This window comes from Lathyrus oleraceus, chromosome 5 (assembly GCF_024323335.1).
Source record: "Lathyrus oleraceus cultivar Zhongwan6 chromosome 5, CAAS_Psat_ZW6_1.0, whole genome shotgun sequence".
Taxonomy (NCBI): Eukaryota; Viridiplantae; Streptophyta; class Magnoliopsida; order Fabales; family Fabaceae; genus Lathyrus; species Lathyrus oleraceus.
Window position 1 is genome coordinate 169095536 of NC_066583.1, and position 50865 is coordinate 169146400.

General features: G+C 39.4%; 2 protein-coding genes across 2 annotated transcripts; both read right to left on the bottom strand.

The window, feature by feature from the left end:
• Window positions 1-3234: 3234 nt before the first annotated feature.
• Window positions 3235-5727, bottom strand: LOC127087341 (uncharacterized). The gene is made up of 2 exons (XM_051028226.1): window positions 5686-5727; window positions 3235-5229 (listed from the first exon to the last, which is right to left on the bottom strand). Exon 2 carries the CDS (start codon window positions 5219-5221, stop codon window positions 3287-3289), a length of 1935 nt encoding a protein of 644 aa, XP_050884183.1. The 5' UTR covers window positions 5222-5229; window positions 5686-5727; the 3' UTR covers window positions 3235-3286.
• A 22471-nt stretch (window positions 5728-28198) lies between these two features.
• LOC127079481 (uncharacterized) lies at window positions 28199-28819 on the bottom strand. Its single transcript, XM_051019858.1, has one exon. It carries the CDS (start codon window positions 28817-28819, stop codon window positions 28199-28201), a length of 621 nt encoding a protein of 206 aa, XP_050875815.1.
• Between the last annotated feature and the right edge of the window lie 22046 nt (window positions 28820-50865).

Here is a 50865-nt window from a genome sequence, read left to right on the forward strand (position 1 = left end):
GTAAACAAAGCATGATTATGATAAAACAGGTCAGATGGGCAAAGATCAAAATAGGACGAAGAACAGCAGCATCCATTACAACAATTCAAAGTATCTAGGCATACTTAAGTTACATGCAAAGCCTCAAATATATTTATGAATCTCAATTATGATATCACATGTGAATTAGGAACATAAAGCGATAATAGTAACGCAAACCTGTTTGCAATTGAGTCGCAACCTTGAATTGGCCGATCGGATAGAATTGAGCGGAGGTGACCTTGCTGCCGCCGTAAGATTAGATTCGGTAAAAAGGCACACAATAGTTTCCGTTGTAGAAACTATTGTGCGAAAAGAATTAACTAAATACCAAAAGGGAATCCGGAATTGCAAAAGAAATAGTGTAGCACTTGTAAAACACAATGCCTAAGCTGCTGGAAAAGAAGAAAAAATGCAAAGGCGAAAACGGCAAAGGAAAAAGAATCTCGGAAAGAGCTCCCCCTTTTAGGTTTTCAAGGCGGCTATTTATATTGTTGTCATTAGGTCATGCCTGCTGCCAAAAAAAAAGTCTTCAACACGTACGTGGATATAGGGCCCAACGGATCTTCAAGTCTCCGAAGCGTTGCCTGCGCCCACAAAGTAGGGGAATGGTGTGACGTTCGTCACACCATGTGTGACGCCCGTCACAGGGGTGTGTGAGGCGTGACGCTCGTCACAGCCTCTGTGACGCTCGTCACAGATGCCACGCCCGTGTTCTTGTACTTTGGGTTGGGCTTTGCTGTTTGGTTCGTTTTCTTTCCTTTTTGCACCCCTTTTCCTCCGCTTCCAAATAAACCACTTTCATATTATCACTAGGTGAGCGTGTAACGAGTAGGCCATTTTGGGTCATTCGCGAGCTGGGCCTTTGATCCTTTAAGTGTCATAAAAATGAGTCGGAGTGCCCTGAAATGTCTTGAAATATTAATGGGCAAATTTTGGGGTATGACACATGGATACCCATGTCATCCTTGTGAACTCATCCACAAATGACATAAAGTATTTATTCCCTCCTAGTGAAGGTTCTGGAAATGGTCCACACACATTAGAATGCACTACTCTCAAAGCATGTTTTGCTCTTTGAGCTACTTCTGATGCAAATGGTAGTCTTAGCTGCTTCCCTCTCATGCATACATTGCATGACTTTTCTGGTTTCTTAATTGCAGTAATTCAACGTATCAGTTTCTTTGAATTCATATCTCCTAAGCTTCTGAAGTTCAAATGACCAAATATTTTGTGCCACAACTCACTTTCCTTTACAACACTTGTTGCACCAAGGCGTTCAGAGTCTGCAGCTTTAACATTCACCTTGAATGTTCTATTACTTCCCTGTTCTAACTCCATAATCAGCTTCTGATTACAATCATACAGCTTCAAAAGATTGTCCTTCATGGTAACTGATAATCCTTTTTCAATTAATTGACTTACACTCATCAGATTGCTCTTCATGCCAGGAACATACCAAACGTTCTGAGTTAATGCAGATTTTCCATTATTAATAATCACTCTAACATTCCTCATTCCTTCAACATTCAGATACTTATCATCAGCACATTTAATCTTGGTCCTCTTCCCAGAGTCAAAATCAATCAGTCATTTCTTATTTCCAGTAAGATGGTTTGAACAACCAGTGTCCATATACCACCAGTCTTCTAAAGACGCACTATCAGCATCAAAAGCCATTAATAGCACATGTTCATCATCCGAACTTCTGGCTATATTCGTTTCTTCTTATTTTCTCTCCTTGTTTGACCAACAATCTGCAACGAAGTGGACAAACTTCTTACAATAGTAACATTGAACTTTTCTCTTGTCATACTTCTCATTTTCCTTCTAACTCCCAGAAGTTGAGGTTTCTGACTTCTGAAACCTACCATGTCTTTTCTTGACTTCTGAGTAAGACTGCTTCTGGTCTTTCTTGATAAAAGAAGCTTTCAGGGCATGCTCTACCTCTCTCTCAGAGGTTCTTTCAGTCAGACGCAACTCTTGCGCCTCTAGACTGCTTTGCAACTCTTCTATTCTCATGGTGCTCAGATCCTTAGAATGTTCAATTGCTACAACGATGTAATCAAACTGAGGAGTAAGAGATCTAAGTACCTTCTCAATGATACTTTCTTTAGAGATAGTTTCTCCACACAACTTCATCTCATTTGTGATCAGAATCACTTTGGAGATATAGTCAGGTACCTTCTCATTGTTCTTCATGCTGAGATTCTCATACTACTTACGTAGAGACTGGACTTTTACCTTCTTCACTGATGCATCACTGTTGCAACACCGCACCGGTGTGTCCCGCGCAGCCTTCGCCGTCGTCGAATCAACGATTTTCTCAAACACATTCGCATCCACACACTAATTGATGTATAACAACGCCTTCTGGTCCTTCTTCCTCAGATCACGCTAAACATTTCTCTACTTCTTCCTCATATCACTCTAAACATTTAAACATTTCTCTACTTCTTCCTCAGATCACGCTAAACATTTCTCTGCGTATTCGTTACATTTTTTTTTATATCTATGTTATCATGTCAGACATTCAGAGGAGCCAATTATTAAAGGAGAGCCTACATACAAAGTTGATAGACGAATCAACCGAGCTAAAGGATTAGATGATCCCAAACAAAAATCTATGGTGCGATTGTCTCTATAAATATTTGAAACTGATGTTAAAATAATACTGTATAACAGAAGTATTATATAACTGCATAGAAACTAAAACGGAGTAGTAACTCTAAAGTTTTCACAAAATGAATTCATATAGTTGATGCCAACCACAGAGATTACTGAATTAAAAGTTATTTTAGAAATGATATCATTCAATATAATTAAAATTTACTTATATTTTGAACTACAAACATATACTTTCTGTACTTATATATATAATTATAATCGAAAACAAAGATAACTTGTTGCAGTTGTAACTTGAGTTTGTCATTCATTCACAGAACAACAATCAGCCAAAAGCTTCTATTTTACAACTTCACATCAGCACAAAAAACACAGGTATTATCAACTTCAGATAAAGAATCAACATAAAAATATAAAACCATGAACAAACATGTCAAACCAATATAAACTTTATATAATTCAAAACTAACATAAAAACTTCATCAAACTCAATCAATAGTAGGAAACACATTATTATCCAATGTTTAGATGCAAAACAGGAACGAATAAGAGATAGATATGAAAAACCAATAACAACCAAAAATCTGCCAAACAAAATAAAACGACACAAAACCGTAAAACCGCCACCATGCCTATAAGTCATTCAACGCTTGAACAAGTCACTACATCCAGTCCAATTGTAGTCAAGTGAACTCCATAGTGGTTTAACTGCCTCCTTCTTCTCCTCAGACTTTTCTAAGATCACACCATTCTGTTTACTCACCTCTTTTTCAAGCTCTTCAACTCGCATTATCAGCTTATTTTCATCACTCACTTTTGTTCTATAGTGAACCACCAGCTCCTTCAGCGATGTGTTCAGCTCGTCTATATGCTTCTTCATATGTGATATTTGATCGCCGCGCGAGCATATCTCAGCCTTAAGCTTATCAACCTTGACATTGGATTCATTTATTTCAGCCATTACCTTGCTTGATTCCTTATTCACAGCTTCTACATCGTTCATTCTTTGACCAAGTTCTTTCTTCAAGCAACTGATCTCATCCTGCAAAAGTTTTACTTGAGCAGAATGCAGCTTTTTCTGATTCGATTTTTCAGATTCATGCAGCATTACTTTTTCTTCTAAATCCTTGTTTCTAGACTCAAATTCCTCCAGTTTAGAGACCAGTTGTTTTTTCTGTTTTGACAACCTTGCAATATCAGCATGTGTCTTTTCTTTCTCCCAAGAGAACACGACCTGCATTTCAAGCAGTTTCGAATTCAATTTTTTCAACTCCTCCTTGTGGTTAACGTCATTCTCCTCCTTTGCTGTAACCAAGGCATCTATGTTGCATTCTAATGCAGCAATGTCTGTATTTTGCTCTTTAATCTGACTTTGCAACAGACAAATCATAGATGTCTTAACACTAAGTTCCTTTGCGACTTCATTATTGGAAAACTTGAGCTTATTTTGAGCCTCCTTAAGTTGTTCCATCAAATTTGTAATCTTGTTGACGCATTCTGGAATATGAGTATCCAATTCAGCAGTTTGTTTTTGCAGCTCCTCCTTTTTCAGACTCAATTCTTCCCGCACTTTTTCGAGTTGATTCTCACTTTCTTTAATTTGAGTCTTCAACTTGAAAATCTCTTCTTTCGAACGCTGCTTTTGTTCATTCAACTCCTCCGCTTTCAGCTTCAATTCTTTGCAGATATTATCAAACTGACCCGCTTTCAGCTCCAGTTCTCCGTAGATATTATCAAACTGACCCGCTTTCAGCTCCAATTCTTTGCGCACATCATCAAGCTGACAGTATCTCAGATTTAATTCTCTGTGCACATCATCAAGCCGACAGTTTTTCAGATTTAATTCTCCGCGCACATTATCAAGCTCAACATTTTTCAGATTCAACTTTTTATGCATCATAAGAAGCTGAACTTTATTCATATTTAATTCTTTGTGCACTTTATCAAGCTGACCATTTTTCAGATTTAATTCTCCGCGCACATTATCAAGTTGACTCTCACTATTTTCAATTTGAGTCATCAACTTGAGAATCTCTTTATCTGAAAGCTCTTTTTGTTCATACAACTCATCCTCTTTCAGCTCCAATACTTCCTGCATATCATTAATCTGACTCTCACTATTCTCAACTTGAACTTTCAGCACTATAATCTCTTGTTCTGAAAGCTGAAGCTTAAAATTGGAAACTCTTAACTCTTCCTCCTTTTCATTGAACTTTTTGACCAACTCCTCGTAACTTCTATTGTCCATCTCCCACGAAAAACCATCATCATTGTTTTCCACCCCAACGAACTGGTTTTCCTCTTCCGAATCCGGATAGTTTCCTTCACGGTCAACATCCTGAAGGGATTCATCAGGCATTACATGACAAGTGATTGCAGAAGAGATATCAGTTTCGGGTTCGGAATCCCACGACGACATAGGTGATCCACAACCCTCCGTCATAGAAACCACAGAGCTAGCATCACAGTCAGTATTTAGCGGTTGAAGGTCGCATTTCAGCACGGTAGTCATCTGATTTAGGATCACCCCTACACTCTCTCCATCACAAGGTGTATCACAATTGCTAGAGTCCTCCATCTAAGACTCTAAAAATAAATTCAATGATTAGAACTCTTCAATTACAAGAACTACACAGAAAATAAAAACCATAAAAAGGTACAAGCTTTCTATTCCAATCATCAACAATCACAAATCAACATGCTCTTCATGCTATAATAAAATGTCATAATTAAATAGAAACAATAACGTGAACAAGAATAAATCCGTATTGCAATACGAAAGCTACGTAGTAACCACAGTATCATTAAACTAAACTATAAAATGATAAGGCATCATCATCAAGTAACAAAAACAATGAAAATTTTGAAACCCTAACCTATTATTAATAGACATGCATGCAAAATTGATATTATTGTATAACTTATAATTATATTAATGCAAAACAAAGTACTCTTGTTCTTAAAATAACCATCGCATATGAAAATTTTCACAGCAATTGAGAAAAAAAAGTGAAAATAGGAAGGGATAAAGCAATGTTTCACCTTGGAAAATTGGCGTAGGGTTTGGAAAAGAGCTGAGTTTAGTTGATAGGTTAGGGTTTATATTCGTTCCGTGTTTGTTAAGTATATATTATGGAGGCTTCTATTTTTCAGGCATAGTTATCGCACGTTTTAACTGATTAAGTGGGATTTTTTATCTCAGCTTTTATTATATTTATTATATTAATGTTTTCTTTTTTTGAAGCGATAATTACTAACTTGACGTTTTGATTTTTTTAAAGCATTTGATATTCATAAAAATATAAAATTTTGTTGTATCACAAAATCAAAATTATTGGAGGTTAGATACCTATGTATTTCTAATTCTATCTATATAACTCTAAAGTCTGCTACAGGGCATTTCATCAAAACTTCTTATTCTTAATTTTTTTTCTTATTAAATTGATTATATTATATTAATAATTATTATTAAAAAAATCTTCTAAATTTCCAAAAATTTAATTTATAATATATAAAATGAATTTAGGCCTAATCATTTAAATTACTCTACAAAGAAATTTTACTTTTTGGTTTCAAAATAGTTTTTTAAAAAATGTATTATGTGATTAAGATTTTTAAATAAGAAATTATTTTATTAAATTTAGGCCTGATCAATTTAATTTTCCCTCAAATAAATTTCATTTTTTTGTTTCAAAATATTTTTTTTTAAATAAATATTGTGATTAATTATTTTAATAAACAATTATCTTATTAAATGGTCAATATTTATAATTAATTTGAATTTTATTTAAAAAATAATTTATATATAATTCTAAAACAAGTTAAATTTTGTTGACATAGCATCCTATTAAAATTTTTAACATATTTTATATTAAATTAACTATATTATATTGATAATTATTGTTGAAAAACTCTCTCAGATCTCTTAAATTTTTTTTTATAATTTATTGTTGATGTGACATCCTATCAAAACTTTTTATTTTAAATTTTTTCTATTAAATTGATTATATTATATTAATAATTAATATATATATATATATATAAAGCAAAACTTTTCTATTAAATTGATTATATTATATTAATTTGAATTATATTTATAATTAATGTTAAATTGAGTACATTATATTAACAATTATTATTAAAAAAATATCTCAAATCTTCTAAGATTTAATTTTAATTTATAATTTAAATTATAAATTGAATTTAGATTTAATCAATTAAATTCCTTTACAAATATCTTTAAAAATAAGTATTATGTGATTAATTTTTTTTCAATAAAACAAACTATCTTATTAAATTTGGACCTAATCAATTAAATTCCCCTACCAAAAAAAACTCATCTTTTGATTTCAAAATATTTTTAAAAAGTAAGTATTGTGTGATTAAGTTTTTTAAATAAAAAATTATTTTATTAAATGGTCAATTTTTATGATTAATTTGAATTTTATTTTAAAAAAATAATCTATTTATAACCATAAAGCAAATCACACTTTATTGACGTGACATCCTATCAAAGCTTTCCATTTTTGAGTTATTTTATATTAAATTTACTATATTGTATTGATAATATTTGTTGAAACTTTTTCTCAAATCTCCTAAAATTTAACTTTATTATTAGAATTTTAATTATAAATTAAATTTAGACCTAATCAATTAAATTGCTCTATAAAGAAATCTCATCTTATGGTTTCAAAATAATTTTTTTTGTAAAGTATTATGTGATTAACTTTTTTAATAAATTTTTTTATTAAATTTCCTCACCAAGAAATCTCACCTTTTAGTTTTAAAATTTTAGTGTTATATTTGTGAAAGTTCTAAACAATGGCGATTCCCGAGCCTCAACCTAGAGTGATGTCGCCCAGACGACTCCCATACAAGATAGGGGGTGCTCGCTCATGGATATATGGCGTGTATTGTGTCATTGTCTCCAGGTATTTTTGTGAGAAGAAGTCGTACCATGAATCCCTAAGAAATAGGTAATCAACAGTCTCCCCTAGCTATGGGGGAGCAGTTGTCGCTTCAAAGGGTTTCCTAAACCCTATGTCCAAAAAGCCTATATAAATACTTCTCCCTTAAAGGGATAAGAGAATGATCTTAACTCAAACAGATCATATTATATGTATCGTTACCACAAAGGCATCAAGCTACATACATGACCTCTCACCTCACATGAACAGGTCCTTTAAACCACCACAAAATACCAACATATATGGCTTATCACCGGTGTGGATAAAGTTTAACCACCATACAACGTAATATACCTACTAAGACCTCTGAGTACCCCTACCCTTATAGGAGTAATATGCACACCTGTTCTTTTTGACCAGTACAGTGGCATCCATCATGGGCCCCGATAAAACAAATATGGGCCACTTCTTCTTCATCACAATCACCATAAATGTTGTCGTCTTCCACTCTTGTACCTGACTTTTCGCAGCAATGGTTAACAGGAGGGTTTCATCCCCTACGCTGGAGGATAGTAGTTGTAACGATGAAGTCAAGACCATGGGAGAGATGTGTGTCTCAATGGACGAATTACGCCGTCCAATATCAAACATTGGAAGACAGTGTCCACACATCAGACAACGCCAACAAGAATCGAATCCTCTAGAAGAGACGGAGGTGTTGGATCCATAGCCACTCTCAGATAAAATATGGGAAGCGCATGTCCTTGAAGTATTAAAACCTCTCTCTCTAGCCAAGTTTGATGGACGCAGTGATCCTTATGAGCATGTCGCCTATATTAACATGCAAATGGCCATCATTGGGGCACCTGAATTTTTGAAGTGCAAACTATTTTCAAGCATCATCAGGGACGCTTCCTTACGATGGTATATGAGTTTACCCCCGTGCCTCTATATCCAGCTATCAAGAGCTGGTAAAAAAACCACTACACTAGTTCTCCACCATCCTTCATAGAAAGATGTTCACCACCATCCTATTTAACATACGAAAGGGTCCATTAGTGTCACTGAGGTATTATCTCTCCCAGTTTAATGAAGCCACTATTAAGGTCGTTCCCTCAAAACAAGAAATCTTTGTGGGGGGAATTCCAAAATGGACTTAATATGAGACACTCCAATGAGTCTCTCGCCCAGAAGCTAGCACGCTTACTAGTAGAAGTGGTCAAATTCTACATAAAGGGTGAGGAGAGCAACACTGAAAAGAAGATGTGAGACGTTAATAAGCGTGTTCCCAATGTTGAAGGTTCACACCACTAGAGGAAGAGTAATTATACCTCCCTCATCAAAGACAAGATTATGTTCAAGGGGACATGCAAGACTACATAGAGCTTCATACCTCTGAACACTCGTCGTGGGCAGATTTGGCGTGAGGCTCTTCACCTACACAACATTCCCACATCTCCAGCTCCGAAGGCATGTGTGATGGGTCCCAAACCAGAAAGATGGTGCAAGTTCCATAGATTCAAGGGACACCACACCAAATATTTCTACCAACTCAAGAAAGATATCAAGAGGTTGATCCAGGAAGGACATCTCAAGAAATATTTAAAGGGTCACTCCTCTCATGGGTCTGACAAGTCTAACTCGCGAGGGAGAGATGAAGCAGGAAGCCCTAGAACCAACAAAGCAAAAGAGACATCTCAAGGAAAGGGAAACAAAGTTGTGCGCCACATGCTCAATACCATAGCAGGAGGATTAAGCGGGGGCGGGGAGACCATCTCCGTATGTAGAAGGCATGATCACCAGATTATTAATATTGAGGACCTCCAAAGTATCGAGGGATGAGGAGGGTTGAAGGTGCCAAAAGCCACGATCTCCTTCTCTAAGAAAGATGTGGTTGGCTTCCACCCTTACAGTGATGACCCCATGGTCATTACTATCAAATATGGTGAATAGGAGATCATGAGGGTTCTTGTAGACCAGGGGAGTTCCACATACATCCTGTATTGAGAAGCATTTGAAAGACTTCGCCTCAACTTAGAGGACTTAAAATCCTTCAAGGGCTTGTTGGTTGGATACTCTAGAAAACAGGTACAAGTAAAACGATACATCACCTTGAAGACCACTTTTAGATAGAAGGACCAAGCCAAAGAAATAAAGGTCGGGTATTTGGTTATTGATGCCCCTTCTTCCTATAATATGACTATATGGTGAAGCTAGCGGAAATATACCCGAACGCATCGCACGCTCGAACATACAACAGTATCACCATCGAACTTTATTTATTCCCGAAGGAAAGGGAAAACATTGATAAAACCCGGGGGAAAGGTATTAGGTGTGGAAGAGGTAAAGGATTATCGACGGAGCGGAGATTTTCTCCGGTTAGTGTTGAAAATTGAAGCGCCAAAAAGAAACCCGGAAAAATTCAAGAATAAGCTCCATTAATCCAATTAACTTCCAAGCTTTGATAATTATTCTTGATGATGAATGAATGTAGAAGATAATGTAGTAATTGTTGTTGAATGATTTTTTGATGATAATGCTTGCATTAATGATTGATAATTGTTGATGATGATGTAGAAATTATTGATGGCTGAGTTCCACCATTTTAGAACTTCAATGTGAAGTTCTAAATGGTGATGAATATGAACTTTGGTGAGGGTGAGGGAGAAGATTAATATTGAGAGATAAATTGAGAAGAAAAAGTGATGGAAAAATAATGATTAATTGTGCATTTTCTAAGTTAGGTTAGTTAACCCCCAAAAATGTGAAAAGTAACATGTTTATATAGACTTGGTAGGTGAATGATCAACCTTGGATTGTGATCCAAGTAATTGATTTTATCAATGGTTAGAAATTAATTTAAGCTCAAGTTGCGGATCACCAATTTCAACCGTAGGATCAATTGTTAAGAGTGGCTAGGATTGAGTGAAAAAGATGGAAGTTGAGATTTGTAATTGTTTGAAAGTTTTGTGTTAGTTTGGAAGTTATGGTAGTTAATGGTAATTAGGTAAACTGATGGCTTGTGTAGAAATAGGTAGTTAAGGATAGTTAAAGACCAATGATGTTGGAGTTTAGCAAAAGTACCAAGTTAGGATGTAAAACAAAGAGTCACTAGTAATTAAACTTGAATTTTCATCCATGCCTTGATTTTTCTACCACTTTTGACTTGAATTTTGAGTGGCTTAACCCATGACTTTTAGTACTTTTGAGAAGTGATATTTTCCACTAAATGAATGAAATTTCCCTTTTATTCCAACTTTGTCCTTTCCTTTGAATCCAAGCAAATCTCTGAATTAATGGATGATCGTTTCAATCTCTCCTGATAACCATGAATCTCAAATAAAGAGATGATCACCACCACAAGTAATACGGGAAATAAACCCGAATAATTACCAAATAATATCCACCTCGAAAATCCACTTAAACTGATTAAATCTATTATCATCGAACCTTTGGCCTAAATTTGTTACCATATGCAAATGTCGATGAATGCATGATCAAATAGAAAAAGTGTGCAAATCAACAAAACCATAAGACAGACAAATTTTAAAAAGTATGGCAAATTTTGGGGTACGACAGCTGCCCCTATTTAATCTACTTAGACCTAGATGGTCGAATTGTGAGACCTTTTCGGGTAATCAAGGTATGAGTGGATTAAATACTTCAGTATCCGGAAAAAAAAATCGTTGAGGACGGTTATATGGGATATAGGGATGGAAACTTGACTTTTAGAGGTTCATCTGCTGGGAATTTTTGATGTACTATGGGGATATGGTAAAATGAGGGTCATGATACGCATGATATATGTATGTTTTATCATTTTTGTGAAACATGAGGCCACGTATGCTAATCAGATAGCCCATGAAAGTTTCAAAATATCCTTGCAAACAAGGGGTTTCGAGAATGAATCATCAGTTCCATAACTGGAAACACAGTCAAACACCACTACGCCAAATAAGGGAAAAGAGAGCGCTTTTTTGGCCTATAACAGCGCTTTAAAGCGCCCTCTAATCTGGCGTTGGCATAAGTAAAGACAACGCTTTTTTTCCTGGTGAAAGCGCTCTCTAAAGTGGCTCTTTAAGCCCTTTAAGGGCCACTTTAGAGGGCGCTTTTTAAAGAAAGCGTCCTCTAAAGTGGAAACTTTTAAGGGTTTAGAGGGCGCTTTTACTGGAAAGCGCCCTCTAAAGTGGAAACTTTTAAGGGTTTAGAGGGCGCTTTTACTGGAAAGCGCCCTCTAAAGTGGAAATTTAAAGGGTTTAGAGGGCGCTTATTTTGGAAAGCGCCCTCTAAAGTGGGTGGTTATTTAAATTTTTTTTTTTAAAAAGCGCTATATTTTTTTATTTATTTTAGACAACCTGTATATTGAAGCAGTACACCCAAAACTGTATAATTTGAAGCCCTTTTTCACACATTGCATTCAACAAGCCTTATATACAACATTCCATACATATACAATAATCCACTGATATATAATCGTTTAACTTCTAAAGATTCTAAATATACAACCAATTCATAACTTAAAAAGAAATAAAACTAAGTAGCAAAAGCATCTCTAAGATGTATGTTTTTTTTGCTAGCCGCAGTCTTCTTAGCAACAACCTCTTTTTGTTCAATATCAATAGCATGAACCTAAAATATCATAAAATTAGATAGGTGAAGTATAAGATCAAGAATTAACATTTTCTATGCATAAATATCATATAATTGTGTTTATACCTTTTTTTTGATGCAACTGACTCGATTTGCTGCGTAATCCCCTTATATTTTTGGTCCCTTATCTTTTGAAGATAGAATTGATATTTGTTTAGATGGACATGTTCCATTGTCGTAGAGGGATACTTTCAAATATCCAGCATCATCATCTACGCGAATGAGGCTTGATGACAATGGAACATCTCCATCTAAACAAATATCAATTGATACTTTCAAGTATCCCTTGCCCCTTGCACGAATGATTGAATTCATAATAGCCATTTTACCTCTAATAAAGAAAATAATTAAAATCAGATGACAAATATAAAAACAATTAAAATCATAAAAGCCATTTTACCTGTAATAAAGAAAACAATTAAAATCATTTGACCTGTACCTTTTTCACTAAGTTCTCTTTCTTTTCTTGGTTGGAATATGTTCTACATGTCTCTTAACAACACGGACGGTTGGATTGATCCAAATACCCTCATTATGATCATTTCTAATATATGAATCATTTGATATAATATTCTCATCTTGATCATTTCTGGTAAACGATTCAATCTCAACATCAATATCACCTTGATCTCCAGTGTTTTCATCAATTACTTTGTTGGAAAAAAGAACTATAGACCATTTCGTACTTTTCGGATCATTGACATAGAACACTTGTCTAGCTTGAGAGGCTAGAATAAAAGACTCATCTTTGTATCCCACCCTATTAAGATCCACTTGCAAAAATCCTGACTTATCCATTCGAATGTCGTTATTATTTTCAACCCACTTGCAACCAAATATAGGAATCTGAAACTTCTCATAATCAAACACCCAAATGCGCTCGATAACACCAAAATACGACAGATTTGCAAATTTGGGGTTTAAGTCCTTCACACTTGATATGTGCATTGCTTCAGCTACCACGGTGACACCACTATTCTGCATAGTACTTTTATCATCTTGTTCTTTGGTATAAAATGTGTATCCATTAATCGCGTATGCGCTATAAGAAAAAACATGGAAACTTGGACCATATGCTAAGCATCTCAACCTTTCTGTTATTGAAGCGGGATCTGAATAATACTTTGAATAAATATGATCTTTAAACCAAGGTATAAAACATCGATTGTGCTCTCGTACTATCCAATTTTCATTTCTATTGGGATTTAAACCTCGGAGAACATCCTTGTGAATTTCAACATACGGCTCAACCTCATTCTCATGGTGCAGAACATACAAATGCACTTGATCTCGTTCGACCCTTGATACTGCCACGATTTTATTTCCAATTAGATTCTTTCCTTCTTTCTTTTCGACAAGCTGAGACTTGGGGAGTCCGATTGACTGAACATTAGACAAATATTCAGTACAAAACTCAATCGCTTCTTCAACAATGTATCTTTCAACCATACAACCTTCTGGTCGACTTCGGTTCTTCGCGTACCCTTTTAATATTTTCATATAACGTTCAACAGGGTACATCCATCTCATATAAGCTGGTCCACACAATTGTGTCTCTTTCACAAGATGAACAACTAGATGTACCATTATGTCAAAAAATGATGGAGGAAAAAACATTTCAAGCTCACACAAAGTAATAACGATTTCTTTTTGCAACATTGGTAAGATCACAGGATCGATCACCTTACTGCAAATTGACTTGAAGAAAGAACACAACTTAGTTATAGAGCTTCTTACTTTTTCTGGAAGAATAGAACGTATACCTATTGGGAGAAAATGTTCCATTATAACATGGCAATCATGGGTCTTTAAACTCTTTAACTTGAGGTCTTTCATAGACACAAGTCTTCTAATATCTGAAGAGTACCCTTCTGGAACTTTAACTTCACTTAGAAACTTACACAATGTGTTTTTCTCCTTTCTAGATAGAGTATAAGCAGCAAGCGGTAGATATGTTCGTTTTCCTTTCTTCAAGGGTCCTAATTCAGTTCTTATTCCCATCGCTATCAAGTCCTTTCTTGCCTTAAGGCCATCCTTAGACTTTCCTTGTATATTGAGTAACGTGCCAATAACACTTTCAAATACATTTTTTTCAATATGCATAACATCAAGAAAATGTCTCACATACAAGGACTTCCAATACGGCAATTCAAAAAAAACTGACCTCTTCTTCCATCCACTTTTGACAAGTGTGTGGGCAAAAGCTTGCCAAACTGAGTATCCAAATCTTTCACCTTTTCAAAAATTTGATCACCCGTCAATATAGGTGGAGCTCTGCCTTGTTCTGTCTCTCCATTGAACGCCTTTCTCCATCCACGGTAGTGATGATTTGAATTTAAGAATCTCCGATGACCGAGAAAGACATTCTTCTGACCAAACTCCAAGCGCTTCCAATCTGTTTTATCTTCACAAATAGGACACGCACATTGACCTTTTATGTTATACCCTGATAGATTTCCGTATGCTGGAAAATCATTAATTGTGCCAAACAACATCGCCCTCAAGTTGAAACTTTCTTTCCTATATCCATCATAAACCTCCACACCGGTCTCCCACAAAATCTTTAAATCTTCGATTAAGGGCTTCAAGTACACGTCTATGTCATTCCCTGGTTGTTTAGGTCCAGAAATCAACATAGACAACATCATGTACTTACGCTTCATACATAGCCATGGAGGTAGGTTATAAATCATAATAATCACAGGCCATGTACTGTGTGAGATACTCTGGATACCGTGTGGGTTCATTCCATCAGTAGATAATGCCAAGCGAAGGTTTCTTGATTCTTCTCCAAATTCAGGATAATCATTATCAATTTTCAACCACTGTGGTGAATCTGCCGGATGTCGATACTTTTCATCTATAATTCTTTCATCTGCATGCCAGGTCAAGTGTCTTGAATCGGTTTCACTACGAAACATGCGTCTAAATCTCGGAATAACAGGAAAATACCACAAGACTTTTGCTGGAGACAACTTGTTCTTATATCGCGAGACACCGCATTTAGGACACTCATTTAACGATGCATACTCATTTCGAAACAAAACGCAATCGTTTGGACATGCATGTATCTTATCATAGCTCATGCCAATAGAGCACAACATCTTTTTGGTCTCATATGTTCGATTGGGAAGAACATTATCCTCAGGAATCATATCTTTCAAAAGGGCTAATAACTCTGTGAAACTTTTATCCGACCATCCATTGCTCGCCTTTAAGTTGTACAACTTTAATACCGCAGACAATCTTGTGAATTTAGTGCAACCATCATACAAAGGTTTCTCTGCATCACTTACCAACCTCTCAAACATTTCGGGACAATCCTTAAGATCTCCTTCAAGTGCTTCTGCAATCTCTTCAACTCGATCACAATCGTATGTATCTGCGCCACTATAGTTTGAGGCATAGGTCGTACTATCCCCCGGTTCAACATTCTCGTTACTTTTCTCACCATGCAAATTCTAACATGTATAACTTCGATCAATTCCATGTCTCATTAGATGCGATGTCAACTGAACTGCGTCAACCCGTTTCCCATAACAACAACCCAAGCAAGGACATATCATTCTACTGGGGTCTTCGGCGTGCGCAACGGCAAACTTAACGAATTCTGATACCCCATTCTCGTACTCTCTCGACAATCGATTGGAAGACATCCATGTATTATCCATTACTAATTAGAATAAACAAAAAACAATTTCAGAAGAGAAACCAAAAATGGGATGAGACAAAACAATTTTGCTTTATTGAGTTAGTCTCTGTGCAGGGCATTCATGTCTCCATTTACTCTATCAAATAACATCCATACCTAAACTTCTTAAGTTACTAGCTACGCTATGTATGTTAGAATAAATACACTCATAAGCTGCATAGTGTACCTTTGATTGGTAGAAGGTGTTTTAGATATTGCTGCCTGAATAGTCAAAAATTTGAAACTTTTTTAGGGTTTTACAAAATGTTGTTAAACTACAATCTAAGCCGCGAAATCAAAGGTTTCTAATGTCTCTATAATGCAACCATAACCGAACCCTAACAACAGTCTTTGAATGTGATTCATAGCGATATCAAATTCAGCAATTTAAAAACCAACCGTCAATTGATGGTCGAAACAAATGTAGCATAGACAACAATAACATAAAACTGAAATGGGGCAAAGCTAAAACAAAGCAATAGTGCAAGTAATAATGTATGCTAGAATAAATACACTCATAAGCTGCATAGTGTACCTTTGATTGGTAGAAGGAGGAAACGTCGTAGATCTAACATAGGTGGAAGGAGAACGCCTTAGAAGTAGCGAAAATCGTAGCAGTGAGAACCCTAACGTGAAAAAGAATGAAAATAACAGAGAGTGAAATAACAAAACGCGCAGTATGTTATAATTTTAATGTTTACTAAAGGGGACCTTAGAGGGCGCTTGTGGAAAAAAAGCGCCCTCTAAAGGGGGCCTAAGAGGGCACTTATGAAAGCGCTCTCTAAGGCTTTCCAGAAGTGCTTTATAAACTGGAAATGCACATGGACTTATAGAGCGCTTCTTTAAAAGCGCCCTCTAAGGGTAACCTTAGAGGGCGCTTTCTAAAAAGCGCCATGTATTGTTGTCCCTCTATCTCCTCCTTATTTTTTCGCTTCACCTTAGAGGGCGCTTTATTACAAAAGCGCCCTCTAAAGTGCGCTGTCTATTGCTCCTTATTTTTTCACTTCACTTTAGATAGCGCTTTTGTAATAAAGCGCCCTCTAAGGTGCGCTGTCTATTCCAGTTTTTGGCGTAGTGCACGGAGGTTTGAAAAAAGGAAAGGTCATCAACCTTACAGGTTGGGAAAAAGGTTCGTCAATCACATAGATTGAAAAAGGCTCATCAACCACGAAGGTTGGAAAAAGATTCATTAACCACGAAGGTGAAGGAGATTAGAGATCCAAAACGCAGCGGAATTTAAAATTTCTCCTTTAGTGATCCTTACGAATGGGCATGATCAGTGATAGAATCATTACCTCTTGTGACGATCGAAACCTTTGATGCAGATCTATGGAGCGATCACGAACATTGAACGACGACAACGCCTCTACTCAGTCCACACGAACGGATTCCTTCAATCTCAGTGCTAGCTGCTACGAATGAAGGCTTTGAGTGAGAGAGAGAGAGAGAGAAAACGAAATTGCAACTGCACTAATGCTTCTGCACAAGGGTTCTATTTATAGAACCACTTGTGTGGGCTACAAGCTAAAAAGCCCACTTAAGTGTATGTGGCCCATATCTTATAATATGCCAAAATCACTTAAGCGCGTGGTACCTTACCATATTTCGTATTCTACTTAAGTACAATGTACCTTATGATGTTCTACAATTCACTTAAGTGCATCGTACCTTACGGTGTTCCTTAGTTACTCTATCTCTCATCAATCCGTCCTTTGTGTGTGACCCTGTAGGTTTTCGCGGCATTGGCAATTATATTAAATCACGTATTTAACATAATAAACAGTGAGCGGTATCTAGAAACACATCACTGCTATCCAAGACACGAAAATGTCATGTGATCTGACAAATCCTTTTGTGATAATACTTATGTGTACAATTACCCTTTTGCCCTTATGTTTATATTGAACACAAGGCATAAACCGTGTCATCCTTGTCCAGTTCAATATTGGGCCCATAGACATTTATCCTATTACGCAGGATGGGAAAATTCCATCTAGGTCACTCATGTCCCTTAGCATGCTTTGTGGAGTACCTATCAACTGTCTTTATGGTCATCCAGTTACGGACAACGTTTGATCAGCAATAAGGCACTCGACTCTACATCTAGGGTCTATAGTGGTTTCAGGTCAAAGGGTGGTATACACCATTATCACCATGAGAATAACTTATGACACTTTGCATAACATTCTATATAGTATTCTCATAGCGGGTCAATCCAGTATAAATATTACTCTTAATATTCATACCTATGTTTAAGATTTGATAACTCCTTATCCATGATCCATGAGATGTTATCATCAGTCTATATACATAATAGTCTTAATGATTTAATGTTATCCCACTTCACAATAAAGCTCGACTACGGATACTTTAAGAATAGTGTCCTTATGTTTAATGTGATCTCATGATTAAGTCATACTTAATACATTAAACGGACTAGCTATTCTATGGACTTTATTAAACAAACATAATAAAGAAAAATCCTTTTATTATTAATAAATAATTCGATACAAGTACCAAAAGTATTGGCCTCTAGGGCTTACACCAACAATCTCCCACTAGCACTAGAGCCAATCAGGCATACCCCTAATGCCCATAGATCTAGTATGGCCATCATGCTTCTGCTGTGCAAGAGGCTTTATTAGTGGGTCAGCAATATTGTCAAGTGTAGGTACTCTGCATATTTTCACATCTCCTCTATCTATTATCTCTCGAATGAGGTGATAACGCCTAAGTATGTGTTTGGATCGTTGGTGAGATCTAGGCTCCTTAGCTTGCGCGATAGCACCATTGATATCACAATAGAGACCAATGGGATCCACAATGCTAGGAACTATGCCAAGTTCACTAATGAACTTTTTGATCCAAACAACTTCCTTTGTTGCACTTGAGGCAGCAATATACTCGGCCTCGGTTGTAGAATCAGCAATTCTATCTTGCTTTGAACTTTTCCAGGTCACAGCGCCACCATTTAAGCAAAACACATAACCAGATTGCGATCTAAAGTCATCCTTATCTGTCTGGAAGCTAGCATCGGTGTATCCAATTACAGCCAGCTCTTCCTGACCTCCATATATCAAGAATGAGTCCTTAGTCCTTCTCAAATACTTAAGTATATTCTTGACAGTTACCCAATGAGCATCACCAGGATCAGATTGGTACCTACTCGTTGCACTTAAAGCATACGAGACATCTGGTCGAGTACATAACATGGCATACATGATAGATCCTATTGCAGATGCATATGGAATCTTATTCATACGATCCCTTTCTTTCTTAGTTGAAGGGGATTGTGTTTTTGATAGACACAGGCCATGTTGCGTAGGTATGAATCCTTTCTTGGAATCATGCATATTAAAGCGTCTCAGCACTTTGTCTATGCATGTACTCTGACTTAGGCCAAGCAGTTTTTGTGATCTATCTCTATAGATTCTGATTCCTAATATATAGGCTGCTTCACCCAGGTCCTTCATAGAAATGCATTTCCCCAACCAAGACTTTACTTGTTGTAGGGTAGGGACATCGTTTCCAATGAGTAATATGTCATCTACATATAATACCAGGAAAACGATCATGCTCCCACTAACCTTCTTCTAGACATAAGGATCATCTTCGTTCTTGATGAATCCATATTGTTTTAATGTTTCATCAAAACTAATATTCCAGCTTCTGGAAGCTTGCTTCAATACATAGATTGATCTTTGTAACTTACATATCTTTTGGGCTTCTTCTAGTATGTCAAATCCTTCAGGCTGTGTCATGTACACATCCTCAAGAAGATTCCCATTAAGGAAAGCAGTTTTGACATCCATCTGCCATATTTCATAATCATGATATGCAGCGATAGCAAGTAAAATCCGAACAGATTTAAGCATTGCAACTGGTGAAAAGGTTTCATCATAGTCAACCCCATGAATTTGTTTATATCCTTTTGCAACCAGTCTTGCCTTATAGGTATGTACCTTACCATCCATGTCAGTCTTCTTTTTGAAGACCCATTTGCATCCTATAGGGTTAACTCCTACAGGAGGCTCTACCAAGGTCCAAACTTGGTTTGTGTACATGGAATTCATTTCAGATTTCATGGCTTCTAGCCACTTCTCAGACTCGGGACCAATTATGGCCTCTTGGTAGGTCACAGGCTCATCTTGATCCATGAGTAATACATCATCTTGATCAGTTATGAGGTATCCATATCTCTCAGGTAGGTGACGTATCCTGTCTAACCTAAGCTGATCTTGTTCTACTTGAGCAGGTTGCTCTTCCACAACTACTTGTGTTTCCTTCTCTAATTCCTCCATAGGTGTATCAATGCTTTGTAATTCTTGAATTTCTTCAAGCTCTACTTTCCTCCCACTGATTCCTTTGGAAATAAAATCCTTTTCTAGGAAAACTCCAGTTCGGGCGACAAACACTTTGCCCTTAGAAGGATTGTAGAAGTAATACCCTCTTGTTTCTTTAGGATACCCCACAAATAAGCATTTGTCAGATTTGGGCTCAAGCTTAGTTGAAATTTTTCGTTTCACATAAACTTCGCAACCCCAAACCTTCATGTAAGACATATATGGTTTCTTACCACTCCATATCTCATATGGGGTCTTCTCAACCTTTCTGGATGGAACACGGTTAAGTGTGTAAGTTGTTGTCTATAGTGCATGTCCCCAAAAGGAGTTTGGAAGATCGGCGTGACTCATCATGGATAGGACCATGTCTAACAGGGTTCGATTTCTTCTCTCAGATACACCATTCCATTAGGGTGTTCCAGGAGGAGTAAGTTGGGATAGGATCCCACACTCTTTCAGATGGTCATCAAACTCTAGGCTTAAATACTCACCACCTCGATCTGATCGAAGAGTTTTAATATTCTTACCTAGTTGGTTTTGTACTTCATTCTTGAATTCCTTGAACCTTTCAAAGGACTCTGATTTGTGTTTCATTAAATACACATAACCATATCTACTGAAATCATCAGTAAATGTGATAAAGTACTGAAAACCTCCTCTGGCTGGTATGTTCAGTGGTACACATACATCAGTATGTATGAGGGCCAAAAGATCATTAGCTCTTTCACCTTTTCCTGTGAATGGAGACTTTGTCATCTTTCCAATTAAACAAGATCTTTATGAAGTCTCTACTCCATTCTTCATATCTTTCAGGTACTTTGGGCAGTTTCTCTTCCAGTGTCCGGTCTTACCGTAATGGAAGCAGGTGCCTGCCTTTGCTATGCCTCCACAAGGCTTCAAAGCAGCAACAGTGGGTCTGGGTTTGGCAACTTCCTTGCCTTTCCCTTTATCACCATGCTTGGTGGGCCTTTTGTTCTGTCTCTTTCCATTTTCAATCATCAGAATGGACTTCCCTTTTGACTTCAGATTCTGCTCATCAGTTCTTAACATGGTTAGCAGTTCAGGAAGAGATTTGTCCATATCATTCATATTGAAATTTAGGACAAATTGACTGAATCTATCTGGAAACGATTGCAAGATCAAATCAGTCTCAAGTTCCTTTCCGAGGGGAAAACCCAACCTCTCAAGGTTTTCCACATACCCAATCATCTTGAGCACATGGGGACCTACAGGGGCTCCCTCAGCTAACTTGCCTTTAAAAAAGGGCTTTTGAAACTTCAAACCTTTCATGCCTTGCTTGCTCTTGATAGAGCATCTTCAGGTGTTCGATCATATCGAACGCTGCCATGTTCTCATGTTGCTTTTGCAACTCTGAGTTCATGGTAGCCAGCATGAAATAAGCAGTTTCATTGGCATCATCGACATGCTTCTTATAAGCATCTCTTTCTGCCTTAGGTACAGAACTAGGAGGTTCCTCTTCAGGAACAAGTTTCTCCAAGACATACAGCTTTCTATCATGTTTGAGGATGATCCTCAGATTTCGGTGCCAATCCAGAAAATTTATCCCGGTTTTCTTAGTCAAGGATTGATCGCAAAATATTGTTAGAGGTGTTTGTTATCATGGTAATCTACATGAAATTAATGAAAATATAAGTATCGACATTTTTAATTAGGCCTTTAATTAAATGTGCTCCCACTATTTTACTCAAAATAAATGACCCTCATCATTTGATTCGAAAAATCCCGTTTGAAGATTTTCTAGTGGGTCGAGATCCACATTTCACTTTGTTTTAAGTCCGCGTAGGAGGATTACACAAAACTAGGTTATGTAGGTAGGAACTCCTTCCAATTGTATCTAATACAACTCTCGAATATTTTAGTTGGGCGAATAACTCCTTATTTCAATCCATCACATGGATCATTTCTAACTCTTGCTTCTAAACACATATAATCTTATTATAATTTGTTTAGTTAAGTTTGACCCATTGTTTTAGCAATTGGATATTACAATTATCCCATCGCACCTTACTAATATAGAACATGCACCTCGCATAGGCGAAACCTACATTATCTGATACTAGTCTTGATGAGTGCTAAAACTTGGAAAGCTTAAACTTAATATTTAATTTGAGGGAATTGCAATTATTCTGATCTCACCAGCTTATTTATCATATAAATCGTCTCTCACATGCATCAACATACATTCACATGCATCAACATACATAATGAAACAGTTATGGCCCCTAGCGCAATTGTTCTCCCAAGCCAATGACAGAACCTAAGCTAACCTAATAACGATCTAAGCTTCTCCAAGCAAGATCTTCAAGGTTGTCCTCCTTTGATATTGAATTCTTCTCTTTCTTCATAACATTACATTACAGAAGAAACTCGTTTTACATACGAGGGAGTGAGATGAGAAAAGAAGTTACATTAAGAGATTAAAAGAGAGGCACGACACGCAGGTCGTATTTTAAAATCCCAAAACAAAATAAAGGAAAACTAAGGCCATAATCGATCACCACAAGACAATAATAATAAACACATTATTATTATTAATTTTAATTCTTTTAATTAATTAAAACCAAATTAAATTTCGGCGACTGATCACACTATGCAGAGTTAGCGGGGGGTCCGCTGCCCGGTCAGCGGGAACGGGGTTTCCGCTGTCCGGTCAGCGGACGGTGGTTCCACTGACCGATCAGCGGACGGGGATCAAGGGGGAAGCGCCCCTTGAGGGGTTGTAGGGGAAGCTCCCCTGGCCGAAATTTTAATGAACAATTCATTTGAAATCGACGTCGTTTTGCATCAACACAACTCTTGCGCAGTCATAAAACAGAAACGCCGAGAATTCTGACTCTGTGAATGTGATGACCGTCACAAAGCATGTTACGACCGTCATGTCCAGCTTGTTACGACCGTCACAGGCCCATGACGAACGTCACGTGGCCAAAATCAGCGCTTTTGAAACAGTCAACAGACGTGATCCAACAAGCCCTCAATTCACAACTCTTTGACAGCACAACCCTTGTGCTGTCACTAACCCTAATGCACCAATTTCAGACCGTCAAACACACCTCGATTGTTGATTCAGTATGATTGATCAATAGGTCATTGCTTCACCATACTAATGTCGGATTCTGAAGCAAATGACCATTGATCACTCAAAGGAAAACAACCATTAAGTGTTTGAATGGACGAAACAGAAATAGTATATCATATATACTGTACTTTACATTAGGATTACTTATATCATATATATAACTTGATCGGTCTCAATTGCGTAACCTATGGATGATCGATGTATCGCTGCTTCACCATACTAATGTCGGTTCCGAAGCATAGTCAACATCAATCATCCAAATCGTACACACATGATGCCAAATTTAATTACTCGTTTATTCTTTGATTCATTCCGTCTTTTAATCATATTAATACAGAAAATAAACACCTATCTGATGCATGGTTTCGTAAGTGGCTCTGATACCACTGAAGGAGATTAGCGATCCAAAATGCAGCGGAATTTAAAATTTCTCCTTTAGTGATCCTTACGAATGGGCATGATCAGTGATAGAATCATTACCTCTTGTGACGATCGAAATCTTTGATGCAGATCTATGGAGCGATCACGAACATTGAACGACGACAACGCCTCTACTCAGTCCACACGAACGGATTCCTTCAATCTCAGTGCTAGCTGCTACGAATGAAGGCTTTGAGTGAGAGAGAGAGAGAGAGAGAGAGAAAACGAAATTGCAACTGCACTAATGCTTCTGCACAAGGGTTCTATTTATAGAACCACTTGTGTGGGCTACAAGCTAAAAAGCCCACTTAAGTGTATGTGGCCCATATCTTATAATATGCCAAAATCACTTAAGCGCGTGGTACCTTACCATATTTCGTATTCTACTTAAGTACAATGTACCTTATGATGTTCTACAATTCACTTAAGTGCATCGTACCTTACGGTGTTCCTTAGTTACTCTATCTCTCATCAATCCGTCCTTTGTGTGTGACCCTGTAGGTTTTCGCGGCATTGGCAATTATATTAAATCACGTATTTAACATAATAAACAGTGAGCGGTATCTAGAAACACATCACTGCTATCCAAGACACGAAAATGTCATGTGATCTGACAAATCCTTTTGTGATAATACTTATGTGTACAATTACCCTTTTGCCCTTATGTTTATATTGAACACAAGGCATAGACCGTGTCATCCTTGTCCAGTTCAATATTGGGCCCATAGACATTTATCCTGTTACGCAGGATGGGCAAATTCCATCTAGGTCACTCATGTCCCTTAGCATGCTTCGTGGAGTACCTATCAACTGTCTTTATGATCATCCAGTTACGGACAATGTTTGATTAGCAATAAGGCACTCGACTCTACATCTAGGGTCCATAGTGGTTTCAGGTCGAAGGGTGGTATACACCATTATCACCATGAGAATAACTTATGACACTTTGCATAACATTCTATATAGTATTCTCATAGCGGGTCAATCTAGTATAAATATTACTCTTAATATTCATACCTATGTTTAAGACGTGATAAATCCTTATCCATGATTCATGAGATGTGATCATCAGTCTATATACATAATAGTCTTAATGCTTTAATGTTATCCTACTTCACAATAAAGCTCGACTACGGATACTTTAAGAATAGTGTCCTTATGTTTAATGTGATCTCATGATTAAGTCATACTTGATACATTAAACGGACTAGTTATTCTAGGGACTTTATTAAACAAACATAATAAAGAAAAATCCTTTTATTATTAATAAAAAATTCGATACAAGTACCAAAAGTATTGGCCTTTAGGGCTTACACCAACAGAAGGTTGGAAACAAAGGTCATCAACCCTAAAGATCGGAAAAAGGGCCATCAGCCCTAAAGGTTGGAAAAGCTCTGACAACCATAAAGGTTGGAAAAAGATTCAATAACCACAAAGGTTGAAAAAAGAGGATCGTCAACCCTAAAGGTCAGAAACAAAGTATATCATCACCCTAATGGTGGGAGAAAGATTCAACAACCATGAAGATTGGAAGCGAGAGGAATCGTCAAACCTAAAGATTGGAAAAAGGTTATCAATCCTGAGGATTGAAAAAAGGTTCCTCAACCCTGAAGGTTGGAAAAGAGGATCATCAACCCTGAAGGTTGGAAAAAGTTACCAAGCAAACTGGGCTTTAAAAGATGCCAAGCAAGTTGGATTTTGGAAGAATCGTCATACTAACTGGTTTTAAAAGGTATCAGACAAGTTTGGAATTTGAAGATGCCAATAAAATACTGGGCTTTGATACTCCAAATTTATACACACGGCTTCATGTTATGCTCGATGAATGATATGCATGAGTGAAGCGACGTGATTAATACATGATGATGGTTTATGCAATAATTAAGCCAGATGCTCATATGGAGGGCGGAAGGAATTTAAGGCTAGGATAAGGTCATCCAGACATGAATCTTTGACACCTACTTCAAGCTAAACATCTGTTGTAACACCTTTGGATTATGTCTGAAACATGGAGAGAGTTTGTACCTGCGGAACCAGTAACACCCCAATTCTACCCGTCGTAAATTCAATTAAAAATCAGAGTAAACAAATTTCAGACAAAATTGAGGCGTCACATATATCATTTCATCAACACTTAAACAAATTACACAACACGGCAATTGCGCAAGGATCCACTTAGTCCTTGTTAAATAATAAACAACACTGTATATGGATTCACCTAGTCCATATAGCAGCAATACACAAAACATCGCAACGGAAATCATTTAGATAATTAAGTTGAGTCGTACATTTACACATTCAAAAGAAAATAAGCAAACAAATGCCCATCACAACTATCATATACAATGATATACAAAAAGGCATTGTTACTATCAAAATCATGAAAAACGTTCATTAACCCCTGAGTGTTACAATCCTAATCAGAGCAATGACGCCAAAAGTATGTTACCACTATCCTCCTCTCAACGCGGAGCACCTGCACGTTACCAATATAAAGGTAACGGCCAACAACAAAAGGGTGAGATACTCAAATCATATAATCAAGATAATGATAAGCAATATATAAGTAAATTCGGAAAGTTAGAAATATTGTTACCACATCGCACAATCCTTCACTTGAATGCTTATGTATTTAATCATAAACAAAGTCAATAATCATCCACAATATCAATGTTACATCATAGCATCTCATCACTTTAACATTTCATCAATCCATCATAAAACATTACGATTCATCGCATCATCGCAAAATATCACCGCACATCATAAACCGTCACATAACAACAATTATCACAAAATGCGGAAATAAACATAACCAACATATGTGACTCAACTATGCAAATGCTATGCGGTACCGACTCGTCGCTTTGCCATCAAGGCCAAGGCTTTATGCCCACTTCGCTTTTGCCAAAAGGCCACGTCGCTTATGCAAATGTATGTGACTCCATGATAAATGATACAATACACCAAAATCATCATCGCATCAACATAACTCATCACAATGGCCGAAGCCCACGTCGCTATTGCCATTTAGGCCACGTCGCCATTCACATGCATAAAAGCATTCACACAACATCATCTTCACCAACATTCATACATATGTTTATATATAAAACAAATGAGAATATTCATCACAATCAATTGTTTCATCATACAATCTCTTAGGTAATTCAACCTCATGCTATGTTTATTTACATCGCACACCTACACACTATAGTTAAGTGGTATTCCTCATTAATCAAATAGGCTTCCTACTATATCAATTATTAATCACTTTTCCAAAATAATCACTTATTAAAATAAGCCCTTATAATGGCCTATAAACATCAACAACATGTAGAAAATTTTATAAGCTTCGCAACGCTTCGAACGGGGACCAAAACGGAGTTACGGTTCAAAAGTTATGACTTTTTGAAGTTTACAAAAGAATTCTGTTTTCAACTCAGTTGGCGCCGCGAACTCTCTTTCGCGCCGCGAATTTAGCAGGAAACATAGAAAATGCGTTTTTGACCGTTAAATACCTTCCGGACCTCCGATTTCGATTCCATAAAAAGTCTCATTCTCAGAATTCAACGAACTACAATATTTCCAATATTACAAAGCCATTCTAACCACAATTTAACTTTTATTTCATCATTCTAAACACCATTCAATTAATTTTCAACACTTCCTAAATTCACAATTTGTGAAATTACTCATACTTTGATTCATCAGCACAATAGCATATTTTTCACAACATACATCAACCCCAAATCATCAACAACAACACAACACACAATGTTATTTATCATTCTTCTAAACCTAACCCTAACATTTTGCAAAGAATTGATACATGTTCAATAATCACAAACAATCAATACTATATCAAGAATACAAACAACATTTTTAAAGCAAGGAATCCAATCACAACATCAAAACCCAACAATATCCTCTAACAACCATTACCCACATAAAACCCATCATTTTCATAATTATAGGAAATGATAACTCACACCCTTACCTTAGAGATGATGATTGAGTTACTCTATAGTGTTCTAGCAAGCTTGGGTTGATCAAGATGATGCTCTTCTTCTCCAATTTCCTCTTCCTCCTCCAAACCCTAACTTTTCTCTCTTTTCTTCTCTTTTCTCCTCCTTCTCTCTACTTCTTTCTATTTCTCTTCTTTCTATTTCTATTCTTTGTTTTAATTAAATAAAAACTAACTAATGGGCTTAATTGTTACCCCTCCCTTAATTACTATATACACCACTAGGCCCAATAGCTATTATACCACAATTCTCATAATTAAACTCTAATAATATATTAACACACAATAAAATATTTTACCGAAATAATTATAAATCAAACATTATAAAAAAAATAATAATAATAATAATAACACTTAATAAAAATCGGGGTGTTACAACTCTCCCCCACTTAAATATTCTCGTCCTCGAAAATTACCTCATTCGAATAACTCGGGGTAGGAGTCGCGCATCCTGTTCTCCAATTCCCATGTCGTGCTTTCTCCGACTGCACCAATCCAAACAACCTTCACCAAATCAATTTCCTTTCCCCGTAGGGACTTCGTCTCACGACCTTCGATCCTCAAAGGCATCGTCTCAACCGTAAGGTTATCGCGCACTTGAATATCATCCATTTGAATCACATGAGACGGATCCGGAATATACTTCCTAAGTTGAGACACATGGAACACGTCATGCAAATTCGAGAGGTTTGGCGGTAACGCCACTCTATAAGCAACTTTTTCCATTCTACTCGTAATTTGATACGGTCCAATGAAACGAGGAGTCAACTTCTTAGCTTTCAATGCTCGTCCAACACCGGTCGTAGGTGTGACTCTTAGAAACACATGATCACCCTCTTGAAATTCCAAATCCTTTCTCCTCTTATCATGATAACTCTTTTGCCTACTTTGAGAAATCTTCATCTTATCCCGAATCATCTTAACCGTCTTGGTAGTTTCTCGAACAATCTCGGATCCAAGTACCACACTTTCACCAGATTCATGCCAACACAACGGAGTCCTACACCTCCGCCCATACAAAGCTTCAAAAGGCGTCATTCCAATACTTGAATGGTAACTGTTGTTGTAAGTAAACTCCACCAACGGAAGGTGAGTATCCCATGAACCTCCTTGTTCAAGAATACACGCCCTTAACAAATCTTCAAGGATTGGATAGTCCTCTCCGTTTGACCATCCGTCTGAGGATGATACGCCGAACTCAACCTCAACTTGGAACCTAAAGCTTCTTGCAAACTCTTCCAAAATTCTGAAGTGAACCTCGGATCTCTATCCGAAACAATACAAAGAGGAACACCGTGCAGCTTCACAATAACATTGGTATAAATCTCCGCCAACTTCGACACCGGATAACTTATGTTAATAGAAATAAAGTGAGCCGACTTTGTAAGCCTATCAACAATCACCCAAATAGCATCACATCCTCTAGATGTATTCGGTAAACCCGTCACAAATTCCATGGAAATGTTATCCCACTTCCACTCAGGAATTTCTAACGGTTGCATCAACCCCGCAGGTTTCTGATGCTCCACCTTTGATTTCTGGCAAGTCAAGCACGCATACACGAACTGAGCTACTTCACGCTTCATTCCCGACCACCAAAATAATCTTTTCAAATTTTGGTACATCTTAGTTGCTCCGGGATGAATACTCAAATTATTCCTATGGCTTTCTTCCAAGATCATCCTTTTTAAATCCACATCATCGGGAACACAAATCCTATCATGAAACCTCAACACACCTTGTGCATCCAATTTGAAATCCTCATTCTCAGATTGTCCGAGTCCAATGATCACGTCAACAAGTTTCATATCCAACTTCTGAGCCTCTCTAATGCTATCAAGAAAATCATTGTTAATCTTTAACATACCCAAAATCACACTTCTTGGTGTCACCTCTATCACTAAGCTCATATCTCGGAATTTCTCAATCAACTCCAACTCTTTCATCATCAAGGTCGACATATGCAAAGTCTTCCTACTTAGAGCATCGGCCACCACATTCGCTTTTCCCGGATGGTAGTTCAACCCAAAGTCATAATCCTTTAGCAATTCCAGCCATCTCATTTGTCTCATGTTCAGCTCTTTTTGATCAAACAAATACTTCAAGCTTTTATGGTCACTAAAGACTTCAAATCTAGATCCATAAAGGTAATGTCTCCAAATTTTCAAAACAAACACAACCGCCGCAAGCTCCAAATCATGCGTAGGGTAGTTCTTCTCATGAATCCTCAATTGTCTAGAAGCATAAGCAACCACCTTACCATTCTCTTGTCCCCTCTTTGGCTTCTGACATTTAGCATTGATATGTCCTCCTTCCCCACAGTTAAAGCAAACAACATCCTTCTGCTTACAATCACGAGCCGCATGTCCCGGCATACCACAACGGAAACATCTCGTTTCACCAAGCCTACACACATTACTCTTGTGACCCGACTTTCCACACTTGAAACAGATAACATTAGCAGGAGCATCTCCCCCACTTGTTCTTCGACCCGGAATCACTTTCTGTTTCCCTTTTCCAACCGGAGTTTCATATGGCTCACCACGACTGTGTTGGCCCCTTCCTCTCTTCTTAGACAAGATCTTATAGTGTGCATTGTTGTCCTCTTCAAAGATTCTACAACTATCAATCAGATCCGCAAAGACGCGAATCTTTTGATATCCCACAGCTTTCTTTATTTCCGGACGCAATCCATTTTCAAACTTAATGCACTTAGAGAATTCAGCATTGGCTCCATCATAGTGAGGATAGAACTTAGCCAATTCAGTGAACTTAGCAGCATACTCCATGACTGACAAGTTCCCTTGCTTCAACTCGAGGAATTCAATATCTTTCTTTCCTCGCACATCTTCTGGATAATACTTCCTCAGAAATTCTCTACGAAACACTTCCCAAGTAATCTCCTCGCCCGCAGTTTCCAACCTTAGACGAGTGTCCACCCACCAATCATCGGCTTCACCTGACAGCTTATGAGTTCCATAACGGATCTTTTGCACAAGAGTGCAATCCATCACTCTGAAGATTCTTTCAATCTCCTTCAACCAAGCCAAGGCTCCTTCAGGATCATACCTACCCAGAAAAGTAGGCGGGTTCTCCCTCTGAAACGTCGCCAGACTACGAGACCCCACGTTCTCGTCAGCATTGGGTGGGTTCTGGAACGCCTGAGCCATTGTCTGCATAGCTGCAGAAAGAGCCTCATCATTCCTCCCAGCGTTTCTTCCGGCCATCTTACACTCGTTCTCACAACACAAACAAGGATTAGCAACAAATTAACAACACAAGATCGTTAAACAACAAAAGACTCAACAACATGGTCGGATGGACCGACCTGCTCTGATACCACTAATGTAACACCCCAATTCTACCCGTCATAAATTCAATTAAAAATCAGAGTAAACAAATTTCACACAAAATTGAGGCATCACTATATCATTTCATCAACACTTAAACAAATTACACAACACGGCAATTGCGCAAGGATCCACTTAGTCCTTGTTAAATAATAAACAACACTGTATATGGATTCACCTAGTCCATATAGCAGCAATACACAAAACATCGCAACGGAAATCATTTAGATAATTAAGTTGAGTCGTACATTTACACATTCAAAAGAAAATAAGCAAACAAATTCCCATCACAACTATCATATACAATGATATACAAAAGGGCATTGTTACTATCAAAATCATGAAAAACGTTCATTAACCCCTGAGTGTTACAATCCTAATCAGAGCAATGACGCCAAAAGTATGCTACCACTATCCTCCTCTCAACGCGGAGCACCTGCACGTTACCAATATAAAGGTAACGGCCAACAACAAAAGGGTGAGATACTCAAATCATATAATCAAGATAATGATAAGCAATATATAAGTAAATTCGGAAAGTTAGAAATATTGTTACCACATCGCACAATCCTTCACTTGAAAGCTTATGTATTTAATCATAAACAAAGTCAATAATCATCCACAACATCAATGTTACATCATAGCATCTCATCACTTTAACATTTCATCAATCCATCATAAAACATTACGATTCATCGCATCATCGCAAAATATCACCGCACATCATAAACTGTCACATAACAACAATTATCACAAAATGCGGAAATAAACATAACCAACATATGTGACTCAACTATGCAAATGCTATGCGGTACCGACTCGTCGCTTTGCCATCAAGGCCAAGGCTTTATGCCCACTTCGCTTTTGCCAAAAGGCCACGTCGCTATTGCCAAAAGGCCACGTCGCTTATGCAAATGTATGTGACTCCATGATAAATGATACACATACACCAAAATCATCATTGCATCAACATAACTCATCACAATGGCCGAAGCCCACGTCGCTATTACCATTTAGGCCACGTCGCCATTCACATGCATAAAAGCATTCACATGCATAAAAGTATTCACACAACATCATCTTCACCAACATTCATACATATGTTTATATATAAAACAAATGAGAATATTCATCATAATCAATTGTTTCATCATACAATCTCTTAGGTAATTCAACCTCATGCTATGTTTATTTACATCGCACACCTACACACTATAGTTAAGTGGTATTCCTCATTAATCAAATAGGCTTCCTACTATATCAATTATTAATCACTTTTCCAAAATAATCACTTATTAAAATAAGCCCTTATAATGGCCTATAAACATCAACAACATGTAGAAAATTTTATAAGCTTCGCAACGCTTCGAACGGGGACCAAAACGGAGTTACGGTTCAAAAGTTATGACTTTTTGAAGTTTACAAAAGAATTCTGTTTTCAACTCAGTTGGTGCCGCGAACTCTCTTTCGCGCCGCGAATTTAGCAGGAAATATAGAAAATGCGTTTTTGATCGTTAAATACCTTCCAAACCTCCGATTTCGATTCCGTAAAAAGTCTCATTCTCAGAATTCAACGAACTACAATATTTCCAATATTACAAAGTCATTCTAACCACAGTTTAACTTTTATTTCATCATTCTAAACATCATTCAATTAATTTCCAACACTTCCTAAATTCACAATTTGTGAAACTACTCATACTTTGATTCATCAGCACAATAGCATATTTTTCACAACATACATCAACCCCAAACCTTCAACAACAACACAACACACAATGTTATTTATCATTCTTCTAAACCTAACCCTAACATTTTGCAAAGAATTGATACATGTTCAATAATCACAAACAATCAACACTACATCAAGAACATAAACAACATTTTCAAAGCAAGGAATCCAATCACAACATCAAAATCCAACAATATCCTCTAACAACCATTACCCACATAAAACCCATCATTTTCATAATTATAGGAAATGATAACTCACACCCTTACCTTAGAGATGATGATTGAGTTACTCTATAGTGTTCTAACAAGCTTGGGTTGATCAAGATGATGCTCTTCTTCTCCAATTTCCTCTTCCTCCTCCAAACCCTAACTTTTCTCTCTTTTCTTCTCTTTTCTCCTCCTTCTCTCTACTTCTTTCTATTTCTCTTCTTTCTATTTCTCTTCTTTCTATTTCTATTCTTTGTTTTAATTAAATAAAAACTAACTAATGGGCTTAATTGTTACCCCTCCCTTAATTACTATATACACCACTAGGCCCAATAGCTATTATACCACAATTCTCATAATTAAACTCTAATAATATATTAACACACAATAAAATATTTTACCGAAATAATTATAAATCAAACATTATAAAAATAATAATAATAACACTTAATAAAAATCGGGGCGTTACACAACTTGCCTCTACCCCAATATACTGGATATCTGCACCAACTGCCCCAGTTATGAATTATGGAATAGTCTCGTCAGTTGAGGGTCTCAAGTTGGCATGCCTCAGTGTTTGGAAATTGCATTCTCTTGATTAACCATCTTGGGAGTGTCGCATCCGCGAAAAACAACCGGCGGGCTAAAACAAAACAACACAGAGCCGCCATCGTGCGTTATTTATCCCAAAAGAGGGAAAGGAAACACTCGAAGTAAACCTGGGAAAAGCATGGTCTCGCGACCAAAGAGAATGGGATCGGGAGTCGGTTATGCGAAGGGAAGGTATTAGCACCCCTACGCATCCGTCGTACTCGACGGGATCCACGCTCAAAAGATAGAACAAGGTTGCTAAAACAAACATCACACACACACACTGAAGACAACACAGGTGGAGGAAGAGGGGAGAGGGCTCGCTAGGATATCGCATCTTATGCCTACGTATCTCATCTGGAATGAGAATCAGAGCTACCGTAGTTCGGCTCACGCACGCCAAACAAAACACACACAAAACAGGCAAACATGGAACCCGAACGCCAATCGCTGGACTTACATCAGCTTCCGAACCAAACAAACCCACACTAGAAACCAGATGCCACTTGATGGACTTATACCGGACTCTAAGCACACAACAAGAGGATACGGAATGCCAATTACTGGGCTTACATCCCTCTCCTACACACACAAGAAGAAACAAACAACAAGTTACTAAGGAGTCGGGAACTCGAGCCTAGCAACTGTCAAGCAAACACACACAAAAAGAAAAAGGGTGCCCAGAGAGATCTCGTACGACCTCCTGCCTACGTACCTCATCTGGTATGAGGATCAGGGCAACGTAGTTCCCCTTAACAGGGGAGAAACTTTCTCCTAACCAGAGACTGGGAAATGACCAACTAGAAGGGAGACTGACTCAAGCCTAATAGTTATCATGTATTCCACAATGGTCCTAGGTTGAGTTTTCTATCTACTTGCACAGGCTGCAAGCTAATCCTAAACAGGCAAGGCAAAGCATGCAAGCATAATCGAAACAAAGCAAACATTCACAATTAGCACACACTATATACAGACAAAGGTGGGCTCACACAAGGGTTAGGCTGCAAAAGCAAGCCAACTGTATCAGGGTGATGTTAGCTCTTAACCCCAACATTGAGAGTTAGGGTGAAGCAGATGAAATAGGAAGTGAGGGGTGTGCCTCACAGCTCTTATCCCTGACCAGGGAGAGCTTTAGACAAAGGAAGTGTGGGTTCAGAAAGTGGGAACCCTTCTACACTTATGACACTGACTCAACTGTACAAATGTACAAGGATCTTGGGTTACTATCCACGATGCATCAACACCAGTTGTGTGAGCAAAGGGATGACTCAACTGAATAGCAGGAGATGGATTGCACATCTCTTGTATCTGCCAATTGCCTTATTCAAGGTCTTTTCCTGCTTGGGGACAAAGATAAACAAGCACAAACATTGCCTCTTAAGGAGGACTTCAGACAGGTGCCTGGCCAAGTAACAGGCCAGGTCTTCCAGACTACATGGAGTTAGTGATGCTATACCTCAATTGGTTAAGCAACCAAGCAACAACAAAAAGCAAGTTCACAATGAACTATAGCAACTAATGTACCTGAAAACAATCTAACATAATCAGTACACAGCTCAAATAGTCAAACAGACAAACTAATGGTCAACAGTTAACTGTACACAAGCAATAAGCAAGCAACAAGTGCAAGCACAAGCTCAACTCAAATGACTTAGAAGTCACCTACAAAACAAACTTAATGTTAATCAACATCAATCAAACAAACAACTCAAGCCAAGTGAATTAATTCCTCCATGCCATATGCCTTTTGTCCTGAAAACACAACTCAAACATGAGAAGCAAACCCCTAGGACAAGGCCTAGGGTCAAAGAGGAAGAAATAATTCAAAACAGAACATGAAAATTGGCACAAATCAAGATCAATCAATTTAGAACAATGTCCAAGTGGTCTCACATTCATATCACACACCAATTTCATTTCATGAAGCATTTAGTGCAAAGCATGCAATTTCAAAGCTCATTGGACCAAACAGAATGAATCAATCCAAATCCAATCAAAAATAATTCAATAAATCCCAGGAAAAATCATGGCTAAACAGCACTCATTAAAGGATCATCACACCAAATTTCAAGCCATTTGGACAATTGGAAGCATGTCAAATAAAATCCATAAGTCAAGGTATGCATATACAAGCTCACACAAGGCACAAAATCATGCATCAACTTCAAGCAAGCATAAAACAGAATTGGCATAAGATAAATGCACCAAACCAAAGCCATGGCAAACTTTAAAGTGTCTAGAATCACTCCACAAAATTTCAAGTCCATCCAATACACAACAAGAATTTCACAAATCATCTAAGATCATGACTCACAAAAGGTCCACAATTGGTCAAACAGAAAGGAAATTCTCAAACAAATTGGAAATGCATCCAAAAATTTCCACAAAAATTCACAAGTGGTCTTAACATCCAGAAGAGTCAACATGCAAAAATTCAGATCATTTCAAGTTCATATGGCATGGTAAAGAAATTCCATAAGTTGGACAAGAAATGGTGTGACACACATTGTCACACCTTCATTCAAATGATCATATCTCACAAACCAGGAATGATAAAATCACAAACTCAATGCCAAAATGTCCCTAAAGGTGTCTAGTTTACACATGCAAGATTTCAAGAATTTTGGATCAAGCATCATTATTTCACAATCAAAATGGTAAGCAAGGTGCAAGAATACATAAGCATGAGTAAACCCTAGGCCATTCAAAAAATCACACGTGCACAGATTCTGGAAAAATTACCATAAAATAGTAGACATGGCAAGGATCATGGCACAAAAAATCTCATGTAAATTGGATCATTATTTTGAGAGATATGAATTTTCTAATGAGAAGAAAAAATAAAAAAACATGTGGAATCAAGCATGAACATGTGAAGCATAATGATGGAAAAAACGCTAAAACCAAAAATGTGAAACGCTGGAGCCAGGAATCGATCCACTGGCGAATTCAAATATGGCGCGCTACAGTGAAGCGCAGCGTTTCACTAATACAGGTGGCACGGTATTACTGGTCGCATGGGACAAAAACAACCAACAGCATGCAAACGCGGATCCTGAAGATCAAAGTAATTCTGGAAAACTAAACCTAACAAGTTCATCGCTTGTTCATCATGTTCATCCAGGTCAAGAACAAACCATCACCAAAATTCATGAAACATACATCATTCGAATCATCTTCTAACACACATCAATAATCCAGGCTTATTTTATGCTAATTTTTCCTAGGTTAAAAGATTCGAAGACAAACATATTCATGCATCAAACTTCCAATCCATGTAACTTCCTCAATTCGTGATAAAAATCAATGAAACAAATTGCAGTTTACTCTACTAAGAAAGATCTACAAGTTACCTCAATTAATTTCATGAATTGTTAAAGTCGAAAACTAACCTTCACAAATTGCAGAACTAGATCTTGGAGTTTTTAGGCCTTGCAAGATGAAAACAGAAACTCTCCAATGCTCAGGTAGTTGATTAGATGAAGGAATGTTGATCAATCTTGCTCGATCTTGCTCAATTCCACATTTGCCATTGATGAAGCTCACTTTGACAGTTCCAAATTCAGCTTGAAAGCCTTGTGATCTTGCTTCCAACAGCCTCAATAATGCACATGGATGAAGGATTGATGAAGATCTTGGCACGGTTTGTGAAGAAAATTGCAGAAAAAGTGAGAGAGAAAAGATGAGAAGTTTTGGATCTAGATCTCAATTTCCAAATTCTGTTATGATTAGCAATGAAACAGTTATGATTTAGCTTTTATATGTGATGCTAATGATGTTGGTAATTATAATTAGTGCTAATGCAAGTGATTAAGTGATGTCAAGTTTTATGCTAAATTGCAAATTGGCCAATTCACCCTCACATGAAAATCAATGTAACAGTACCAATGTTATGGTTTGGATCAACTTCAAATGATGTTTCTAAGCCAATGCAAGTGGAATTGAGTGAATGCCATGCCTAATTTTCAAAATGCCCTTTTCCCTCCAATTTTCAAAATAGGTTCAAGTGAAAAATGCACTTTTTGTGTGATGAGTTTTAATGAAATGTGATGCATGAATTGGATAGAAGAGATCAAAAGAAACTTGCTCCAAAAAGTCCCACTTCATTTGGCCTTGTGATGCAAAAGTTATGCCTTGTTGAAGTTCAAATTTTCTTGACCAAGATTGATCCATAACTTGCCAACCACAAATGAGAAATTCATGTTCTTGGACTTTTTGGAAAGGTGAGATCAAGATCTACAACTTTCATGTTGGACAAAATTTCATTTGAAGCATTTTTGGATATGTAATTTTAAGGAGAAAACCTTTCCATTTTTGGCAATTTTGAATTACAAGTCACTTTCTATTTTTGGAAAGTTTTCATCTGACTTTATTTTCTTCATTGTTGATGTTTGAAATGTCAAATGAAACTTGTTTGGACATGAATGAAGTGTCTCTAACCCTCTCCCACCTCCAAATCCATCAGTTGACCTTTGGTTGACTTTTGTTGACTGATAGATGAATTGGCTATGCACAGATGAAATTGAGCCTCAATCTCCTCATGAAATGGCTCAAGCATGAAACCCTAGCTTCCACAAGCTCCTTAAAACCATATGATGATCTCTCATCTCAATGAAGACCTCATCTCCTTGACAAGCCCTGATTGGCACAATGCAGATGATTAGGGTTGACCAGAGGTCAAAACCCTAATCTCAAGGAATCTGATCAAGCACAAGGAATCTCTTGGATGATGACAAGACCATGATGATGATGATGTACCATTTCAACCAAGATAAAGAGCAACCTCCTTGAATGATCAAGAAACCCTAATTTGAAGCACACATCCTCAGATGGCTAGTGATCAATCCAATGAAACCCTAGGGCTTGAATCCTTTAACCTCTTTATCTTCTGAACAAGACTTAGGAGGATGACTTACCCAATGTTGCCACATGATATGCAAAGATGCAATGCCTAATGACCTACAAAATGAAATGCAATATGCAAAGCTAGTCCCAAGAGAGGAGGGCAAATTTTGAGGTGTTACAGCTGCCCCTATTCAATCCACTGTGAACCTGTCGATATGAATAGCCTCGGCTTTCAGATGATCAGGATGAAGAGTGATTGAATACCAAGAACAGACGAACAATTTGCACTCTGATGGGAAATAACTAACAATGCCTGTCAGAATCGGCAAAGAAGCAATCTCGAAAGAAGTACCCGTCTGGTACGGAGAAAGTCGGCCTGAATACCGAACAACAATGTTTGGATAAATGGTAACACAGGGATAACCATGGCCTGAATGTCGCTCGTCAGTCTGCATACTGACCATCAGAATATGGGAGTATTGATTTCGGTCTGAATACCGGGAGACTAGCCTGAACGCCACTTTGGTCTGAACACCACCTTGGTTTGGATACCACTTCGGTCTGAACACCACTTCGGTCTGGATACCGCCTCGGTCTGGATACCGGGAAACTGGCCTGACTGCCGCAAGCTGCATCGATCTAATCGTCGGAAGCTTCTTCGATCTGGGAATCGGAACTGGCCTGAACGCCGCATCGGTCTGAATACCCGCCTTGGTCTGACCACCGGAAGATTGGCCTAGATGCCACAAGTACTTCAACCTGTCTGTTGGAAACTTCTTCGATCTGGAAATCGGAAACTGGCCGGAATGCCTCAAGTTCTTCGTCCCGATTGTTGAGAACTTCTTCGATCTGGAAATCGGAAACTGGTCTGAATACCCACCTCGGTCTGGACACCGGAAAACTGGTCTGACTACCATCTCGGTCTGGATACCGGAAACCTCTTCATGCCTATCAGCATCGGCAAAAAGGAACCGTGATAAGTGAATCGGCACGCGTGCCAACGACGACCCATGCTGGGGAAATCAAGCCATGAACCGGCTATTCTCTATTCCACCCTAGCCAATGAACACTTTGCGTTTAGCTGGGGATTATTTCTTTCTTGTTTTCCCCCTTCTTGGACCCCAAAACTTCTTTGATTAACATTCCATCTCTGCTCGACAGAAACTCTTCCTCCAGTATCGCACTACTAGGGAATACCTTTGATTAAAACCATGATGCTAAACTCCTCGGAGTAACACCTTCACCTTCGGGCAAAACCACCTCTCAAACGATAACCACGGTTTGAGACTAGCTTATGCTTTCAATAATGATGCATGATCTTTTTCAACGCAATGCTCCATAATCATGGAAATGCTACGCGATTTATTTTTTTATGCTATATGCTATGCTTATTCTACATGATGCATGCATAAAAAGTATTCCCCTCAAGGGACTCTTCTAGGGAGCTCGAGGCACTCTGCTGAGGAACTTGTCAACACTCCGATCTCCACCCTGCTGGGGAATAACACTGCTGCTGGGAAAAGGCAACCCTTGCTGGGGAATAGCCTCCTTTGCACTCGATCTGCTCGGGGAATTGCTGGGGAAAGAACCACCAACGCACTCTGTGGGGATAACCACGGTTTTTGACTTGCTGGGGCTACAACAATCCAGACTCTGCTCGGGGAACCACCTCCCACAGATACCTCCGCTGGGAAATAACAACCTTCATTCCTGGCGACTGGGGAAGCATCAATCTAAAACCTGCTGGGGATAACCATCCTAACCCTGCTAGGGAATCCACAGACCTTGAATCTGCTGGGGAATTAGTCATTTCGACTCTGCTTGGGGGATGAGGACAGTCTGGTACTGAACACCCGACGACTCGTCGAACCATGGTATTCATATCCAACTCCCATGTCAGCTTTCCAATTTTGAGAACTCCCAGACTCATCTGGACTTTTCTGATTCATCACCTTGTATCCCCGATTGCTCCATACTCGACGAAGAGCAAACTCCTTAGATTGGTACGAACTTTTTAATCTTCAGACTTTGAAGAGTCTTCTTGATTAATTTTCAAGGATCGTCGTACGTCTCGTCGTCTTTTTTCACCGCTCTTCTATTTGTTCGTCCCTGATTGGACTCCATGGGGATTGTTTTGTCAAAAGCGTCCACATCACAACCTGCAAGTGAGGGATAATATCTAACAGTACCTGCAAAAGAGATCGTTAGATAAAAACGTGCCCCAGGCGTGTCAAGATTTCAACACTTGGGTCACTCAACCTTCCGAATAAGATTTCCAATTTTCAATCTTATAAACATGCATTGGAAGGGACCTGTATGTCTTAAAATGCAAGATTCTTTATCAAAATAATTGGATGTTTTTGCAATCAAAGCGGTAATGAAAAACAAAACAAAATTATTTGACTGAATATGCATTTTATTGATTTGAAAAAAAGTGGCTCAAACAGAGCAATACAAAGGAAGCAATTCCTGAAAAGAGGTAATTGCGCACAAAAGGAAAAATCTATCCTAATGGCAATGTGAAACCCGTGATCTCATCGAGTTTCAACTCGGTTACACCCCATATGTCCTCAGACTTTCCGTGCTTTCTGCCTTCTGAACAAGACACTTCTGATTGATCCCCACCGGATATTATCCATGATGCTTTAACCAAAGCGCAAACGATCATGCCAGACGCAGTTGTTCGTTTCAATCCCTCTTTTTCCTGGACCGCCCTTTCGGGTTTTCAATCCACCGGGATACCCTTTTTTGCCCAAGTCGCCTTTTCAGGTTTTCGACTCGCCGGGTGTACATTTTCCATTTTATCCCTAATTTTTTCCCGAACCTTTTCTTTCTGTTTTTCGGTTCGCCAGGATGCCCATTTTTGCCTGGACTATTTTATTCTTTTCGTCCAGCGGGTCTCTTTATACGAAGTATTTTTTAACTGCGTCCGCATTCACAGGGGATGGAAAATCTTCGCCATCCATGGTCGTTAACAACAAGGCTCCGCCAGAGAAAACCTTCTTGACCACGAATGGACCTTCATAATTGGGTGTCCATTTGCCCCTACGATCGTTTTGAGGAGGAAGGATCCTTTTCAGCACCATATCACCTACGTGATACACACGGGGTCGTACCTTTCTGTCAAAAGCACGTTTCATTCGCTGTTGGTACAACTGCCCATGATAGATGGCTGCCAACCTCTTTTCCTCAATTAGGCTCAACTCTTCGTACCGGGTCCTTACCCATTCAGCCTCTTGCAATTTCACGTCCATCAGGACTCTCAACGAGGGAATTTGAACCTCAACCGGTAGCACGGCTTCCATTCCATATACCAAAGAGAAAGGTGTTGCCCCAGTAGATGTGCGCACCGACGTTCGATACCCATGCAATGCAAACGGCAACATCTCATGCCAATCCTTATAGGTCACCACCATCTTTTGCACAATCTTCTTTATATTCTTGTTGGCTGCCTCAACCGCCCCATTCATCTTCGGACGATAAGGAGAAGAATTGTGATGCTCAATCTTGAATTCTTGGCACAGTTCTGCCATCATCTTATTGTTCAAATTAGAACCATTATCAGTAATGATTCTTTCGGGAACCCCATATCTGCAAATGATGTCTCTTTTGAGAAATCTGGCAACGACCTGCTTCGTCACGTTCGCATAAGAGGCTGCTTCCACCCACTTGGTGAAGTAATCAATAGCCACTAATATGAACCGGTGCCCATTCGAAGCCGTAGGCTCAATCTTTCCAATCATATCAATGCCCCACATAGCAAACGGCCATGGAGACGACATCAAGCTCAATGGATTCGGAGGCACGTGCACCTTGTCAGCATAAATCTGGCATTTATGACACTTCCGCACGAAATTGAAACATTGGGCCTCCATTGTCATCCAATAATAACCTGCCCTCAGCAGCTTCTTCACCATTGCATTCCCACTGGCATGGGTACCGAACGATCCTTCGTGAACCTCTTTCATCAATTGGCTTGCTTCTTTGTCATCAACACATCTGAGCAAGACCCAATCAAAATTTCTCTTATACAAAACCCCATCCTTATTCAAGTAGAACACCATGGCCAACCTCCGCAGAGTCTTTCGGTCCTTCTTGGATGCTCCCTCAGGATACTCTTGAGTCTCCAGATAGCGCTTGATATCGTAATACCACGACTTCTCATCATCAGGCGCTGTATCAACAGCAAACACATAAGCCGGTCTATCCAGACGTCCCACCTCAACACTGGGGAACTGATTCCACCACTGCACCTTAATCAAGGCAGCCAGAGTAGCCAAGGCATCTGCCAACGGGTTCTCCTCTCTCGGCACATGATGCATCTTCACCTTGGTGAAAAACGTCAACAACCTTCTCGTATAATCCCGGTATGGAATTAAATGAGATTGATGCGTATACCATTTTCCGTTAACCTGATTCACAACCAGAGCTGAATCTCCATATATAACAAGGTTCTTGATCCTCAAATCAATCGCCTCCTCAATCCCCAATATACAAGCTTCGTATTCAGCCACGTTGTTGGTGCACTCAAATGTTAGCCGGGCAGCAAAAGGAATGTGGGATCCTTTCGGCGTAACCAAAACAACACCAACACCGCTACCATTCACGTTAACGGCCCCATCAAACATCAGAATCCATTCGGATTCAGGGTCAGGCCCCTCCTCCGGGATCGGTTCCTCACAATCTTTCGATTTGAGAAACATGATGTCCTCATCAGGGAATTCAAACTTCATCGGTTGATAATCCTCAATGGGTTGCTGGGCGAGGTAATCAGACAATACACTCCCCTTGATTGCTTTCTGAGAGGTATATTGTATATCATATTCTGTCAAAATCATTTGCCACCTCGCAACCCGTCCGGTCAATGCTGGCTTCTCAAAAATGTACTTGATTGGATCCATCTTGGAAATCAACAAAGTGGTATGAACCAGCATATACTGCCTTAGTCGGCGAGCAGCCCAGACCAAAGCACAGCAAGTTTTCTCGAGCAGTGAATATCTTGTTTCACAGTCGGCAAACTTTTTGCTAAGGTAGTATATGGCATGCTCTTTTCGACCAGACTCGTCATGCTGCCCCAATACACACCCCATAGACCCCTCGAGGACCGTCAAGTACAGGATTAACGGTTGTCCCTCCACAGGAGGCATCAGAATCGGAGGCTCCTGCAAATATTCTTTTATCTTTTCAAATGCCGCTTGGCAATCATTATTCCACCTGACCGTTTGATCTTTTCTCAACAATTTGAAAATCGGTTCACACGTGGCCGTTAGATGAGATATGAACCGTGAAATGTAGTTCAATCTACCTAAGAAACCACGAACCTCCTTCTCTGTTCTCGGTTCAGGCATTTCTCTTATCGCTTTCACTTTAGCAGGATCAACCTCGATTCCCTTTTCACTTACAATGAACCCCAGCAATTTACCAGACCGTACTCCGAAAGTGCACTTATTCGGATTTAACCTCAGCCTGAACTGTCTCAGCCGGTCGAACAACTTGGCCAGATCTACCAAATGCCTCTCTTCTGTCTGGGACTTTGCTATCATGTCATCAACATAGCATTCAATTTCATGATGAATCATATCATGAAACAAAGTCACCATGGCCCTCTGATACGTAGCACCGGCGTTCTTGAGACCGAATGGCATCACCTTGTAACAAAAAGTGCCCCATGGTGTAATGAACGTTGTTTTCTCCATATCATCTGGCGACATTTTGATTTGATTATAGCCAGAAAAGCCATCCATGAAGGAAAACACCGAGAATTGAGCCGTATTATCTACCAACACATCAATGTGAGGTAATGGAAAATCATCCTTCGGGCTAGCTCTGTTTAAATCCCGGTAGTCCACACACATTCTCACCTTCCCATCTTTCTTCGGGACTGGCACAATGTTCGCGACCCAAGGCGGATAATTAGTGACAGCAAGGAAACCAGCATCCCACTGCTTCTGCACTTCCTCTTTAATTTTCATCGCCATGTCAAGTCGAGTTCTGCGCAACTTTTGCTTCACTGGGGGACAATCTGCTCTCAACGGTAGCTTGTGTACATCGATATCGGTATCCAACCCTGGCATATCCTGATAAGACCAGGCAAAGATGTCGACATACTCTTTCAATAGTGCTACCATTCTGCTCTTGACACTTTCCTCCAAAGCAGCCCCGATTTTCACTTCTTTCTTGACCTCGGCGGTACCCAGATTCACAACCTCAACTAGCTCTTCATGCGGCTGAATCACCTTCTCCTCTTGTTTCAACAACCTGGCTAATTCCCCTGGCAGTTCACAATCTTCTTCGTCTTCTTCTTCGGCATGATAGATCGGATTGTCGAAGTCATATGAGGGTGTAACAGGATTGTTATCAATGAGATCTGGAGAATGATCGCATCTGCATGAATGTGGATTCATGCATTGCTTTAGAACCGGAGCGAGACAAATTGAAAAGAAAAATGAAAACATTGCCATTTTTATTTTGTTTTTATTTTTAAACTGCAAAAATAAATGAAAAACAGGGAACACCGCTTTTAATTGAAAAACATCCTTTTATTAATGATGCAAGAAATTTGCAAAATGAAACATGAGGTGGCCCTTACAATGAACCATTACGTGTCGGGCAACACGTATGGCTTTCATGCAAATAAAACTGAAAAACAGAAATCATTACTCTTCGAGCAGAGTGACCGTGATGATCTTTTCAGCCTTCCAGTTCTGGATTCCCATCCTTGGTACGCACGGCTTTATCCATCGGTCAATTTCGCAGTCACTATCAGCTTCATTACCCACCATACAAATGTGATATGGATCCAGCATTCTAGCACTGGTGAACGTGACGGTCGGACGGCGTCCTCTACCTTGTCCTGAGCCTCGGCCCGGCTGATACCCCACTCCAAAGCGGTCTTTCTTGGCGGAGATATCCATCATCCTACCCCAACCAGGACCCTCTCCATTCTTCACCACCTCAGCGGCCTGCTTATACGAAGATATGGACGGTTTCTCCTCCTCTTTTGCAAAAAGAGCATTCTCCACCTTAACGGTTTCAAATGCTTGACTCGGGGTCTCCCATATCTCACCGTCCATATCAACGTACTTGAAAGATGAAAGGTGGCTGACAAAGATATCTTCTTCCCCGCAGACGGTGACGACCTGTCCTTCCCAGATATATTTCAGCTTTTGGTGCAAAGTCGAAGTTACTGCCCCAGCAGCATGAATCCATGGGCGACCCAACAGGCAATTGTATGCCGGCTGAATATCCATGACGTAGAAAACAGACTTAAACACCTCTGGGCCTATCTTTACCGGGAGCTCAACCTCTCCGAACACAGCCCGCTTCGACCCGTCGAAGGCCCTCACTATCAAATCAGTGGGCGTCAGGATCAAACCTTCACAATTCAGCTTTGCCAAGGCTTTCTTTGGCAACACATTTAATGAGGAGCCAGTATCAACCAACACATGCGAAAGCACGACTCCTTTACATTCCATTGCGATATGTAAAGCCCGGTTATGATTTCTTCCATCTACAGTCAGATCCATGTCGGTAAAACCCAACCCATGGCTGGCATGAACATTAGACACCATCGTCTCCAACTGATTGATCGTTATCTCTTGAGGAACATAGGCCTTCTTCAGAATTTTCATCAAAGCCTCTCTATGCCCCTCAGAGCTTAACAACAACGACAAGATTGAAATCTTGGAAGGAGTCTGCTGCAGATGGTCCACAAGCTTGTACTCATACTTCTTGATGATTCTTAGAAATTCTTCTGCTTCATCATCAAGCTCTCTCTCCGACCCAACAGGCGCCGGTGTCACTACGGGAGTACCTTCATTCATTACTGCTTGTTTTCCTTTTGCCCTGGCTAAAGCCTCGGCCTTATCTTTTTTCTCTTTTTCTCCTTCTCCTCCCCTCAAGGCATCAGGAGCAAATAGTCTTCCACTGCGAGTGAAACCGCTGGGACCGGCATTATCCACCTTTGAAACGGTGGTTTCACCTGCAGCTTGATCCTCTACCTTCTCTCCATTGCAATAGACTTCCCCACCATAATGCCACGACACGGCATCATCTTTGTCATAGGGAATTGGTCCAGGTACCGTGATAGTAACTGGAGCCGCCTCAGCCAGAGTTGACAAATCAACCGGGTCGAAGTAAATCGTTATGGTGGAGACATCATCCTTCCCCATATCAGCCTTCTCAACCCTGATGCTTCCGTCGTCCATCAGTCTCTGGACAGTCTTCCTCAACAGTGTACATCCCTCAGGAGCACTAGTGCACGCAGCACAAACATCACCACAGCCCGGATAGACCCCATTCAACAATAACTGTCGCTTGACCTCAACCAACGGAGTCTTCAACTGATCGACATTTTACAGCCCAATTCTGTTCTCCTCAGAGATAGCATTCACCCCCCTTTGACCATGCGCGGGCATGGGATTAGCATTAACATTGGGAGACGGAGCAAAGTTGATAGCTTTTGAATCCACCAAGTCTTGGACTACATGCTTAAAAGCTTTGCAGTCCTCAACAGTATGCCCGGGAGCACCTGAATGGAATTCATATTTTGCATTCTCATCGAAACTGACCGGCCTCTGATCAGGTCTCAAAGGTGCCAGAGTTCTCAACTGTACCAACCCCAAGTCTTTCAGCTTCTTCAACAGGAAAGAATAGGTCACAGGCGGCCTATCGAACTGCCGGTCATTCACCCTTCCCCTAACTTGATATCCAGCCCTCTGAGGCCTCTGCTGAAATGGTTGCCTTTGTTGTTGCGGTTGTTGCTGTTGCTGTTGCGCAGGCTGATTATCAGCAGGAATAGTTACCGCAGCAGTGTGCTGGAAGTAACGATCCCTACTTTGTCCTCTCTAAGTGTACACAACACTAGTATCACCCTCCTTCTTCCTTTGGCCATTTCCGAAGGGCTTCTTCGACCCTGAAGATGAAGCATTACCCTGTATCTTTCCCAATTTCAGCCAACTTTCTATCCTCTCACCAGCCACCACAATATCGGTGAAGTTTGTCACTGGACAACCCACCATCCTTTCAGCAAACGCCCCCTGCAGGGTACCCATGAACAAGTCCGACATCTCCCTGTCCACCAATGGAGGTTGCACTCTGGCAGCCAACTCCCTCCACCTTTGAGCATATTCTTTAAACCCCTCGCTTGACTTCTGAGACATACCCTGCAGCTGGGTACGACTAGGAGCCATGTCAGCATTGAATTGATACTGTTTAAAGAATGCGTCACCAAGATCCTGCCAGCTCTTGATGTCAGAAGACTTCAGCTTGGTGTACCACTCCAAGGATCCTCCGGACAGGCTATCCTGGAAAAAGTACATCCAAAGCTTTTGGTCCATCGTATACGCAGAGATCTTACGGACAAAGGCTTGAAGGTGAGTTTCCGGGCAGGAACTCCCATTATATTTATCAAAAGCGGGCGCCTTGAACTTCTGTGGGATCACAATCCCCTCGACTAGCCCCATATTCGACATATTGACGACCCCGGGAGCGGCATAGCTTTCGAGAGCTCTGATCTTCTCTGCCAGCAACTGAATCTCTTTATTGGATGGTTGGACGCCATATTGCCCAAACGGCTCATTGTGCATAGAGAATTGATCAGCTTCTCGGTCTTCCTCTCTGTCATCATCAACCCCAAAGAATAGAGGGAACAGACTATCTTTCATGTTATTGCCCATCTGAACAGGTTGACCACCAGTGGCAGTACCAAAACCACCGGCATTATTCACCACGCCCACAGTCGTTCTCTTTCCACCATCTCTGGAACCACCCAGCCCCTGGTTGGAGACACCATCCAGGTTAACACCACGGTTAGCAGCGGAAGCCCGCTCGAGCTTCTCAACTTTGTCAGCCAACGCTTTCTGACCAACTGCAAAACCTTGCATGATGTTGATCAGCTCATCCATTTTATCTTTCAGCTCGAGAATATCTGTGTTTGGGAGATCCATCAGTCTGGGAGTGTTGCGTCTGGTAAAATATCGGTGAGGGCGTGCTGAGTGCAGAGGTACAACTCTACGAGCACGAGCAATGATTCCTGAAACAATCAAGCACGTTAGCAACTGATACCTGCAAAATAAAAACACGTTATTATGATCATGCATGAATGCAGTGTTTATCCATATGAGGAACACTTTGTCTCTCGATCCTAGCTTCATCGAGACATATAATAATCCGGCATCAATATTCTGACATTTCATCATTCGATTTCATCATACAGATCAGAGATATATGATTTAGCAAACTACCACCCAACCATGTGTGTGCTGTGTGAGTGCATACGGGTGAGCAAATAAAGCTTGAAGATAGATCACTGAATGAAAACAATCATCGCATAGCAAAATGCACAATAAGTGCAATAGTCATACATCAAAGCTGATATAATTCAAATACAATTCTCCAGAATCAGGAAGGAAATACAAGCAAATGAATTCCGTCAACAGGCCTGACGGTAATCCACACAAATGAGACAAGTCTAGCCTGATGAAGGTCCCACAGAAGGCCCTATATCATCAACCATCTTTGCAAACTCTGCGGCAAACCTGAGCTCGGTGTTCTCCTGTTGTAATCTCCCCACCTCCTTCTAGTGAATCTTCATCTGCCTGAAGTAGTGATCTCTCTCAGCCTGATAATGATCTCTCTCGGTGATATAATGATCTCTCTCCGTGATATAATGATCTCTCTCAGTAATGATCTTCACCTTTTCTGCTTCCTTAATCTTCAGCTTTGCCTCCCACTCAGCGATAAGGGTTCTGACTCTGTCCTCCCTCTGATCTTTCACAAGGATTTACCTCCTCTTCTCCTCTTCAATGACCTTTGAAGCCCTGGCCAATCTCTCTTTGGTAATGTCGTGCTCCCTTGTGGATGACGCTAAAGCTTGACTGACCTTGCCATAGTAAGCGGTATCCATCTCAAAGCGCTTTGCTTCCAGGGCATGTCGCTTATCCTAATCCTCTATTCTCCCTTTGATCTCCTGATTAGCCCTCTGAACCCGAGCGACACTCATTTCCAATTCCACGTTCTCTGCAAGCAACTGATCTCTAGCTTTCTTCATCTCGAGGAATTCTTCCATACCGACAGAAGAACGCGGACCCTCAATCAAAGGACACCAAGGATCACCTCCAGGAAAAGGTAGATACGTGAGCTCAATTCTCTTCCGAAGCCAATCATCAAATGGAGGAAAGGACATGCTGTTAACCTTGCCAAAAGGAACCTTTCCTTTTCTCTTAATGTTGCGCCATGCCCCAGACACCTGCTTCAACCGTGTCAGATTACCCTCAGCCGGGAAATAGAAAGACTCCTGAATCTCGCGCTCGAGAGGAGGAACCTCCATAGCAAACCCCATTTGTCTCCTAAGAAGCGTCGGGTTGTAATTAATGCAACCTTGAACTCCTACGAGAGGCACATTGGGAGAACTCCCACAACTGTAGATGAAATCCCGTCCAGCCATACCGTTATGAGTCCAAGCTATATCAGCGGCCCGCAAACCCCTCAACTTGACTGACCTTGACCGTAAGATCAAGAGAAGCAAAAGCACCTCGGGAAGGCAGATATCCCATAAACCATTAGTGCAGCAACTGAGCACAACATCGGATCAGTCCCCCACGTCGTTTCTCGTTCCTGTTATGAACCGAGTAGTAGACATCTCCAACCAGAGTAGGAATAGGGTTCCTCTGTATAAACAATCTAATAGCATTATGGTCCACGAAGCTCTTCTGATTAGGAAACAAGATGGTCCCATAAATGCTCACAGCAATCAAGGCACAGACCGTCTTCCAATTACCCAAAGCAGCATGTTCCTTGGCCTTAGCCTCCAAGAAACTCAAATGAAAACCAGGTAATTTACCTTTCTCCTTTAGACCCCCCTTGGTCACCTCCGGGCTCAAATAAAGAGCACGAGCAATCTCCATAACATCGGGCTCCACCTTAGTGGCACAGAAAGGAATCTGATCTCGGATCTGAATACCCAGGATGCTAGCATAATCTTCCATCAGAGGTCCCAACAAATAATCCGGGAACACGAAACATCTCAAGCCCGGGTCATAGAACTGGAGAAGTGTATGAATGGCGCTTCTGTCACTGTCTGTGAGCCTGAAAACCATCTTCAGAATACCACCGTATGACTCTCTGAACAACCCCACATGGTCGGGCGTAATCAATGCTATCATATCCTTCAGCTCACTGATCTCTGGGTCAAAGAAGCTATAGGCAACATCATCCTTCAAACCGGTCCTCATGTCTGAGCAAGGAAATCTCTCAACCAGGATCTCAATCAAAAATGTCCCTGCATATGGATAAACATGGGTTAGATGGAGGTAAATGCAAAATGTGAATGATGCTGATGAATGAATGCAATGCATT

Coding starts and splice junctions, on each gene's coding strand:
- LOC127087341 (XM_051028226.1), bottom strand. CDS start 5,221: ATGGAGGACTCTAGCAATTGTGATACACCTTGTGATGGAGAGAGTGTA.
- LOC127079481 (XM_051019858.1), bottom strand. CDS start 28,819: ATGACGCCTTTTGAAGCTTTGTATGGGCGGAGGTGTAGGACTCCGTTG.